Source organism: Pituophis catenifer, unplaced genomic scaffold (genome assembly GCF_029215685.1).
Source record: "Pituophis catenifer annectens isolate HBS135680 unplaced genomic scaffold, rPitCat1.0.hap2 SCAF_15, whole genome shotgun sequence".
NCBI classification, from domain to species: Eukaryota; Metazoa; Chordata; class Lepidosauria; order Squamata; family Colubridae; genus Pituophis; species Pituophis catenifer.
Window position 1 is genome coordinate 5166417 of NW_027256895.1, and position 70269 is coordinate 5236685.

Sequence of the window (70269 nt, forward strand, 5' to 3'; positions counted from 1 at the left end):
TTCATATTATTTATTGATCGCATTTTATTTTTTTTACTTATTTCTTATTTTATTTATTTTTAATTTTTTAAAAAAAAATAATTAAATTTATTGACTGCCCATTTTACCACTGGGTAATTCTGGGCAGTTTACAATCCTGATCTTTTCTGCCACAGTTCTTAAGTGAATCCACCACGGTCATTAATTGAATCACTGGATTGTTACGTGAATCTTAAATGGCTCGTGTGATATGTTGTCGGCGGGGCAGGAGTTTATTTTATTATGTTATTAATTTATTATTGATTCTCTTTATTAGTTTTATTGTTTTTTAATTATTCTTTATATTTAATATATATATATAAATATATATATTTTATATATTCTTGTAAGCCGCCTTGAGTCACCATATGCGAATAGGCGGCAATATAAATTTCCAAATAAATAAATAGTAAATAAATCTGCCTTCCCACATTGTATTTGTCAGAAGCCAGCTGGCAGGGTTGCAAGTGATAATCGTACAACAAATAACATGCTAGTTGCCAAACACTTTTTTTTTTTTTAAAGTTTTGATTACATGACCCTGGGGGTGCTGCAATGGTTGTAAGTCAGTTTCCCCCCCCCCCCCCAACTTTGAACGATCACTAAATGAATGGTGGAAGACTACCAGGGGTGAAATGCTACTGGTTCGGGCCGGTTCGCCCAAACTGGTAGTAAAAAATGTGACTGGTTCGCCAAACCAGTAGATCTGGATCGGGATGCCCTGCGCACAGTCACCCACGCCCTCGTCACTTCCTGGCTGGACTATTGTAATGCTTTCTACATGGGGCTCCCCTTGAGGAGCACCCGGAGGCTCCAGCTGGTCCAGAATGCAGCCGCGCGAGTAATAATGGGGGCGACTCGGCGCTCCCATGTAACATCCATCTTGCGCGAGCTGCACTGGCTCCCGGTGGTCTTCCGGGTGCGCTTCAAGGTGTTGGTTACCACCTTTAAAGCGCTCCATGGCTTAGGACCTGGTTATCTACGGGACCGCATTCTGCCACCGATTGCCTCCCACCGACCGATACGCTCCCACAGAGAGGGCCTCCTCAGGGTGCCGTCAGCCAAACAGTGTATGCTGGCGACCCCCAGGGGGAGAGCCTTCTCTGTGGGGGCCCCGGCCCTATGGAATGAACTGCCCCCGGACATATGAAGGATCCCCGACCTCCGTGCCTTCCGTCGCGCTCTGAAGACCCTATTATTCCAGCAAGCTGGTCTGACAGGATAAAGGTTTTTTAAATTGGGTTTTGATAGGGGTTTTAAAATGATCTTAGTTGGATGTTTTAAACTTGGCCGAATGATTGAATTATTTTAATAAGCTTTTAATTTTTGTTGTACATTGTTTTTACCTTGGCTGTTCACCGCCCTAAGTCCCTCGGGAAAAGGGCGGTAAACAAATATAATAAACTAACTAACTAATTAAACTAACTAAACCGGTAGTAAAAAATGCTACTGGTTCTCCAAACCAGTAGTAAAAAATGCTACTGATTCTCCAAACCAACTGGTAGTAAAAAATGCTATTGGTTCTCCAAACTGGTAGTAAAAAATGCTACTGATTCTCCAAACCGGTAGTAAAAAATGCTACTGGTTCGCTGAACCGGTAGTAAAAAATGCTACTGGTTCGCTGAACCGGTAGTAAAAAATGCTACTGGTTCGCTGAACCGGTAGTAAAAAATGCTACTGGTTCTCCAAACCGGTAGTAAAAATTGCTACTGGTTCTCCAAAACGGTAGTAAAAAATTGCTACTGGTTCTCCAAAACGGTAGTAAAAAATGCTACTGGTTCGCCGAACGGGTAGTAAAAAATGTAAAAAAAAAAAAAACCCAGCTCCGACGATCAGCTGAGCGACGCGCGATCGTTGGAACTTTTTTTTTCTTACTTTTTTAGCATTATTTTACTACCGGTTCAAAAAAAATGCTAAAAAAGTAAGAAAAAAAGTTCCGACAATCGCGCGTCACTCAGCTAATCGCCGGAGCCTTTTTTTTTTTTTTTACATTTTTTACTACCCATTTGGCAAAACAGTAGCGTTTTTTTACTACCGGTTCAGAACGGGTAGTTAAAAAGGCTTTTAAAAGTAAAAAAAAAAGTTCTGACGATCACGGGTCGCTCAGCTGATCGTCGGAGCCTTTTTTTTTTTACTTTTTTAAAGCATTTTTTTACTACCTATTCGCCTGAGCTGGTAGTAAAAAAAATGCTTTTAAAAGGTTAAAAAAAAGGCTCTGACGATCGCGCAGCACAGCTTTGATCATGGGAGCCTTTTTTTTAACCTTTTAAAAGCAATTTTTACTACCTATTCGCCGGAGCTGGTAGTAAAAAATGCTTTTAAAAAGTTTTTTAAAAGGTTACCCACGTGTGCCACATCTTAATACCCCCCCACGCGCTGTTCTACTTACCTTCCCAAGCCTCCTTTTGGTGCGCACTGCATGTGCACAACTTGTGTTTGGTGTGCGTCATGCATGCACGCGCAGTGCGCATTTGGCACATGCGCAGCCAGCAAACTGGTAGTAAACCAGATTTCACCACTGAAGACTACCTGTAGTTAAAAAGATGCAGTAAACCGGCTGGAAGATCTGTTGGTTAGCTGAACCAGGCAGGTTCAAAGTCCGGTTAATAATGGTGAGTGACTGATAATTTCTTTGACTTGTTCCCCCTGCACAGAGGGAGGGGTGAGCATCCCCCATCACTACACCTCCTTCTTGGGTCCCATCTCATCCTCAAAGCTCTACAACGAAGTACGGGCCTGTCGTGAGAAGGATCGCGATCCAGAGGTGAGGTTTCCTGCGTCCTCCTAAAAGTGTTCTTTGCTGAAAAGAAATCAGCAGAGGAAGAAGTTAAAATTTTGCTCTCTTGAAAAAAAGAAAGAAAGAAAGAAAATAAGGCTTTTCCTAACAACAACAACAACAAAAAAAAAAAACAAGTATGCAGTGTACGTCAGGTTTAAATTCCTAAAATTGTTTAATGTCAAAATACTGTGTATGTACACCAAATAATCGAAGTTTTTTGAGTTAAAATAACCTTCGGTTAAAATCTCGTGTTATGTGATTACATACATGTAATCAAATTTACTTAATTGTCATCAAATGTCCTGATTTAGATCTACTCTCTAGATTTACAGAACATCCTGAAAAGTTTTTGAAGTTAATCTTATTAATGATACAAAAAATGAATCACCTGCAGTATACAAAAATCAAACCTATATTCCACTCTCCACGTGGAAGAGAAACGATTGCAAACTTTTAATTTGATTCTCAGAGAAAAAGACATTGGAACCTTCATATATATATATATATATAAAATTGGGAACGGCATCTTCCAGTAGCACTGATGATGTTCCCTAGCTGGGTCGTGAAACGTCTGCAAGAAAACAGCCACACTCAGAGAGCACCAAGGACCCCACGTAGCATTTTTAAATCTGATTCTATTTTATTTCCTTTTTTTTTTCCCTTCCCAGGCTCAATTTGAAATGCCCTATGTTGTTCGCCTTCACAACTTCCACCAGCTAGCACCCCCGAAAGCTTGTTTCTCCTTCAGACACCCCAATCCAGGTAGGAACATTTTGGAGAGCAAAATACCGATTCGAAGTTATGGAAAGGAAGCTAAACTACCGCATTTTTCAGAGTATAAAATGCACCTTAGTTTTGGGGGAGGAAAATAAGAAGAAAAAAAAAATCTGCCTCTGCCTAACCAGCATCCATCGGTATTCATCTGGTTAGCGTCCTGTCAGTGTGTGAGAGAGTTGAGGGCTGTTTGGAAACTGAAACAGTATTTGCTGTGTGTGCAACAAGGAGACAGTTTGGAGCCTGGGCGTGGCTTAGCTTTAGCTCTGAGCCTGTGCTGAGCTCTAAACTAGTCTGCTGCTCAAAACTGAAAGTGAAACTCCTCTCCTCTGCTTGTGTTTTCCTTGTATTTACTACCACGTTGGAAAACCTGCTTTTGGTATTGTATATTTACTTTATGTGTTATATTATATATAAAGAGAAGTTATTGAATCCTGCTGAATCAGTGACTTGTGTGTGCTTTCTGGATGTGATTGCTGCGGCAAACTCTTGACACGTCCTTGCAGCAAATAGCGAACAGCCAGGTCAGCTTCAGCACATTATTGCAGCCTGATTCAGCATGAGCAGCTGATTGGCGGGTGGATCGGCCTCCTGGAATACCCCTCCAGGCTGTAGGGATTGCCACAGACCATAGCCGCTTCCGTGCCTCGCGTTTTTGGTTACATTCAGTGTATAAGATGTACCCAGATATTGTCTTTTCTCTCTCGCAGACCCACTCAAGGACAACAACCGTTACCAAACGCTGGAATTCCAGGTGGACGTGAATACGGTGCTTCACGGTTTCGCTGGATACTTTGAGACCACGCTGTATGGAGACATCACACTCAGTACGTGGACAGGAGCCTCAGATGGGAGAGTTATTTATTAAAATTTAGACGCCGCCCGTCTCGCTATCCAAAGTGACTCTGGGCGGTTTACGATGTACTAAAAGCAGAAACATAAAAAGGATTAAAATTAGAGGGATTAAATACAGACTAATAACCGCGTGGGGCGGTGGCCTAGAGGTGGAGCTCTCGCCTCACAATCAGGAGGCTGTGAGTTCGATCCTAGGTAGAGGCTGATATTTCTCTCTCCGGGCATAATGAGAATATATATCTGCTGAACAAAACTCTGCATTGGCAACAGGAAGGGCATCTGGCCAGTAAAGACTTAGCTCCATTCAGTTGCCCCGATTCAATCCCGCAAGGGATTACGGGGTCATTAAGCGATGAGAAAAAAAATACAGACTAAAAACCACAAGCTCGAGTGGAGTGTGTGTGTGTGTGTGTATGTGTGTATGTGTGTGTGATCGACAAGCTCAGCATCTTATCCACTGAGCCACAGCGCCCCTTATCTTCTTTACTAGACCATTATTGGTGGTATTATATGCCTGATGCATCTCCAATAGGGCCATGCCAATCGGCAAAGCCAGATTTTAAGGCGTATCTGGAAGGCCAGAAACATGGGAGCGGCTGGAAAATATTCCAAAGGGAAAATATCCCAAAGGGGCCGATGGCAGAAAGTTTAGTTTGCCTTGATGCTGCTGAATACAATAATGATAATAATAATTCTCTTTTTTTCCCCCCCTCTCTCCCCATTCCTCTTTATAGGTATTCGGCCTGAGACTCATTCACCTGGCATGTTTTCATGGTTCCCTATTTTTTTCCCCATTAAGGTAAGTCTTTGTTTAAAAACAAAAACTTCCCTGCATGAGAACAAACTACCTGTTGGAAGTACGGTATTTGAGGATTTTTCATCAAGGGAAACTACAACAAAGCAAAATATATACAGGTAGTTCTCGACTTAATGACCATAACAGAGCCCAAAATTGCAAAATATATACAGGTAGTTCTCGACTTAATGACCATAACAGAGCCCAAAATTTATGTGGTTAACTAAGACGTTGGTTAAGTGAGTTTTGCCCCATTTTATGACTTTTCTTGCCACAGTTCTTAAGTGAAGAAGATGCTGGCAGCAATCGGTATCAATCATCAGCACCAGTCAATTATAATTGAGATACATTTTTAAATGTTCAGTTGACTTGAGTTTCATGTTTAATGCAGTGGTGAAATCCACATTTTTTTACTACCGGTTCTGTGGGCATGGCTTGGTAAGCATAGTGTGGCTTGGTGGGCGTGGCAAGGGAAGGATACTGAAAAATCTCCATTCCCACCCCACAGCAGGGGAAGGATACTGCAAAATCCCCATTCCCTCCCCCCTCCCGAGGGAAGGATATTGCAAAATCTCCACCTCGGGCCAGCCAGAACTGGTATTTGCTGGTTCTCCGAACTACTTAAAATTTCTGCTACCGGTTCTCCAGAACCTGTCAGAACCTGCTGGATTTCACTCCTGGTTTAATGAATAAGAGAGAATAATAATAATAATAACAACAACAACAATAATAATAATACCACCAATAATGGTCTAGTAAAGAAGATAAGAACGATAAATAATACTGCGTGGATTAATATACATAGACATTCGACAGCACTGAGAATTAGGTGTTCAGCAGATAATTTTAAAATATCTGAGTTCCTGCAACATCTCTACTCCTGTACAGAAGGAAACATGCTGGCGGGACTGACTGTGGGGTGTTGTGGCCTGTCAGCGGCCTGTGCGGATTGTAGCTGACTCTGACAGCGAGGAGGCTGGTGTGGTGTTGCGCCAGCAGCCTGTGCAGCTGGTACTCGAGTCGGACAATGAGGAGGCTGGAGAAGATGTGGTGCCAGAGGCAGGGATTCAGCCAGGGCCTTCAGAACCTCCAGAAGCTCCTTTAAGTGAAGAGGACGAAGAGGAGGGGCCTCTTCTCAATGCACGGGCGCGCAGAGCGGCCAAAAGGCAGGAGTGGCTCCTCAGGAGGAGGTGTCCTCGAGAGTAAGGCTTGGGGCTAATTGGCCACTCCCTTAGCCTATTTAAGGAGGAACACCAACTGAAGCAAGTTGTAGGGAACAACTTTAGTCCACTCTACTTCGCGTTTGGAGTCTCTGCAAATTGCTTCTGGGCTTTCTGCCAACTTTAGTAAGATTGTGATTACTTTATCTTTGGTTTCTTGTAGGCTGTTAAGAAAGTTTATTAACAGCCTTTGTTTTGATAAAGACGGAGTTATTTTAGTAGATTAAGTTTTGTACAAACTTTGTGTGTGCTGTGTTCTTTGGGGTCCGTAGCTGGGGCAGAACATGGGGTGGTGGTAGTCGTGGTTAATGTTTATTTGGCTCAGAATGATTCTGCTGCTATTAATGGTGTCTTTCCCCATCTCACCCACCTCCAGCAACCCATGAGCGTGCAGGCGGGCGAGAAGATCCGAGTGGCCTTCTGGCGTTGCAGCAACTCTAAGAAAGTGTGGTACGAGTGGGCTGTGGTTTCCCCGATGTGTTCGGTCATCCACAACCCCACGGGACGTTCCTACACCATTGGACTGTGAGCAAGAGTTCCGTCCGTCCCGTCCCGTCGCTCCGGCCCCGAGACGCGAGGAAGTTTCTTCCGTTTTGCACTCGGACAAGAGAGAGACTGATTTTTCTACGCAGAGTCACAAGGTCTTCAACATTTGCTGAGCGCAGGTTGGGGCAAAGTCTTTGGCTTGGCTGTCTTCCACCTGCCTCGATCATGTTTTTCGGTCGGTGAAATTTCAATAAAATTGCTGAAATGTGTCTCGGTCGCTGCTGTTGTGGCCTGCCAGCGGCCAGCAGATTCGGACAGTGAGGAGGTTGGGGAGGAACATGGGCCAGTCCTGGAGTCTGAGGAAGCCTCTGATGAGGGCTCTGCGTTGGAGGCAGAGAGGGGACCAAGGCCGCATAACAGCTATCAGCTGCCTTTGGAGTCAGACATCAGTGAGGCAGACGAACAGCTGGAGCCTGTTCCCACTGTGAATGCGTAGAGTTGCCTAACGAAGGGAACAGCTAAGGAACAAGGGTTGACTTGGGAGTAAGGCCACAGGTGGACGATGAATGGCTCCTTCCATAGGGAATAAAAGGGGAGCGAAAGGGGGAGGGTGTTTGCAGGAGACAATTAGTTCGCTTAATTGGTTTGTGACTCTTCCAAGACTCCTTGTCAAGTTTTGAAGATATCGGCTTGGCAGCTGTCCAAGCCAGATAAGATCTGTGGCTGTAAATTCACCCTTGAAAGACTTTGCTGAATGTGAATGAGAGAAATTCACAGTAACTTCATAAAAAGGGATTTTTGTCGGGATAAGGAGTCTGCTTCGTGGGTCAGCGTTTTCTTTTCAGAGGAAAAAAACGTACAAATTTTCTACAGGATGCTGCATTTCCCAGAAGTTCATTTGGGTGTCTTTATTAAACTCGTCCATATAGGTAACTCCTTAAGACCATGTTTACCAACCTTTCTAAGTTACGATGGTGATGAAAAAAAGGGACGAACGGTCCTTGCACTTAACGACTGTCACTGGGTCCTCATGGTCACAGGATCAATACGGTGATTGCATTACTTAGCAACCTAAGTCCCAGTCCCAACTGTGTGGTTGTAACTCAAGGACTATCCATACAGGATAGGCCTATTCGGTAGAAACCCCCACATTCAGAGAAATACATACAGGTACTCCTCGATTTACAACCAAAATTGATCTCAAAATTTCTGTGATTAAGTTTTGCCCCATTTTATGACTTTTCTTGCCACAGTTCTTAAGTGAATCACTGCAGTTGATAAAAGTTATTAATCTGGTTGTTAAATGAATTATTATTATTATTATTATTATTTATTAAATTTATATACCGCCCTACTCACGAAGGACTCAGGGCGGTGAACAGCCAGAAAATAAAATACATATAATACAAACGTTAAAAACCATTTAAAATACATTTAAAATACATGTAGTAGTAAAGGTAAGTAGAACCCACCCCTGCTTCAACCAATGCACAAGTACAAATTTTATAGAGTTATGATTAAGGAAGTTAACGCCCTAACAATCACATTGTTTCCTTCTAACACGTTTCTTTTGATTGGAGCCTTCTACTTGACTCTCCTTCATACGTCATATGTTTATGCTAAAGATTTATCAAAAGAGGTGCGTCTTTTACTATTATAATAAGCTAAAAGGTAAAGGTTCCCCTTGCACATATGTGCTAGTCGCTCCCGACTCTAAGGGGCAATGCTCATCTCCGTTTCAAAGCCGAAGAGCCAGCGCTGTCCGAAGATGTCTCCGTGGTCATGTGGCCGGCGTGACTAAACGCCAAAGGCGCACAGAACGTTGTTACCTTCCCACCAAAGGTAGTCCCTATTTTTTTCTACTTGGATTTTTTACGTGCTTTCGAACTGCTAGGTTGGCAGAAGCTGGGACAAGGAACGGGAGCTCACCCCGTTACGCGGCACTAGGGATTCGAACCGCTGAACTGCCGACCTTACGATCGACGAGCTCAGTGTCTTAGCCACTGAGTCACCGCGTCCCTCTTATAATAAGCTAGAGGTTATCAAAGTTTATATAGCTATAGCATCCTTCTAGCGTGTCCTTCCGACTTGTCACTTTCCTGTTGCTAGGCAGTCGCGTCTCACCATTTGTCACACTCATCTCAACTGAAACTTTCTGTTGTCAGCAAACTTTCTGAATTCCAACCTAAGTCCTTCATAAATTGAAGTCCTTCATAAGGGATGAAAGACAGAGAAGAGGATTTGGTCGACCTACCAAATTTAAGAACAGAATGGACTAGGACTAGGACTAGGACTAGGACTAGGACTAGGACTAGGACTAAGACTAAGACTAAGACTAAGACTAAGACTAAGACTAAGACTAAGACTAAGACTAAGACTAAGACTAAGACTAGAATTCTTTATTGGCCAACTGATCGGACATGCAAGGAATTTGTCTTTGGTGCATATGCTCTCAGTGTACATAAAAGGGGAAAAATACATTCATCAAGAATAATAAGATACATCACTTAGTGATAGTCATAGGTTACTAATAAGCAATCAAATCAAACCAAACCAGATTTAAAATTATACTTTGATGGCTTTTTGTCTGGTTTGGATGAAGGACTAGATGAACCTTGAAAAATAAAAGGCTATTTTATTTGGAGGGCCATGAATTGATAATATTTTTTTTTGGTATGATCAAGCTGAGGCGAATGCACACACCGAGAATCATTTTTTTGGGGTTAAGCACATCATTGTAAGAGTTTGGACTAAATATAAAAAAGGCACTCTCCCAAGTATTTTTGTCCGTTATCCCAAGATTGCTTTTTTTTTTGAAAAGCAATGACAATCTGGCGAACCTACAGTGAAAGTTTAACAAACTTTCCTAATTCCAATCTTGAGTTCTTTCAGTAAAAGTCTAGAGATTCTCGGTCATCAAGATCATGGTTGTCCAAAAAGTGCTTTTAGGAGGCAATTGGACTTGCTTGTTTCTTTTTCTTTTGAAGATGTTTCGCTTCTCATCCAAGAAGCTTCTTCAGCTCTGACAGGATAGTGGGGAATGGAAGGATTTATATTCCTTGCAGACAGCTGGTTATTTGCAACCCTTTTAGAGAGCCATTGAGGCCACTTGCAGATTTATCTGTATCCTCAGGGTCACCTGAGTGGTACTCCTGGTTCCTGTAGTCTGCAATTTTTTTTTCCTCTGGAAATCCATTCCTATTCCCACCATTCAAAGGCTGTTCATCCCAAATTGTATAGCTAAAAATCTGTAGAGATTCTCAGTCATCCAAGTCATGTGTCAACTTGCAAAGCATCCCTGGCCTGCTGTTGAGTTGCCATAGGCAAGGAGGGTGGGAAACCGACGAAGCAGCACAGCAGCCAAAGATAGAAGCACATTCCAGACATATCTCTCTCAAGGCTGTCTCCCAGGGTTACCCACAGCAGCCAGAGGGAAGTGATCTCTACAACCCACAAAATTGCGCCGCTGGTGAATGTGATTGATGACACACCCTGGGAGGAGGGGGAAAACAGGGTCATGATTGGGGTGTAAATTACGTGGGGTCAGAGTTGGCTTCACTTGGGAACGTGCGGACATAAAGCTCCTAATAAATAACTGGATTTCTTTTGAAGCTTGGCTCGAGGTTCATGATCTAATTAGGGCATCCGTCAGAACCCTGATGGCAAGCCAACTCTGGTCCCAAAGGTGCTTTTTTCTTTGAAGATGTTTCACTTCTCATCCAAGAAGCTGCCTCAGCTCTGACAGGATAGTGGGGAATGGAAGGATTTATCCTCCTTGCAGACAGTTGGTCATTTGCATCCTTTTAGAGGGTCGTTGAAACACTTGGATCTGTGTCCTCAGGGTCACCCGAATGGTGCTCCTGGTTCCTGTAGTCTGCAATTTTTCCTCTGGAAATCCATTCCTGCTCCCATACCATTCAAAAGGGTATTCATCCAAAATTCTATAGCTAAAAGTCTGTAGAGATTCTCAATCATCCAGGTGACGGTTGTCGCAAAGGTGCTTTTTCACTAAGCAACTGGACTTCCTTGCTTTTTTTCCTTTTTAATTTTTAAAAAGTTAAAAAGTTAAAAACATCGGAGATAGATATGACATCACTGGTTCTAAATATCTTCTAACACTTTAAACTAATACAAATTAAAGTTAATGTTATAATTCTTTAACCTTATACGTTATTTATACATAACATCATACTAACAATCTATATTTCTACACAATTATACATACTTGTCTATTAATCTATACCTGTACCTATTTATGCAATTTACATACATATTTATCTGTCATAACGTATATATTTCTCATCCAACACTACACCCTTGTCTCAGCTATCCTCCTTTTGTCTAGCCATTCTTAAAAATGTTTCCAGATTATATAGTACTGTGTTTCACATTTATCCTTGAGCTCCAAGGTATGTCTGTCAATTTCTGCACAGTTAAGAATTGTTAGTAACATTTCCTCAACATTTCCTCTTTTTTTTCTCCCCCTTTTGAAGACGTTTCGCTTCTCCTCCAAGAAGCTTCTTCAGCTCTGACTGGATGGTGGGGAGAGCAGAAGAAGCTTCTTGGAGAAGCGAAACGTCTTCAAAGAAAAAAAAAACCAAGAAAAGTCCAGTTGCCTCCTGGAAAGAAAAAAAAAAAAAAAAGCACCTTTGGGACAACCTGGAACGACTTGAGAATTCTCTATAGCCGTGATGGCGAACCTATGACACACGTGCCACAGGTGGCACGCAGAGCCATATCTGTGGGCACATAGGCGTTGCCCTAGCTCAGCTCCAGTGTGCATGCGAGCGCCAGCCAGCTGATTTTCAGGCCTTCCGGTCCCATCGGAAATTGGGAAACATGTCACGGGGAAAGCTGTTTTCGCCTTCCCCGGGTTCCTAGAAACTTCCTGGAGCCTGGGGAGGGCGAGAAACTTCCCCACCGGAAGTCAGGAAACAAAACGTTTTCGGCCTCTGGAGGACCTCTGGGGTGTGTGGGAAGGCCATTTTTGCCCTCCCCAGGCTCCAAGAGAGCCTCTGGAGCCTGGGGAGGGTGAAAAACGGACCTACCGGGCCCACCGTGCCATTGTGTGCCGAAAGTAGGGGGGAGCAGGGGGGTACTGCGAACATATGTGGGGGCGGGGCTGATTGAATTATGGGTGTGGGCACACGTGTGCATGACCCTCCCCGCACTCCCCCCGATTTTGGCACGTGATGGCAAAAAGGTTAGCAATCACTGCTCTATAGACTTTTAACAAACTTTCCTAATGCCAATCTCGAGTCCTTTCAGTCACTGCCTCAGAGCTTGACTACTACAGTGGGCTGTATGTGGGGCGGGGAGGGGGGGCTTCCCTTGAAGACTATCCAGAAGGTGCAAAATGGAGGCAACCAAGGCTGTTAACCAGTCTGAAATTAAGCAGGCTTGCTTGTCATTGTTGAAAAATGTCCTTGAAATGTATTCTGGGTACAAAGAAAGGGGTGCTTTTACTTTCATCACCCCCTAAAAGCCTGGGCTACGTAAGGGGTCCCGGCTCCCAATTTGAACCAGGATTAGCTGAGGCGGCCCTGTTGGCGGCCCGTCTTTCTTTCGCCAAATAACGGGCTCCCTCAGGAATTGGGTTTAATAAGTCGTAGCCCACGAAAACCCTCCAGTGGCGGGACAAAGGCCGCCTATCTCGACTCTTTGCTGGGAAACTGGGCGAGGCGAGCCACTCGTGAGGCCTCAGCACAGAGACTAGGCCGCTGTTGCCGTGGTAACTGCGCGACTCCACCCCCTTTTTCCTTTGGTTCCAGGAGCCTCGCGGCCTTTGACCTGCCCAGAAAGTGGCTTCCCCTACGGACTCGGCGACTAAAGCACCAATCAGGGCTTTGTTTGTAACGTGAAGGGCTTTATCCAATCAGGGCAAGCTTCGGAGGAGAGGACGCTTTCGCTTCATTTCTCCCCCCCCCCCCACCCCGCTATAGACCAATGATATTTGCTGCACTTTGGCGTTTTATCCGCTCATCCAGCCAATCAGCCGCCCCGACAGTTTATTATTATTTTTTTTCCCCCCAGACGGCTTGCTCAATTGGCTACTAGGAAACCCCGCCCCTGGCTTCACACCCATTGGTTCTCTTGCCGTGCGAGGGAAGGAAAGGGGGAAAAAAAATCGACCTCAATACGCCTTTCTGAGCCCCTTAGCGAATCAGCGGGAACGTCCCCAACAGAAGGCCGCCTCCCCGACGAAGATAAACCAATCGCCGCGCGGCTTTTCCCCCCCCAATCCGGACCCACCCCCTTTTTTTTGACACGCTTCATTTTTCCTCCTCACCCTTTCAGCCAATCCGAGGTGGCCGGCGGTCCTGCGCACGCGTGCTGCGCCCCCCACCCCCCTCCCGCGAGCCGAAGGAGAAGGGAGGGGTACCGTCCTGGAGGGAAGCAGCGTCCGACCGCCATCTTAGAATCGCTGCTGCTCCTGCTCGCTGCGGCCGCGTCTGAGGAAGGAGCCAAGCGCTTTTCGGAGGCCGACCGGACCGGGAAAAAAAAAAAACCGCCGGGGTCTAACGGCCAAAGGGGAGGGGGAGGTGGGTGAGTGACTGAAAGGGCGAAAAACAACCCCAAAACAACCAGGCCTGAGGGGGGTCAAAAGCCTCGGACGGGTAGCGCCGGTGACGTCACCCCGCGGGCGGTGACGTCACACGGGAGGGGGGGCTTAGAATTCCCACGAGGGCTTCGAAAAGGGAGGGGGGGAAGAAAGGCGCAGCGGGCGAAAGGGGCGTGGCTTCGGGGCGAAAGGGGCGTGGCCTGGCCCCTGGGGGTACCTTTTCGGCCTTTTTTTCCCCCGGAAGTGGGTTTTTTTTGGGGGGAGGGAGCGGCCTAGTTGGAGGTGGGGGGGAGGTAGGGGACGAGATATACGGGGGGGGGGGGAACAATGACGCTGAGGGTTCCCTGATCCATGTGGCGCTGCTTTTCTGCCTCCCACAGGTGTGCTTGGTGGTTTCGTTGCCTTTCGTTGGGGCGAGGCAGGCCTCCAAGGGAGAGGAAGCCAGGACATTGCGGGAGTGAGGAAGGCCAGGTAGGTGCCATCCTTGGCGGTGGGGGAGCATCTGAGCCTGACTAGGTGGCTCAAGTGGCTAAGACACTGAGCTTGTCGATCAGAAAGGTTGGCAGTTCGACGGTTCGAATCCCTAGTACAGGCCTCCTGCGTGAGCAGGGGGTTGGACTAGATGACCTCCAAGGTCCCTTCCAACTGTTACTGGCTAAGGCAGCGGTTCTCAAACCTTTGGCCCCTTGAAGACGGGCGGACTTCAACTCCCCCCTCCCCCCGATGTGTAATAGCTGGCTGGGGAATACTGGGAGTTTAGATCTTCCAAGGGGCCAAAGGTTTGCGAAACACTGGGATAAGGAAGAAGCCACAGCCCCTTCGAGGCTGAGGGTTGGAGGGAAATGGGTTTGAAATCCGCTTGAGGGAGAGATGTTAAAAAGGGGAGGAAAATTCAGAATGACTGAACGACAGCGTTGGAAGGGGCCTTGGAGGTCTTCTAGTCCAACCCCCTGCTCAAACAGGAGACCCTAAGCCAGTGTTTCTCAACCTTTGGCATCTTTATGACGGGTGGACTAATATGCTGGAGACATACAGATGTGTGAACTAATATGCTGGATGTGTGTGTGTGTATAATACACACACACATACAGAGAGAGCACTATATATACACACAAATACACCTATACATACCATATTTTTCGAAGTATAAGGTGCACTGGAGTATAAGAAGCATCTTAGTTTTGGGGGAAGAAAATAAGAAAAAAAATGATTGGTGGGTGGATCGGCCTCCCGGAATCAGCAGTTCCCAGAGGTGAATTTTAGCAACAGGTTCCTTGGTTGTGAGCTCTGTGCTTTGTTTTATTTTTGCTTTTTTTTTCTGCCTCTGAAACTTCTGAAATTCTGTTTCAGAAAAAGTCTCTGAAGCTCTGTTTGGGGGCTTCTTTTCTGAAGCTTTGTTTCTGATGCTTTTTTCAGCCTCTGAAACCTCCGTTTGCGAGGCTGGGCGGGGATACATTCGGAGTATAAGACGCATCCAGATTTTCACCCTCTTTTTGGGGGGAAAATGGTGCGTCTTATACTCCAAAAAATACGGTGTGTATATATAGAGAGAGAGAGAGAGAAAGAGAGAGTGCTATGCTGGCTGGGAAATTCTGGGAGTTGAAGTCCACCCATCTTAAAGTCACTGAGATTGAGAAGTACTGCCCAAGACCAGCGGTTCCCAACCTTTTCATCACAGACCCCCTTTAAATACCTTTTGTGGCCGCAGACCCCAAAGACTTAAATCATAACAGTTGTTCAAACTTTAGCACACACCTGCTATGATGACATCATGGTCCCCTAGGGGTCCGCAAACTAACCCTAGACTATTTCAGACAAATGGTGGTTCACCATGGCCTTGCCTTCCTGAAAAGTTGTTCCTTGGCCTGGTCGATGCTTGGGGTCTTCCGTTGCAGGTTTGCTTAAAGTGCGGACGTTTTGCTTAATAGAGCTTCTTTCCAGACAAATTATTTCCTGATAAAGCTTCCTCAATGGGGGAGGGGGGACATTTCTACCTCAAGGGGGAAAAAAAACACCCCATAGTCCAGTTGCCTTTTGAAAAAAAAAGCACCTTTGAGACAACCATGATTTGGGGTGACTGAGAATCTCCATAGACACTTATTTCCAGAGAATTTGAGATCTTAACAAGGGTAAAAAAAATTGCCCTGATTCTGCTGTGCTTATGCCCAAAACAGTGGTCAGCTGTCATCTTTGTAGGGGCTGTGAAGTTGTATTTATGTCATTCTTGTTTTTCAGTTGGATAATGAGTGAAGTGGACTCTTCAGTAATCTTAACGTGGAATAAGTGTCTAAAGCAGGGGTGTCAAACTCGTGGCCCGTGGGCCAGATGCGTCTCGTGCTGGTCCCGCCCCCACCCGGTTTAGCGAAGGGGGGGAGGTAAAGTCTGGCTAGGTCACATGATGATGCCACAAGTTTGACACCCCTGGTCTAAAGGCATGGAAATGGCCTAGGGAGGAAAATAGAATTGGTTTCGACCCTGTTTGCTTGCTTTCAGAAATCTGGAATCCCGTGTCTTGTAAGAAAAGGCTTGTGGTGTGAGATGATCTGGCCTTGAATGCATGTGTGATTTCCTCAAACAAAGCCTAGTAAACAAGAAAGCTGTTTGGATATGCAGTAGTAAAGAAACTTCCATGAACTGAGGGGCAGTAATTTAGATGCTTCAGAATAATAATAATAATAATAATAATAATAATAATAATAATAATAATAATAATAATAATAATAATAATAAACACAGTGAGCTTGGATGAATGTGTTATAATACTGGATTATAAAATCTGTTTTTGTTTTCGGATTTCAAAAAGGATTCTTAACCTAGCCGTTGGAGCAAAAAGATTTTTGGGGTGAGGGTGGGGGAAGGGAGGTAGCAAGATGAAACTTTAATAACGATTGGAGGTTTACGAGTTTCCAGCTTTTTTCCCAGAAGTGTTGGGAATATTTCAGATCTATTGGATATGTGTGTTTTTGGAGCGTACCTGGCTTTTATTATTATTTTGCCAGACCCCTCAAATTTGGCAGTTTTTGGAATTTTGCAAAGTATAGAATAACCATGAGGGTTTGCAGCATGAAAATAGGAAGAGAAGCTTCTTTGCATTTTGGGAGTTTTTAAGTCAATAAATCTAAAGCTCTGATGGATGCTTTCTTGTGTTTATAGGGAGCTGTGTGCAAAGAACTACAGTGGGCTGATTTCAACAATCCGCATCACATTTTTTGTCAGTTTTCCACAATTTACCATGGTTTAAACCAATGGTGAACCTTTGTGTTTATGAGCCTGTAAGATGAAAAACTTTTGCGTTCCCCGTGCCTGCCCACTGGAAAATTTTAAAACCCATCTGTAGTGTTTGCTTTTTCAGTAGAATGTACTGTGTGTACTTTCAGAAGTCTCGTTGTAAAAAAAAGATTAGGGCATTTTGAAGAAAAAATGAGTCTTTTGCTATACTTTCCAATATGTGTTGTCTTTATTGATAGATATTGCAGTTGGTTGGTTTGTTTGTTTTTTGGCTTGATTAAATTGTTAGAAGATGAAAAGGGGTTATTTGATTGAATTTCCCACTTACATTCCAGCAAATGTCCCTTTATTTTGGAATAAGTAGTAACTTGAATCTTTTCGTGGGTAACACAGAGTGGAAAAAAAAACATCAGAGTAAATATACAGTTGCTGATAACCTCTAAGGCAGAGTTCCATGACAGTTATCCTGTTATATTCTTACCTTAGGAAGAAGGATGAGCAGTCTTGAGACTTAGTGGAAGGAAGAATGTAAAGGGTTATGCCCTTGGAAATTCAAATAAGCTTATTAGAAACTCCCACACGCCTGTACAGCAACTTGCAAATGTAACATTTGGGTAGCATTGGCTCTCTTTTGGGAGGCCTTAAGGCGCTGTTTTTCCCAGTGGGAAAGAGAAAAAGTTCAAGGAAAGAAAAGTGGATTGACAGGAGAGAAAACTAGACATGCATTGGCAGCTGAAGATTTTAACGGTTGCACCTGTTGGAAAAGGTTCTGTGAAAGATGCAGAAACGGACAGATTGATTCCTTCTGCTTACAACATTTTGGAGCAGCAGTTCTCAACCTGTGGGCCGCCATGTCGCCGCAGGGGGTCCACGGAGGCTTTTGAAGAAATGTTACGATTTAAATCTTAAATCTTGGGGGGGGTCCGTGGCCCCAAAAGGTATTTAAAGAGGGTCCGTGGTGAAGAAAAGATTGAGAATCACTGTTTTGGGAGATTCCTGGCTTCTCTTGAGCTTGTTTTAGGAAGGTATTTGAAATGCCTTGTTCTGGTTCTTCCAATATCAGCATTAATTAGTGCTCTGATCTGCAGGTAGTTGTCATGGTACAAATTAGATTTCTCTTGTTTATAACCATTTTACTAATTTATAATATAACTCAGATCCCCTTCCGGTCTGTGGCCTATTCACAACCGGATCTCATGAATGGTTGGCTGGTGTGCGCATGTGCGTGCAGACACAGCCCCACTTGCGCATCGTGGAGGCTTGTGGCCCCACACGTGTGAGCGTCACAGGCGCTCGCGACCTCACTCGCGGGAGCAATGGGTGCTCTCGCGCGCATGCGCCTGCCCCTCGCACAAAACCATCCCCTTCTTCCACCCCACTCCGGGGCGTCAACCCGGAAAGATTGGGGAACTCTGATATAACATACCAAAAAAAAAAAATACAGAAGCAAAAAGACGGGAGAAATAGGGAAGGGAAAGCTGTGATAAAGAAGGGGAAACAAGAAAGAAAAGGTACAAATTAGATTTCTCGTGCTGAGCTACTAAAAAAGCTAGCTGCTTCTGAGCTGGTCAGCGAGGGGGCAGAATAAGGTTAGGAAAAGGCCAGAATTGTTGTGAAATCTTCCTGCAAATGAACAGAGGGTAGTTTTGTTCCTGTTTTGAGTTGGTGAAATCAGTGGGTTATTATATCAGTTACGATCCTGCAGGTTAGACATATTTACAGCTAGGATTGGGCCACACCGGAGAACTCTTAGAAATGTTCTTTTTTTTGCCCCCAAGGATGGCAAAGTCCAGAAGGGCAGTGTTACCTTCCTTGTTTTTCTCAATCTTAACAGCTTTTAAGAATAGGTGGATTTCACCTCCCAGAATTGCTAGGATTTAAAGGCTGGGGAATTCTGAGAATTAAAATCCACAAATCCTAAAGTTGGCAAGATTGAGAAAGACTGCATTCCCAAATGATCGAGCTTGGCAATCTCTACCTGGATTCCAAAGTTCTGTGAAAGTAACTGCAGGTTTGAATAAACTTATGAGAGTCTAAAGTGTTATTGCAGGATACTGTTTTTTTTTCCACCCATAAAACAGTCTTTCTTTCTCTCTCTCTCTCTCATTCTCTCTTTTCCTTCCTTCCTTCCTTCCTTCCTTCCTTCCTTCCTTCCTTCCTTCCTTCCTTCCTTCCTTAAAAAAAAAGGAAGATTCCCACTACTTTCATGCAACTTTGGCAGGTAGGAGTTCAACAGGAGTTGTTTCCTTACTCGCATTTATGTGAGGGGGGAAAAAAACAGCCTGGTGGGTGGTACTTTTTGAAGTTCCTTAGACAGACAGGGATTGCCAGATAGGAAAAAATACCTAATCCACTTTAGATGCAGGTAGTCCTCACTTTACAAACAAAATTGAGCCAATTTTTTTTTCCATTGCTAAGCAAGACGCTTGTTCAGTGAATTTTGCCCTATTTTTACAACCTTTCTTGCTGCATTTGTTAAGTGAGTCACTGCAGCTGTTAAATTGGTAGCTCGGTTGTTAAGTGAATCATTGACTTTGCTTTGTTAGAAGGTCGCAAAAGGGGATCAAATGACCCCGGGACAGTGACCATGGGACCAGAACTTTGAATCTGGATCATAAGTAGCTCTGGGCCAGTCTGTCATAACTTTGAACATTCGCTAAGCCACCAGTCATAAGTCGATAACCTGTATTAGCATCTTCTGCATTTAAAAGATGTTATGGACAAGGAACAAATTTTCCCTCCTTCCTATTCCTTTGTTTCTCTTTCTTGTTCTTTTTTTCTTCTCTTTCTCTTTCCCCTCTCTTTTAAGCACGTTTATAAAATGCTTCTTTTTTAAGTAAGCATTTCATACTTAAAACATATATATAAAAAGATTTGATTGTAATATGGCAGCAGACAATGTGAACCAGAATTGCAAAACTCATTTACAAACCAACTTTTAAAAAAGCTACGAAAATGTGATTCATAGGATTCCTTTGATCAATACCACAGGTTTTTTTTTTTCCCCCCTATTCTTCTCCTCACCCTTCCATCCAAAACATTTTCTAGGACTTGCTTTCTTCTCCGGTCTGTTGATTTAAAAAAAAAACAACAACTGGATTTGAATGCCCGTCTGGCCATCTCCTTCAGAAGCAAGTTACACTTGCAAAACACTTCTAAATCGTTGTTCTACCTTAACCCAGCGGAGAAAAAAATGCTCTGTGCACACGCGAGCCCTCGCCTAGCTCTGCTCCACTGTGCGCTTCCCGCCGGCCAGCTGATTTTCGGGTCTGCCCTGCAAGCTGGAGACGCATGCACTTGCGTGGGGAGATCTACCTTTCTCCTCACTTCCTGCCGCCTGTGCCTTCCCAGATCTCCGGAGATTCCCCTCCCAGTGCTGTTTTGGGAGGCGAGGCTTTTTTACCCCCCTCCCAGCCATTTTGGAAGCTTCCCCCCCCCAGCTGTTTTGGGAGGCAAAGGCTCTGCCCCCTCCGGTGCTGTTTTGGGATGTGAGGCCAAAAGGGGGGGTCGCGTGTGCATGCAGGGAGTTGTGCGCATGTGCAGAGGGGCGGGGCATGCGGGAGGGGCATTGTATTATGGGTATGGGCAAATTTTGGCACCCGAGGAAAAAAAGGTAGCCATCACTGAGTTAGGGGTTTTGTTCTTTGCTGGATACACATGCCCTCGTCACCTCGCGCCTGGACTACTGCAACGCTCTCTACATGGGGCTCCCCTTGAGGAGCACCCGGAGGCTCCAACTGGTCCAGAATGCGGCCGCGCGGGTAATCACGAGAGCCGCCTGGCACTCCCACATAACACGGCTCCTGCATGAGCACTGGCTCCCAGTGGTCTTCCGGGTGCGCTTCAAGGTGTTGGTTACCACCTTTAAAGCGCTCCATGGCATAGGACCTAGTTATCTTCGAGACTGCCTGCTGCTACCGATGACCTCCCACCGACCTGTGCGCTCCCACAGAGAGGGCCTCCTCGGGGTGCCATCAGCCAAACAATGTAGGCTGGTGACCCCCAGGGGGAGGGCCTTCTCTGTGGGGGCACCTACCCTCTGGAATCAGCTGCCCCCAGAGATAAGGAGAATCCAAGACCTCGGTGCCTTCCGCCGTGCCCTTAAAACTTTCTTTTTCCAGCAAGCCGGGCTGGCTTAACATATTCTTAATATATTTTTAAATATTTTTAATTGGTTTGTTATCTTAAATTGGGGCCAAATTAATATATATCCTTTTAATTGTTTTTAATGTTTGTATTGTATGTTTTTATCTGGCTGTACACCGCCCTGAGTCCCTCGGGAGAAGGTGGCGGTATATAAATTCGAAATAAAATAAAATAAATTCCAGAGGGTTCCAAGCAGGTGATTTTAGAGCACAATTCCATTCCGGAGTGTAGAACATCTTATCTCCAGGCAACGTATATGGCTCAGCCCCTGTTCCATATTCCACTCCTCAAATCCATTCAGGCCTTTCCTCTCTTCCAGGCTGTGACCAACTCATTTGCCTGCTAGACCGGCTTCTCCACCAGCTGCTCCTGTGCCTCGGGGTGGTGGGGAGCCCACCCATTTGGGCCAGCCATGGATCCGGCGTTCCCCCATCCATCCCGGGATCCTGTGAGTATCCGGCTGCCTTTCCCTTTCAGTTTGGAGAAAAAGACACAGCGGCGTTTCCACCGGGAAGCTCTTTTATCTTTTTTACTCTTTTTTTTTTCTTTCTCTCCTTATTCGTAGACCCAAGAAGATGGCATGGCCTCCGACGACTTTGACATCGTGATAGAAGCTATGCTGGAGGCCCCGTACAAGAAAGAGGAGGTGAGGATATTAAAAAGCAGAAACACATTAAACCTGTGGGGAAAGAATGACTTGTGTTGTATTTTGCCAGGAGTCCAGAGATAACGATAAAAACGGTGTGTCAGCTGCCACCTTAGGCTTGCTATGCAGAGACAGACTGCCATGAACTGTGGGGAGGGGGAATGAAGGAGGGAAGGCTTCGGGGAAGGGGAAAACGAAAGTAAGCGCTGGATCTCCTCGAGATGCTGCCTCAAGGTCACCCAGCTGGAAGAAGGGAAGGGGGCCGCATACCAAACTGCGCTTGTACGGTCCATTATGAAAACATCTTGCCTAACCCTGATTGGGTTACACTGGGGTGGGCAATGAGAGATAGTTAAGGGAGGGTAAAGTAACTTAAGAGATTTTGGCACGTGATTCTCAGTTCTGGCTTTGCAATACTGCAGTATCCTTGACCGCTAATAAACTACTGTATTTTTCGGAGTATAAGACGCACCTACCTTTTTTGGTGAGGAAAACAAGAAAAAGAAATCTGCCTCTGCTTCCCAGCAATTTTGCCTGGTTACAGCAAACAGCCTGCTTTACTTTCATTTTCGTTTTCAGCATAGCTTGATTAGCACAAGGGGAAAAAAAATCTGCTTGCAGCAGAGGCCCTTTGCAGCAAGCAGCAGAGGCCAGCACAAAACAGCTGAGAGCAAAACAGCTGAGAGTCGGGAGGCCGATCCAATCAACTTGTGCTAATTAGACTGTGCTGAAGCTGAAAGGAGCTGTTTTTCTTGCTGCTTGCTGCAAGGAGGTAACTGCTGGGAGGCAGAGGCCAAAGGGTGGGGGCCAGTGGGTGGGCGGGGCTACATTCGGTGTCTAAGACGCACCTAAATTTTCACCCCCTTTTAGGGGGGAAAAGGTGCGTCTTATACTCCGAAAAATACGGTATACTTTTCTCAACAAATGGAGCTAAGGATCGTTTATATAGAGAGGTTTAAGTTATGGCAGGTGTGACACAATGTAATTCAAGAGTCGAGTTTTCAAAATATTGTTCAGTTCCTTGATCCGCATCTGACATCCCCTCAGTTTCTCCTCAAAAGATAAGTTATCTACTTCTTTTAGGAGAAAAAGAAGTGTAGAAATGTATTTCTGTAAACTGTATATAAGATAAAATAAGATGGCTGCTCTTTTTCTGCTGAATTGAGCCTCAAATAGATGTTCGTTAATTAAAAGAAACCCAGCTTGTGCCTCCCAGACACCCCATCTCACCTCCAAGCAGGGCAAAATTTTCTTGGAGGCTGGCAGAGGATGAAGAGGAAGACTATGATGGGTGGGCAGGGGGAACCAACTCCCAGTCTTGCTGGTCTCCGTTTACTTGGAAGTCAGTCCTCAACAGGTAGTCTTCAACTTACGACCACAATTCAGCCCAAAATTTCTGTTGCTAAGCGAGGTAGTTATTAAGGGAGTTTTGCCTCATTTTACGACCTTTCTGGCCACCGTTGTTAATTGAATCCCTGCAGCTATTAAGCGAGTAACACGGTGGTTAAGTGAATCTGGCTTCCCCCATTGACTTGGCTGGTTAGAAGGTCGCAAAAGGAGATCACATGACCTCAGGATACTGCAACCGTCATAAATATGAAACCGTTGCCAAGCATCTGAATTTTGATCACATGACTTAAGGGGATGCTGCAACGATCCTGTGAAAAACAGTCGTAAGTCACTTTTGTAACTTTGAATGGTCCCTAAACAAATGGTTGTAAGTTGAGGACTGCTTGAATTGCAAATACAGGTTTCTCCCTTTCGGTGTTTGCCGCTTGTGCCAACCTCATTCTCTAGTCCCTGTAACCGTACAGTCCCAAGTGTGTGTTGTGCAAAATATTGTGTTTTTAAGAATGGTATTCATTCCCAAGGTCAAAAGACTTTTTAATCTGCATTAATCCAGCTCCAAATTCTTATATATTAATATTTATTGGAAACACAGTCTCTCCTTTGTCCCCGTTATTCTCAGTAACAAAAAAAAAATATGAGAATATGGAGAGATAACGTACCGGGTGTTACATCTTAGCTGGGCCAAAGTTGGTTCGATCCTTTTTTTTTTTTTTTTTTTTTGCTTCTAAAAATGAGGACTGAAATTTCTAAGGAACACACGAAAAATGGAGGACGCCCTTTGGAGGTTGGGAGTTCAGGATTCTGCCCTCCGCATTGCAAGTGACAATTTAAGCTTGCTTGTAGAATTATCTCTTGTGTCACTTTGCACCCACTAGCTAGTAGAATCACGCTGCCAGTTGATTTTGTGTTTAAGTGGAAAAGGGAATTGTGTTTCCGTGCCCGCTTTCTCAGCCTCTTTCCTGCTGAATCCACTCTTATATTTCTTCCAGGCCCAGCCAGGACCCTCAAAGCAGCCAACTGACCCCCCCACAGCCCAGGTATAACATCCAAAAACTGAAGGGAAGGAAATGAGGAGGGAGCTGGAAGACTATAGTCTAACCTCCTTTCTCCCTTTCTTGTTAGCCGTCTCCGGAGGAACAAGGAAAAGAAGCAAAGAAGGACAGCGCCCCCAGCAGCAGCAATGGGGAAACCAGCAGGTGAGCCGCGAGGGCTTTGTGGTTTCTCCCCCACCCCTTTGTTTCTCCCTCCCCTCCATCAACATGGCTCTCATTTCTGGCTTGCTTCCTCCCTCAAAGCAAAAAGAAGAGGAGTCGTAGCAGGAGCCGTGACCACAGACACAGGTAGGGATAGTCCCGAAGAGAGCACAGAAAAAGTGGGCAGGCCCTGGCTGGGGTTGGCATAGAAGCAGAGGGGATCCCCACATAAGGAAGCTAACACCGGACCTTGCTTGTGGACAGTTTGCCGGGAACTCTGGGGAGAGTGGATGGGAAGGGGGAAAGCGAAAGTAACGACTGTATCTCCCCGAGAAGCTGCCTCAAAGTCATCCGACTGGGAGACGAAGGCAGCTACATACCAGCCTACCCTTGAATTGACTTTTCTGAAAACATTTTGCTTGAATGTGATTGGTCATGGGGAGGGGGGTCAGCAATGGGAGGCGGTTAAAGGAAGGAAAAAAGTTGAACTTGGGGATTTGGGCAGGCGATTCTCAGTTCTGGCTATGCATTACAGGGAGCCGTCGACTTAATGACTGCAGTTGAACCCAAAATTTCATGTTGCTAAGAGAGAAATTCGTTCAGTGGGTTTTGCCCCATTGTACGACTTTGCCAACCACAGTTGATCAGTGAATCACTGCACTTGTTGAGTCGGTAACACGGTTGTTAAGTGAATCTGGCTTCCCCGTCGACTTTGCTTGTCAGAAGGTCGCAAAAGGGGGAAATCACGTGAGCTTGGGACACTGCGACCCGTCATAAATATGAACCAGTTGCCGAGCAACTTAAATTTGATCACAGAGGTCGCAACTGTGAAAAAACAGTCATAAGTCCCTTTTTTTCAGTGCTGTTGTAACTTTGAACATTCATTAAATGAACTGTTGTAAGTCGAGAAGGACCTGTAGTGCTATTCCACTTTTAGACAAAATCAAACGACAAACCATTTGCCACCGCTGTCAAAACAATAAAAAGGTCTTAAAATCAGATTTGCTCACATGATTACATTACAACCTTGCCGAGAACTCCCTATATTCAACTTGTTTTTTTTTTAACTATGGTTGCTGTGGCTGTTGGTTTTAAAATTCCTAATAAATTCCATATTTAATAAATGTAAAAATTGCCACGCATCATTCCAGGGTTTGTTGTCGCTCAAAGAATTGTTTTGCTTTCCGAAGTTTCCGATTTGTATTTTTGGGCTAAACTTGATGCTTGGTTCCCTCAATAATCCAGATGCAGGGAAAATGCCAAAAGCAACATTTCACCCACCCACCAACCCACCCCTGATGCAAAATCTGATACGGTTGATATTCCTAGCCGTAGTCGGGACCGAGACCGTCATCGTAGACGCAGCCGGAGCCGGGATCGCCGCAGCCGCCATCGGAGCAGAAGCCGCCATCGGAGCCGCAGTCGGGATCGTAATAGGCGAGCCAGTCGATCTCGGAGCCGAGAGCGCCGGCGGGAGGAAAGAGTCCGTTACCGCAGCCCGCCTCCCCCAGGGTGAGCGGTCCCGCAGCATGGGGGCCGAATTGTAGTACGGTTTTCCTAGATTAGATGGAAACTAATCAAGGAGAGAAGCGACATAGAACTAAGGAGAAATTTTAAGAACAATTAATCACTGGAATAGCTTGCCATCAGAAGTTGTGGTTGCTCCATCACTGGAGTTTTCAAGAAGAGACTGGACAGCTATTTGTCTGAAATGGTATAGGGCTGTGATGGCGAACCTATGGCACGCGTGCCACAGGTGGCACGCAGAGCCATGTTGCCTGGCACGCCATCTCGGCTCCGTCTGCTGATTATCGGTCCTTTTGGGCCCACCAGAAGGGGGCCTGGAGGAGTGGGAAAGGCCTGTTTTTCCTTCTCCCTGGCTCCAGATCCTCTCTATGCATCTGGGGAGGGCGAAAACAGCCTTCCCCACCCCCTCGGAGGCCCAAAATGGCCCGTTACCCACGTTCCTGCCTCCAAGGGGGTGGGGAAGGCTGTTTTTGCCCTCCCCAGATGCATAGAGAGGATCTGGAGCCAGGTGAGAAAGAAAAACGGGCCATCACGTGCCACGAGTGGGGGGGGGGAAGGGGGCTACACTCGCATGTGCATGGTGGGGCACATAAGGTGTGGGCCCACGCATGCGCAAACCTCCCCTGCCTTCCCCCTTCCTGGCACGTGATGGCAAAAAGGTTAGCCGTCACTGGTATAGGGTCTCCTGCTTCAACTGGGGATTGGACTAGAACGGGTCTGCAACCTTAAACACTCAAAAGAGCCATTTGGGCCCGTTTCCCACAGAAAAGAAAACACCGGGAGCCACAAAACCTGGGTGGGCGTGGCTAAGTCGACGTCACTCACTTCTACCAGTCACATGACACCCCCCCCTTTTAGCCCCGACTACCCAGCCAGTCATTAGGGCAGAGAACCAGTTGTTAAAAAACACCAGGAACTACGAAAACCTTTTGACATCTCTCTCCCCCTCCCTCCCTCTCTCTCTTTCCCCCTCTCTCTGTATCTCTCTGCCCTGGCCACTTCTCCATCCCCCGCCGTCCATCCTTACCTTAGCCCAGGCGAGGAGTGACTGGGAGGGGAGGACGAGGAGTGGAGCCACCCAGTGGTGGGATTACCTGACAGGGAGCCACAGCAGAGGGCCCAAAGAGCCGCATGCGGCTCCGGAGCCGCAGATTGCTGACACCCGGACTAGAACATGGGTGTCAAACTCAAGGCTCGCGGCCCTATTCCAGCCCACAGGTTGCTTACATCCGGCCTGCATTTGCATTTGCATTTGAGCATGCAAGAAGGGACAGGAAAGAGGAAAGACAAAGATAGGAAGAGAGCAAGGAAGGAAAGAGGGGAAGAACGGAGAATGACGAGGGAAGGAAAAATGAATGAAAAACTGCTGGTGACCTTCTACCGCTGCACCATAGAGAGTATTTTAACTTACTGCACCTGTGTACGGTTTGCCAATTGCACAGTGGCAAATAGGACAGCGATCCTGAGGGTCAAAAGTCATTGCCCAGAGGATCATGGGTTGCCCTCTCCCCTCTTTGGAAGAGCTTTATAGCTCCCGCTGCCTTAAGAAAGCTCAAAACATTCTTCAAAAATCCATCTCATCCTGGGCACCCCCCCTTTTTTTTTTGAACTATTACCATCTGGCAGACGGTACAGGATAATAAAAACAAGGACAAATAGGCTGGAAAAACAGCTTCTATCCCAGGGCAGTAACTCTATTGAATATTAATGCAATTATCAGGAGTTTTTTCAATTCAATTGTATAGAATGCGAAGGATGGGTGTTTGTGTTTTTATTTTTAGAGTTATAATGTCCACTGAAGATGGCATTTAATTTCATTGTACGAGGTGCAATGACAATAAAGTAAACTTAAAAGAGGAGGGAAGGGAAGGGCGGAAGGAAGGAGGGAAGGAAGGAAAGGAAGGGGATTATAATGAGAGTGAGGGAGGGTCTGAGGGAAGTCCTGGCTTAGCACTTGGCCACCACATGTGCCCCCGACATGAATGGCATCGAGCTGGCCAGCCCCCTCCCCTCCCAGGTCAAACACAACCGTGATGCGGCCGTCAATGAAATCAAGTTTGACAACCCTGGACTAGAAGATCTCTAAGGTCCTTTCAAAATTATTATTCTACGTTATTTATTTTTATTATTTTATTATTCATATTTCTATGCCGCCCACTCTCCGAGGACTCTGGGCGGCTTACACCAAAGACAGTATACTAAATAGCATATTGCCCCCAACAATCTGGGTCCTCATTTTACCCACCTCGGAAGGATGGAAGGCTGAGTCAACCTTGAGCCGGTGAGATTTGATCTGCTGAACTAGCAGTCAGCTGAAGTAGCTGCAGTACAGCACTCTAACCACTGCGCCACCTCGGCTCTACGTTCTACGAATGGCGATCTGAAACCACAACCCAGGAAAGGGAATTGAAGGGGGGGCGCTTCCGTGAGTTTTCTCGTTCTGCATTTCCTACCCTCCCAACTTGGAAAAACGTTTTTGCAATGTGAATGGATGAAACCTCCTCGTTCACTTAAGGAGCGTTTGCGGAATCCCCGGATACTCGGGTTTCTTCTCGGATCCGTGCCATTACGGGCGCGGTTGGGAAGTTTCCCACAGGAAATGGTCAAAACCGATGTAGCTCGAGACAGGAGTGGTGCGGTCGCCCCGTTTCACGACCTTCCCTGCCACCGTGGTTCAGCGAATCGCTGCGGTTGTTCAATCAGGAACAACGGTTGTTAAGTGAATTTGTGGAGTTTGCTGGTCAGAAGGTCGTAAAAGGGGGGGGGATCATGTGAGCCCTGGGACACTGCAACCGTCATAAATACGAGTCAGTTGCCAGGCATTTCGATCATGTGATCAAGAGTCGTGTGAGAGTGGTGCGGTGGCCTAGAAGTGGAGTGCTCGCCTCACAATCAGGAGCCTGTGAGTTCGATCCTAGGTAGAGGCAGATATTTCTCTCTCTGGGCACAATGAGAATATATCTGCTGAACAAAACTCCAGCTTGGCAACAAGAAGGGCATCCGGCCAGTAAACACTCTGCTAGCTCCATTCAGTTGCCCAGACTCTACCCCATAAGGGCTTATGGGGTCGTTAAATGATGATGATGATGATGATGATTATGTAACTCGAGACACTTCAGGAAAGAGGCCTGTTGGTTTTATCCGAAATTCCATTTTTGGATAAAGCTGCTTCCAAGTTCAAAAGATTTACTATGGGAAACAGGCAGAATTATCCTCGGACAAGGTTGGACTGTTAATGGGATGGAAAGAGTGCTCCAGTTTCTAAAAGCCGTACAGGTAGTCCTTAACTTAGAACCAACCCCTCCAAAAAAGGGAACTTACGACCCGAATTAAAAGTTCTCGATGGACGGGAACCTCTGCGGTCATGTGACCTCACTTGGGTAAACATGGCCACATTTCCAATCATTCCCAGCAATCTCTGGTCAGGTTAACCGTGTTTTACAATGGTTTGTCCGAAAACTGGCACTTCCGCAGGTTTTTTTGGCAAAACCTCATCCATAGCAAAGCGTTGATTTCCTTAACGACCGCTGCAAAAAAAAACCTCATAAAATGTCAGTCATTTAACCGGCCTGTATTAACCAACCATTATGCCATATGACCATAATGGACAGGGTCAGTTACGGTGATACGGTCGAGGGCTATACCTGCAGTGATAACCTGATTATGCAATGATAGCAAGCAAGGCCAGTCGTTCGGTGTAAGTAACCCTTGCGATTGTCTCACCACTGCTGAAATTGCGATCTGGGTTTCTGTTTTGTTTCCCCGCAGACGACGGTTTGGACACAGCAAGAGCCCCCTGTTCAGAGAGAAGAGCCCCCTCCGGTGAGTATTGCAACATAAAATAAGAATAAAGAATAGCATAGCATAGCATTCAATTCTTTATTCGCCAAGCGTGATTGGACACACAAGGAATTTGTCTTTGGTGCAGATGCTCTCAATTACATAAAAAGAAAAGATACATCCGTCAAGAATCATAAGGTACAACGCTTAATGATAGTCATAGGGTACAAATAAGCAATCAAATCATACTAGGAGATAATCAATATAAATTGTAAGGATACAGCAACAAGTTACAGTCATACAGTCATAAGTGGGAGGAGATGGGTGATAGGAACGATGAGAAGATTAATAGCAGAGGTGAAATGCTCCCGGTTCGGACCGGATCACCTGATCCGGTAGCAATGGCGGGTGGTTCGGAGAACCGGTAGCAAAAATCCCTACATCCCCCCTCCATGCCCAGCTGAGCCGCGCGATCATCAGAGGCTGGTTTTTTTACTTTTAAAAGCATTTCTTCTACAACCTCTTCGGCCTAAAAAATGCTTTTAAAAGTAAAAAAAAAAAAAAGCCTCTGATGATCTCGCGGCTCAGCTGGAATCGTCAGAGGCTTTTAAAAGCATTTTTTTTCTGCAACCTCTTAAGGTTGTAGAAAAAATGCTTTTAAAGGGGGGAAAAAAAGTTGGCCACGCCCACCCAGTCACATTACACCCCCCCCCACCAAGATACGCCCACAGAACCGGTACTAACAAATTTTACATTTCACCCGATTAATAGTAATAGTAATGCAGGCTTAGTAAATAGTTTGACAGTGTTGAGGGAATTATTTGTTCAGCAGAGTGATGGCGTTTGGGAAAAAACTGTCCTTATGTCTAGTTGTTCTGGCGTGCAGTGCTCTATAGCGTCGGTTTGAGGGTAGGAGTTGAAACAATTTATGTCCAGGATGCGAGGGGTCTGTAGATATTTTCACAGCCCTCTTTTTGACTCGTACAGTATACAGGTCCTCAATGGAAGGCAGGTTGGTAGCCATTGTTTTTTCTTCAGTTCTAATGATCCTCTGAAATCTGTGTCTGTCTTGTTGGGTTGCAGAACGAAACCAGACAGTTATGGAGGTGCAGATGACAGACTCAATAATTCCTCTGTAGAACTGGATCAGCAGCTCCTTGGGCAGTTTGAGCTTCCTGAGTTGGCGCAGAAAGAACATTCTTTGTTGTGCTTTTTTGATGACGTTTTTGATGTTAGCTGTCCATTTTAGATCTTGCGATATGGTAGAACCTAGGAATTTGAAGGTCTCTACTGTTGATACTGTGTTGTCTAGTATTGTAAGAGGTGGTGGTGAGGGTGGTGGATCAGGGTGACGATGAAGATGATGGCTGAGGGGACTCTCAACGTGCCTCGTCTCTTCTGTCCAGCATCCAATTCTGTGTCTAAATCACTCCGCTTGTCTCCCAACACAGGGAGCCTCTGGGCAGCTTGAGCCCCGAAGAACGTGACGCCCGCACCGTCTTCTGCATGCAACTAGCTGCCCGTATCCGCCCTCGAGACCTTGAGGATTTCTTCTCGGCTGTTGGCAAGGTCATATTCCCTTCCTTTCTCTCTGGCTTTGGCAAATTCTTAACTTTGCCTCAAACAAGGGTGACCGGCTTCTGATTTTTGGCTCATTCTGGTGCTTGGTTCCCACCAACCTAGCTAGCACAGTCCGTGATTGCAGTTAACTGGAGTAGTGGGTTTCTCAGTCTGGTTTTATCCTTAGTTTGGCCTAGTGGTTAGGGCGCTGGCTTAGAGACCTGGAGACCATGAGTTCAACTTTCATCTTAGACACAAAAGCTGTTTGGCCAAATCACCAGGAGACTGGGAGTTCTAGTCCCACCTTAGGCACGAAAACCAGCTGGGTGACTTTGGACTAATCACCAGGAGACTGGGATATCTAGTGCCATCTTAGGCACGAAAGTCAACTTGGTGACTTTGGGCCAAACACCAGGAGACTGGAAGTTCTAGCCCTACCTTAGGCATGAAAGCCGGCTAGGTGACTTTGGACTAATCACCAGAAGACTGGGATTTCTAGTGCCACCTTAGGCATGAAAGCGAACTGGGTGACTTTGAACCAAACACCAGGAGACTGGGAGATCTAGTCCTACCTTAGGCATGAAAGTCGGCTAGGTGACTTTGGACTAATCAGCAGGAGATTGGAAATTCTAGTGCCACCGTAGGCATGAAAGCCAACTGGGTGACTTTGAGCCAAACACCAGGAAATTGTGAGTTCTAGTCCCACCTTAGACACAAAAGCCAGCTGGGGTGACTGGGCCAATCACACTCGCCCAGTCCAGCGGGTTGTTGTTATGGGGCACGTAGGAGGAATCCATATTGTCTACATTCACCCCCCTTTACTTTATAAAAATAATAAAGCTGAAATGAAAAAAAAATCTAAGAAATAAAAAAATAAAGAAACCCAGGCACGAAACATTCGACACCTCGCTACTCTTCCACTAACGGTTTCCTCAAATTGTCCCAACTTTCGCCAGGTGCGTGACGTACGGATCATCTCCGACCGAAATTCCCGGCGCTCGAAGGGCATCGCTTACGTCGAGTTTTGTGAGATACAGTCAGTGCCGCTAGCTATCGGGCTGACGGGGCAACGCCTCCTGGGCGTGCCGATTATCGTTCAGGCTTCCCAGGTTTGGAAACTTTTTTTTTAATTTCAAAAACCAATCCTAAAATCTACGTCGAGGGCTACCTGCGCTCCTTTTAAATTATTAATTTTACAACAACAACACAACACAACATACAAAACACAAACACACAATATGTGTTTCTTTTTATGTATCAGTTTCGTTACTCTTACTTTCTATTTTCTACATTTCCCATTTTTCTCATCCTTTATTATCTTTATCATCCCTTTGTTTCCAGTTTTATTCCTTTACAGTATTTTACACATTTGTCCCATCATTTATTCACTTTTACTTTCCCTAATCTCGAGCCAATCGTACCACTTAGTCCATACTTGATAATATTCTGTGTCTTCCTTTTCTTTCTTTCGTCAATTTATCCATCTCTGCACAGTCCAGGATTTTCTTAATTGTTTCTTCCTCTGTTGGTACCTTTTCGTTTTTCCAGGACTGTGCGTAGACTATCCTTTGCCGCTGTAATTATATGCAAAATGAAATATCTAATTTCTTTACCGTAGGTTCTGTTCAATATCCCCAGTAAAAACGTCTCTGGTTTCAAGTCCACATTGTAACCAATTATCTCTTCTATCCAACTTCTAATTTTAGCCCAATATTTTTTCGCCTTAGGACATGTCCACCAGAGATGGTAATATGTTCCGGGGACTTTTTTACATTTCCAACAATTTGGAGAGTTGTTAGGAGACATTTTAGCAAGCTGTACTGGTGTGAAATGCCATCTGTAGAACATTTTTAACTGGTTTTCCTTGAATGCTGTTGATAGAGTCAATTTAATGTTTATTTCCCATAATTTTTCCCATTTCTCCAATTCTATACTGTAGTCAAAATTTTTCGCCCATCTAATCCCGGTATTCTTAACTACCGTATTTTTCAGAGCATAAGACGCACCGGAGTATAAGACGCACCTACCTTTTTTAGTGAGGAAAAGAAGAAAAAGAAATCTCCCTCTGCCTCTGAGCAATTTTGCCTCCTTGCTGCAAACAGCCTGCTTTACTTTCATTTTCGTTTTCAGCATAGCTTGATTAGCACAAGGAAAAAAAAAAATCTGCTCCAGCAATTTACTTCCTTGCAGCAAGCAGCAGAACCCTGCTGAGAGCAAATCAGCTGAGAGTCGGGAGGCTGATCCAATCAACTTGTGCTAATTAGGCTGTGCTGAAGCTGAAAGGAGCTGTTTTTTAGTGCTGTTTGCTTGGAGGCAGAGGCCAAAGGGTAGGGGCCAGTGGGCGGGCGGAGTTACATTCGATGTATAAGACGCACCTAAATTTTCACCCCCTTTTAGGGGGGAAAAGGTACGTCTTATAGTCCGAAAAATACGGTACCTCTTCTTCCAATTTATACCTCAGTAGATATTTGTATATATTACTAATTAATTTTATTTCTGTTCCATGAATAATTTTGTCCCAATTCTTGCGGTTCCTTTCGTATCTCATACATCTTTTTATCTCTTAGAAATTTAGATTGAACTGGTGCGAATGTCCCCCAATCCATCACCCTACCAATATCTTGTTCCAGCTCCTGCTTTTGTTTTCAAATCTCCCTGATCGTTTACCAATTCCTTATATCTAATTATCTTATTTTTCTCCAGTAAATTTGGGTATATCAATGCTTCTGTTGGTGATAACCGCATTGGAATTCTAGTGTCGTGTTTCGGTTTTGCTCTTTTCCAAATCTGTAGCAATGCAATGTATTAAACATTTAAACATTGTAAAGCTCTCCATTTTCTTCTCAGTATTTTCTAGTGCAGGGGTGTCGGCAAATGTGTCCCTTTTACAACCTGTGGACTTCAACTCCCAGAATTCCTGAGACAGCCAATCTGACAGACAGATTGGCTGTCTCAGGAATTCTGGGAGTTGAAGTCCACAGGTTGTAAAAGGGACACATTTGCCCACCCCTGTTCTAGTGATAATACCATCTTAACATTAAACAATCTTATTCTCATCGTACATATACGAACAATTTTCATCTTATTTACATCTCTATTTTTAATACATTTTCTACTTATTCTTTAGCCTTCTTCATTTCCAAACTCCTTTTTTATTTGCCAGCCATTGCTAAAATACTTCCCATATCATATAAGGTTAACATTAGCAATTAAGGAGAAAAGAGCAAACTGAATATTTCTGGCTGTTTTTTGACGCCTCACCCCTCCCTTCCCCAATCTGTGGCCTTAGGCGGAGAAGAATCGGCTGGCTGCCATGGCCAACAACCTTCAGAAAGGCAGCGGGGGCCCAATGAGGCTCTACGTCGGTTCCCTTCACTGCAACATCACCAAAGAAATGCTGCGCGGGATCTTTGAGCCGTTTGGCAAGGTAAAGGGGGGAGGGGGATAGAGAAGGGGGGGCAGTGGATCCCCAGAAGGGGGGATGTTCTTTGCTTTCTAACAGGGTGTGTGTATCCACTTTCTCTCCTCCATAGATTGACAGCATCGTCCTCATGCGGGACCAGGATACCGGACAGTCCAAAGGCTACGGCTTCATCACCGTAAGTTGGGTGGATTTTCTCCCTGGTGAGGCAGAGTGTAGACTGCAGTGGTGGGTTCCTCCCAGTTCAGCCCGGTTCGGCCGAGCCGGTAGCGGTGACGATATGACGTCACCGAACCGGTTCTCTTTGTTCGGGAGCTGGGCCCTCCTGCCCCCCCCGTTATTCTTACTTTTTATTTGGCCCCGCCCCCAATCTATTCACTGCCTCCCGAGTCCCAGCTGATCAGTTAGAAGGAAAAAAACTGTTTAAACTCTTGCTGCGGGGCTTCAAAGGGCCACCCTACAGTTGATCAGTGTTAAAAGGCAGTGTGGTGGTAGACCAGGGCGCTCAAAAAACAAATGGGTAGACCGGTGCCTCCCAAAACAAATGGATAGACCGGTGCCTCCAAAAACAAATGAGTAGACCAGTGCCTCCGAAAACAAATGGGTAGACCGGTGCCTCCAAAAACAAATGAGTAGACCAGTGCCTCCAAAAACAAATGGGTAGACCGGTGCCTCCAAAAACAAATGAGTAGACCAGTGCCTCCGAAAACAAATGGGTAGACCGGTGCCTCCAAAAACAAATGAGTAGACCAGTGCCTCCGAAAACAAATGGGTAGACCGGTGCCTCCAAAAACAAATGAGTAGACCGATGCCTCAAAAACAAATGAGTAGACCGGTGCCTCCGAAAACAAATGAGTAGACCAGTGCCTCCAAAAACAAATGAGTAGACCAGTGCCTCCGAAAACAAATGAGTAGACCGGTGCCTCCAAAAACAAATGGGTAGACCGGTGCCTCCAAAACCAAATGAGTAGACCAATGCCTCCGAAAACAAATGAGTAGACCGGTGCCTCCAAAAATAAGTGGGTAGACCGGTGCCTCCGAAAACAAATGAGTAGACCGATGCCTCCGAAAACAAATGAGTAGACCGATGCCTCCGAAAACAAATGAGTAGACCGATGCCTCCGAAAACAAATGAGTAGACCAGTGCCTCCAAAAATAAGTGGGTAGACAGGTGCCTCCGAAAACAAATGAGTAGACCAGTGCCTCCGAAAACAAATGAGTAGACCGATGCCTCCAAAAACAAATGAGTAGACTGGTGCCTCCAAAAACAAATGAGTAGACTGGTGCCTCCAAAAACAAATGAGTAGACCAATGCCTCCGAAAACAAATGAGTAGACCAGTGCCTCCAAAAATAAGTGGGTAGACAGGTGCCTCCGAAAACAAATGAGTAGACCAGTGCCTCCGAAAACAAATGAGTAGACCGATGCCTCCAAAAACAAATGAGTAGACTGGTGCCTCCAAAAACAAATGAGTAGACCGGTGCCTCCAAAAATAAATGAGTAGACCAGTGCTTCCGAAAACAAATGAATAAACCAGTGCCTCCAAAAACCAATGGGTAGACAGGTACAGCTCTGCAAGCAGTTTAAAGCCTGGTATACCAATATCTCTGCTAAATCCTAAAGAATTGTCACATGACCATCAAGCCACGCCCACACAATAAGCCACGCCCACAGAACCGGTAGTTAAAAATTTTAGAACCTCCCCCTGATAGACTGCTAGCCTTATTTATTTAGTATTATTTACTTATTTTTAAAATTTATCAGCCACCCATCTTGCCATAGGATAACTCTGGGCGGCTTACTTTGTTGTTGTTGTTAGTCGTGAAGTCGTGTCCGATCCATGGACAACATTCCTCCAGGCCTTCCTGTCCTCTTATCATCATCTGGAGTTCATTTAAGCTCACGCCAACTGCTTCGGTGACTCCATCCAGCCACCTCGTTCTCTGTCGTCCCCTTCTTCTTTTGCCCTCAATCCTTCCCAGCATTAGGCTCTTCTCCAGTGAGTCCTTCCTTCTCATTAGGTGGCCAAAGCATTTTGAGTTTCATCTTCAGGATCTGGCCTTCTAAAGAGCGAGTCAGGGTTGATCTCCTCTAGGACCAACCGGTTGGATCGCCTTGCAGCCCCAAGGGACACGCAGGAGCCTTCTCCAGCACCAGAGTTCAAAGGCCTCCATTCTTTGGCATTCAGCCTTTCTTATTGGGGGGGCTTACATATGCGGTTAAAAACATCAAAAGGTAAAATCAAACATTCACACCTAAGGGCCGCATGGGGAGAGGGAAGGCGGAGTGGTGGTGGGGAGGTGGGATCTCTTATTACTCCATCAATCACCTCCATTGCGCCTCCACTGGTGCCCCAAAAGTGTTCTGTCCCCGTCCCACACATGCAAACCCACAGACGGCCCGGAGTTAATAAGCCACACGACAAAATCTTTGAAGATAAAGCTGGCAGCAACCCAGTGGCTAGCTGGCAATTCAGACTTTACTCACACAAAACAAAGATTAGACTGCAAGCATTCCGATAAAGCAGGCAAAGTTTCCATAATACAAGGATTAGTCCAAATGCAGTCCGACAAGGCAGGCAGAAGTCCAGTAATGCAGAGATCATGGATTATTTGTAGTTTTTGCTCGTCACAAACTGAACCGGCCACCACACCCACATTTATACCCTGTGGGGTGTGGTCCAGTGACTCAGCTAATCTCTGGCACGCCTTCCCCTCTGCTGTGCACGCTTCTCCCTGCGCCTCTGCCGAGGGTCCAGCCAGCACTTATCTCCTTCGTCGCTGTCCACCTGTGGCTGCGGGGACGTGCTTGGCTCTGGGCCTATCTTTTGGCCTTCGGTGTCCTCCGGAGGCATTGCCAGAGAGGAGGGTCCTGGAGAGGGAGGCCTTGCCAGCTCCTCTCCCTCCCTCTCAGAGTCTGCATCTGTCGATAGCCCAGGCTCAGGCAACGGAGCCACAACAAAAGGTCTGTAAAGGTAAAGGTTCCCCTCGCACATATGTGCTAGTCGTTCCGGACTCTAGGGGGCGGCGCTCATCTCTGTTTCAAAACCGAAAAGCCAGCGCTGTCTGAAGACGTCTCCGTGGTCATGTGGCCAGCATGACTAAATGCCGAAGGCGCATGGAACACTGTTACCTTCCCACCAAAGGTGGTCCCTATGCTTAAATCCCAGTGCTTTCGAACTGCCAGGTTGGCAGAAGCTGGGACAAGTCACGGGAGCTGATTCCACGGATTAATTGTTCTAATTGTCAGGAAATTTCTCCTTTATTCTAAATTGCTTCTCTCCTTGATTAGTTTCCCATCCGTTGCTTCTCGTCCTGCCTTCACGGGCTTTGGGAAATAGATTGACTCCTTCCACTCTGTGGCATCCCCTCAAATATTGGAATCCTGCTATCATGTCCCCCCCTGGTCCTTCTCTTCACTAGACTAGCCATGGTCAGTTCCTGTATTCTTGGAAAAGAGTAACAGAATGACAGATTTGGAAGGGACTTGGGGGGTCTTCTAGTCCATGGGTCAGCAACCTGCGGCTCTGGAGCCGCATGTGGCTCTTTCACCCCTCTGCTGCGGCTCCCTGTCACTCAAAATATGCATCACAACCGCCAATGTGTGACACCCGCTGGCACACGATTTATTCTTTTCTTTCTTTTCTTTTATTAGATTTGTATACCGCCCTACTCCCGAAGGACTCAGGGCGGTGAACAGGCACAAAATAAAATACATAGATACAAAAGTTAAAAGATATAATTAAAACCCGATTACATAATTTAGCCCGAGACAATTAAAAAATCCCAATAATTTCAAACAAATTAAAATTTTGATTTAAAAGATTTTTAAAACGGGGGAGAAAATTAGGCCAGGCCGGCTTGCTGGAATAGAAGAATCTTAAGAGCACGGCGGAAAGTGCGTAGATCCGGGATCCTCCGTATCTCGGGGGAGCTCGTTCCAGATAGTGGGTGCCCCCACAGAGAAGGCTCTCCCCCTGGGGGCCGCCAGTCGACATTAGTTTAGCTGACGGCACCCGAAGGAGCCCCTCTCTATGAGAGCGTACCGGCCGGTGGGAGGCTGCTTGTAGTAGGCGGTCCCGTAAATAACCAGGTCCTAAGCCATGGAGCGCTCTAAAGGTGGTAACCAAAACCTTGAAGCGCACCCGGAAGACCACCAGGAGCCCAGTGCAGCTCGCGCAGGAGAGGTGTCACACGGGAGCGCCATGTTATTGGGCTTTTCAACCCCCGGTAGGCCAACCATGGATAAATCCAAGAAAAGAAAAGTTTCAGAAGAAAACAGAGCATTTAATTCGACGACATATGCTAGTTTTGTGGCCGCTCAAGAAATAGTCAGGGACGGGAAGGGTTTTGTGGCTCCCGGTATTTTCTTTTCTGTGGGAAACGGGTCCAAATGGCTCTTGGAGTGTTTAAGGTTGCAGACCCCTGTTCTAGTCCAACCTGCTACTGAAGGAGGAGACCCCAGACCAGGGGGATCAAACACAACGCCCGCGAGCTGAATCCAGCCTGCGATGTGGTCGGATCTGGCCCGCAGTGCCGTCCTGGAAAATGTAAGGGGCTGGCCCGCGTCGCCTCAGCCCAGTCTACCGATTGCGAAGAGGAAACACGCCAGCAGTTTGGAGGGGTCGTGTCAAGCTAGCCATGCCCGTCCAGTTTACCCCCACCCCCACCCCCGAGGTCACCCAAAGCCCTGATGCGGCCCTCAATGAAATTGAGTTTGACACCTCTGCCCTCGACCATTTCAGACAAGTGACTATCCAATCCTCTTCTTAAAAACCTCCAGTGACGGAGCACTTACAACTTCTGGTGGCAGGTCGTTCCACTGGTTAATTGGACTCAATCCTTCCAAGACCGAGCTTCGACTCAACCCTTCCCAGACCGAGTGGCTGTGGCTTCCGGCGTCCCGATATAGCCAGCTGGTGCCATCGCTGGCTATTGGGGGCGGGTTATTGGCCCCCACGGACAGGGCTCGCAACTTGGGCGTCCTCCTGGATGCACGGCTGTCTTTAGAAGAGCATATGATGGCCGTGGCCAGGGGGGCTTTTTATCAGGTCCGCCTGATTCGCCAGTTGCGTCCCTTTCTGGATCGGGACTCCTTACGCACAGTCACTCAGGCGCTCGTCACTTCCCACCTGGACTACTGCAATGCTCCCTACATGGGGCTCCCCTTGAGGAGCACCTGGAGGCTCCAACTGGTGCAGAATGCGGCCGCGTGGGGGATTATGGGAGTGATGGGGCACTCCCATGTGACACCTCTCCTGCGTGAGCTGCATTGGCTTCCAGTGGTCTTCTGGGTGCGCTTCAAGGTGTTGGTCACCACCTTTAAAGCACTCCATGGCATAGGACTTGGGTATTTGCGGGACCGCCTTCTGCCGCCGATAGCCTCCCACCAACCAGTACGCACCCACAGAGAGGGACTCCTCAGGGTGCCGTCAGCCAGGCAATGTCGGCTGGCGACCCCCAGGGGGAGGGCCTTCTCTGTGGCAGCTCCTGCCCTCTGGAACGATTTGCCCTCGGAGATACGAAGGATATCGAATCTCCGGGTCTTTTGCCATGCCCTGAAAACTTTTCTTTTCCATCAAGCAGGGCTGGCGTGAAACCCCCCCTTTTTTTTTTCTTTTTTTTAGTTTTTTAGCTTTTAAATTGTCAATGGGTTTTAATTCGAATTGTTTTAAATTTGGGCCAAAGTTATGTAATTCTTTTAATAATTTTAAATTTTGTATTGGTATGTGTTTTAGTTCTGGCTGTGCACCGCCCTGAGTCCACTAGGAGAAGGGCGGTATGCAAATTGAATGAATGAATGAATGAATGAATGAATGAATGAATGAATGAATAAATAAAAAATAAATAAATAAATAAATAAATAAATAAATAGTAAGTAAGTAAGTAAATAAGTAAATAAGTAAATAGTTCTCACCGTTAGGAAATTTCTCTCCTTAGCAATAGCACTTAGACTTATATACCGCTTTACAGTGCTTCACAGTCCTCTAAAGCGGTTTACAGAGCCAGCCTATTGCCCTCCCCCCCCCCGACAATCAGGGTCCTCATTTTACCCACCTCGGAAGGATGGAAGGCTGAGTCAACCTTGAGCCTGCTGAGATTCGATCTGCCAAACTGCTGGCAGTACTGCACTCTAACCACTGCGCCACCACAGCTCTTGGTTGTAGGTTTGCTCCTTAGTTCTAGGTTTGCATCTCTCCTTGGTCAGTTTCCATCCGTTGCTTCTCATCCTGCCTCTTCCTCCTCCCCCCACCCCCTTTCTTTGTGGCCTTGGTGGCGCAGCAGACTAAAGTGCTGTTGAGTAGCACTAGCTGCCTGCAATTACTGCAAGTTCAAATCTCACCAGGTAGGTAAAATGAGGAGCCGGATTGTCGGGGCAATAAACTGACTTTGTATAAAAAAGAACACCGCTTAGGGGGGCCGAAAGCCCTACTAAGCAGGTATATACAAAAGTATGAAGGCTATCGCTTAAAAGCATTGTAAGCCGCCCTGAGTCTCCGGAGAAGGGCGGCATATAAATCGAACCAATAAATAAATCTCAAATATTTGGAACCCTGCTCTCACGCCCTTTTCTCCAGTTCGCAGAAGCAGAATGTGCCCGCCGTGCCCTGGAACAGCTGAACGGTTTTGAGCTGGCCGGCCGGCCCATGCGGGTGGGACAGGTCACCGAACGGCTGGATGGCACCACCGACATCACTTTTCCCGACGGGGCTGATGAACCCGACAGATCAGCTCTGAGCTTGGGGACCACCGGCTCCCAGCTGCAGCTGATGGCGAAGCTGGCCGAAGGTAAGGCTCCCTGGTAGAAATTTGGAAACGGGGAAATGGATTCTGGTATATTACGTTTGGAAAGGCCCGGTAGCAAGGGAATAATTCCTTTTGGGATCACAAGAGTCCTCGACTTACAAAGAGTTTGTTTGGTGACCGTTCAAAGTTTTTTTTTCCCCCCAAATTATATTTTCATCTGATGGGGTGTTCTCATTTTTCCAATATTGTGCAAATACAATTCTCGCTGCTATCAGTACATGTAGCATTATAGTTATAATTTAGTTAGTTATAGTTTATTATATTTATATACCGCCCCTCTCCCGAGGGACTCGGGGCGGTGAACAGCCAGCAAATAAAATACACAGATACAAAATTTAAAACAGTATTAAAATCCAATTAAATCAATTTGGCCCATAGTTAAAAACCCTATATTAAAACCCTTAATTTTTTTAAAACAATTCTTTTTAAAAAGAGTAGGTCAGGCCAGCCCGGCTTGATGAAACAAAAACGTCTTTAGGGCAGTTCGGAAAGCGCGAAGGTCGGGGATCCACCGTATCTCTGGGGGCAACTCGTTCTAGAGGGTAGGTACCCCCACAGAGAATGCTCTCCCCCTGGGGCCGCCAGCCAGCATTGTCTGGCCGACGGCACCCTGAAAAGGCCCTCTCTGTGGGAGCATACTGGTCGGGGGGAGGCTACCGGTGGCAGAAGACGGTCTTGTAAGTACCCGGGTCCTAAGCCATGGAGCACTCTAAAGGTGGTAACCAGTACCTTGAAGCGCACCCGGAAGACCACCGGGAACCAGTGCAGCTCGCGTAGGAGAGGTGTTACATGGGAGCACCGAGTCGCCCCCATAGCCACCCGCGTGGCCGCATTCTGGACCAGTTGGAGCCTCCGGGTGCTCCTCAAGGGGAGCCCCATGTAGAGAACATTACGGCATTATATATATTAAGTATATAAGTCCCTTTGTCATAGCTTCCTGGTATTATACCTAACAAAAATATTTCTGCCTTTAAATCTACTGTGCTTCCCCGAAAATAAGACCCTGTCTTATATTTTTTTTGAACCCAGAAATAAGCGCTTGGCTTTATCGCCACGGACTCAAAAGCCTGATTGGTCTTATTATCAGGGGATGTCTTATTTTGGGGGAAACAGGGTACATGCTGCTTTAGAATAGAATAGAATAGGAATAGGAAAGAATAGAAATTGGAATGGAATGGAATGGAATGGAATGGAATGGAATGGAATGGAATGGAATGGAATAGAATAGAATAGAATAGAATAGAATAGAATAGAATAGAATAGAATAGAATAGAATAGAATAGAATAGAATAGAATAGAATAGAATTCTTTACTGGCCAAGTGTGATTGGACACACAAGGAATTTGTCTTCGGTGTATATCCTCTCAGTGTACATAAGGAGAATTAGGGTTAAGGTTAAATCATCTTTTCCAACCATGGATGTATTTTCGTCCAATATTTTTCTTGCTTTCATACATGTCCACCACATATGATAATAAGTACCTGGAGTCTGATCGCATTTCCAACATTTGGCGGACATGTTGTAAACATTTTTGCTAATCTTGCCGGTGGCACCTGTAAAACATTTTATAAAGATTTTCCTTATATGCAGCAGCCATGGTCCGTTTATAATTTCTATCCCCAAGTTTTTGCCATTTATCTAATTCTTTAGTATAGCCAAGGTTTTTTTGCCCATACCATCATGGCTTCTTTTACTTGTTCATCTTCCATTTTAAAACTTAATACCCTGTTTCCCCCCCAAAATAAGACACCCCCTGATAAGAAGCCCAATCGGGCTTTTGAGCTCAGGGCAATACGGCCAAGCGCTTATTTCAGGGTTCAAAAAAATATAAGACGGGGTCTTATTTTGGGGGAAACACGGTAGGCAATTGTATATTTTTTTTATCAGTTCTTCATCTATCCCTAATAGCATCTTATCGAGTGTTGTTGGTTCTTTATAGAAACCCCATGTTTTCGCATCTTTCTTGTATCTCGATTGTATTTGCAAGTGTGGCCCCCAAGCTAAATCTGTCTCTTGGTTTTGTAGTTCCTGTCTGCTTTTAAGTTCCCCTTTCTCATTTAAAATGTCTTTATAGGCTACCATTTTTTCCAAGTTAACAACATTTGGATGTATCAATGCTTCCATTGTAAAAAGCCAGACCGTTCAAAGCACTGAACAAAGAGACTTATGACCGATTTTCACTCTTACGACCGTTGCTGCCTCCCCACAGTCACATGATTTACATTCGGATGCTCGACAACTGATTCATATGTATGACTGCCACAGGGTCCCGTGTGTGTGTGTGTGTGTGTGTGTGTGTGTGTGTGTGTGTGTGTGTCATGTGACCGCGGGGAAAGCCAGTTTCGCTTAACAACCGGGTTATTGACTTAACTGCGGTGATTCGCTTAGCAAATGTGGCCAGAGAGGTTGTAAAATGGGGCAAAACTCACTTAACGGCTAGCAGCAGAAATTGGGCTCAATTGTGGTCGTAGGTTGAAGACTACCTGGGTACATTAAGATACAAGTATATAGATTTTAATTGTTTTTAATATTTGTATTTCATGTTTTTAATTCTGGCTGTGCATCGCCCTGAGTCCTCAGGGAGAAGGGCGGTATATAAATTGAAAATAAATAAATAAATAAATAAAAATTAGTTACATAAATTTAGAGCTGGCTAGCTTTGATTTTTCTCTTGGCCTTTTCCCATGTGCCTTTGTCCACTTCCTCTCTTAACCCAAGCCCAATGTTCTTCTGTCTTAAGAAAGATTGATTTTTAAAGATTGAGCGATCCTAGAAGGTGAGCGATCCTAGAAGGTTGGCAAGATGGGAGGAAAAGAAAATCTGGTGCAGAGCTGGCACCAGATTCGGACAGTGAGGAGGTTGGGGAGGAACATGGGTCAGTCCTGGAGTCTGGGGAAGGCTCTGATGAGGGCTCTGCGTCGGAGGCAGAGAGCGGGCCAAGGCCATCTGGTAGTTCTTTGCTGCCTCCGGAGTCTCTGGAGTCTGACATCAGCGAGGCAGAAGAACAGTGTGAGCCTATTCCAAGTGTGCACATGCGCAGAGCTGCCAGAAGGCAAGAACAATTATGAAAAAAATGGGCGACTCAGGAGTAAGGCTTGGAGATGATTGTCACTGCGTTTTTTTATTTACCAGCTGAGCTCTCATTTCTGGACTATCAGACTTTCCGTAGCTTGCCAAGAATTCTTATCAGTAAGCTAAACTGCGCATGTCCTCCACCCACATTCCTTCTCACACATTTTTTTTCCTACTTCAAGTCTCCTTTGTTCTCCTGCCAAGAGGTCCGGCTGGTCCGGCAGGAACGTTATAAAAATGTAACTATTAGATTAGTGAGATGTTTTATTTTTCTTTATAACAAATAAATGAGTTTTCTTAGAAGATATACCTTCCGGTTTGTTTTCTTAAAGTATGCTGGCAAGGAAAGGTCTTGATCCGCCCCTCTTAATCAAGGTGCGATTATCCCAAAAGCAGAATGGGATTAATCAGCGCTTTGACAATGATTGGCCCCTCCCATAAGACATAAAAGAGGAGCAAATGGACATGAGCCTTTGCAGGAAGCAATTAGTTCAAGCTCTGAGAAGTCCATTTGACTCTGTGCTCTGTTTGGCCTTGCAAAACTAATTGACAATTAGGTCTCTGGCAGCTTTTCAAGGGAGATAAAGGTGGGTGCTTATCAACATTACCCTGAAAGACTGTGTCAACTTGAGTAGACATCTGTCCGAATCTTCACAGACTGTTTGTGAACCATTACGGGCTGTGAATGACCGTAATTCACAGCCGTCTCAATAAAAGAGGTCTTTTTGGGACGAAGATTGTGATTAATGTTTTCTCAGGAAGCCTAGGTCAGAACAATTGGTGGGAAATGCTAAAAAGGTTTCCTCGGCCTAACCTTGCTTGGTTAGGTTCTGTAGGAGTTTGATTTTTTGAATCGGATGAATCCCATATATTGCTTTCTCGATGAATAATATTGCACTGGCTCCAGGGAAATTGTCCGACTGTCACGATTCCTGCTCGGTTTTGCAGAGAAGACAAATGTGTGTTACCTAGAAACAAAAAGAAAGAAAGAAAGAAAAAAGAGTTTAGTTAGTTATCTATAGGTAGTCCTTGATTTACAACCTCAGTTCACTCTGGCACTTTCATTGCTAAGCAACGCAATTAAGAGAGTTGTCTCATGACTGTGCCTGATTTTATAACCTCTTTTGTCGCGGTCATTAAAGGAATCCAGCTTTGCCCATTGCTTGTCCGAAACCAGCGGGGAAGGTCGCAAATGGCGATCATGTGACCCCGGGACACTGCAGCCGTTGCAATACATGCTGGTCGCCAAGCTGTGGGGGCTTGTCGGCCGCCGTTCCCTCCGGCAGCCATATCAGATGAGGAAGGCAGAGTGGGAGTCGGGGCCGGCATCAAGGCAACCGGAGAGCTCCGAGGGGGAAGAGGGAATGGAGCGATCGGAGATAGAGACGGAGGCGGAGCCTGGGCCGTCCGTCAGCCCCCAGATGGAGAGTCAACAGCCCCCAGGTCTGGAGGTGGCTGATGAGGAAGAGGAGGAAGAGCTGGGTCCTGTACCTGACGTGCAGATGCACAGAAGGCAGAGGAGAGGAGAGGAGAGCAGCAGGACTCTTACGGGCTGGTCCTCGGGACAGAAAAGCCACTACAAGTGTGGAGAGAGGGATAGAGAGACTCCTGGTGTGTTGGAGCCATTTCAGGGGGAAAGGGAGGGAGTTTTGCTTTCCACAGGCTGCTCTGTGTGTGTGTGTGTGTGTGTGTGTGTGTGTGTGTGTGTGAGAGAGAGAGAGAGAGAGAGAGAGAGAGAGAGAGAGAGAGGATTGACATGACGGGGCCTTGGTGCTCTCTGAGCATGCTTGTTTTCTTGCAGACGTTTCATTACCCAAGTAGGTAACAACATCAGTGCTAGAAGGGAGCGAGGTATGTGAAGCGGAGGACGACTGTGGGGTCCTTGCAGTGGTGGGTTGCTCCCGGTTCGGCCGAGCCGGTAGCGGTGACACTATTATGTCACCGAACTGGTTCTCTTTCTTCGGGAGCTGGGCCCTCCCGCCCACCCGCCCCCGCGTTATTCCGACCTTACATTTCTTCTTTTTTTTCGCCCAGCTGAGAGGTGCGGCAGAGCGGATTGCCGCACCTCAGCTGGGCAGATTCGCAAAGCGCAAATTTGGCGCGCATGCGAGCGAAGCGAGTTGCAAGTGCGAAGACAGGTCACAAACCACTGTAATTCCAGCACCGTCGCGACTTCGAACAGTTGCCAAACAATTGGTCGTAAGTCGAGGCCCAGCTACGTTTCATCTTTTGAGGAGTATTTCATCTATTTCTTTTATTTCTGGAGACGGGAGAGTGACAGTCACGAATGAACAACTTCAATTAAAGGTCTTCAAATGGAACCCAACATAAGGGCTTGTTAATTGGCAATATCATGTGTGGGGGGGACACCGATGCCCATAAGTCACAGCTGGATTACTCTCGCCTCTAGAGCCTCGATTGCAGCATCCTTGTTCTTCCATCCCCAAATACCTTCTCTTGTGTTTTTGCCCCACGCAGCAGGCTCTGGGATCCCACTGTCCACCACAGCAGCGGCCCAGGCTGCTCTGCAACTTAACGGAGCGATACCTCTGGGAGCACTGAATCCAGCTGCCCTGACAGGTAAGGGCAGGGGTGGGGGGGGATCCGGGTTGGACCGAAAGGAGCAATTGGGAGTGGTCCTGAGGACGGGGGAGTGCATCCTAACAACCCTGGCTCAACATTTTTCAACCTTGGCAACTTTTAAGATGGGTGGACTTCAACTCCCAGAATTCCCCAGCCAGCAAATCCAATCTCCGCAACTTTTAAGATGGGTGGACTTCAACTCCCAGAATTCCCCAGCCAGCCTTGCTAGCTGAGGAATTCTGGGAGTTGAAGCCCACCCATCTTAAAATTGGCAAAATTGGTGGCTGGAGAATTCTGGGTGTTGAAGTCCATCCATCTTAAAGTTGGCAATATGCTGGCTGAGGAATTCTGGGAGTTGAAGTCCACATAAAGTTGGCAATTTGCTGGCTGGGGAATTCTGGGAGTTAAAGTCCACATAAAGTTGGCAATTTGCTGGCTGGGGAATTCTGGGAGTTGAAGTCCACATAAAGTTGGCAAATTGCTGGCTGGGGAATTCTGGGAGTTGAAGTCCATATAAAGTTGGCAATTTGCTGGCTGGGGAATTCTGGGAGTTGAAGTCCACATAAAGTTGGCAAATTGCTGGCTGGGGAATTCTGGGAGTTGAAGTCCACCCATCTTAAAATTGGCAATTTGCTGGCTGGGGAATTCTGGGAGTTGAAGTCCATATAAAGTTGGCAATTTGCTGGCTGGGGAATTCTGGGAGTTGAAGTCCACATAAAGTTGGCAATTTGCTGGCTAGGGAATTCTGGGTGTTGAAGTCCATCCATCTTAAAGTTGGCAATATGCTGGCTGAGGAATTCTGGGAGTTGAAGTCCACATAAAGTTGACAAATTGCTGGCTGAGGGATTCTGGGAGTTGAAGTCCACATAAAGTTGACAAATTACTGGCTGGGGAATTCTGGGAGTTGAAGTCCACATAAAGTTGACAAATTGCTGGCTGAGGGATTCTGGGAGTTGAAGTCCACATAAAGTTGACAAATTGCTGGCTGAGGGATTCTGGGAGTTGAAGTCCACATAAAGTTGGCAATTTGCTGGCTGAGGAATTCTGGGAGTTGAAGTCCACATAAAGTTGGCAATTTGCTGGCTGAGGAATTCTGGGAGTTGAAGTCCACATAAAAGTTGGCAATTTGCTGGCTGGGGAATTCTGGGAGTTGAAGTCCACCCATCTTAAAGTTGACAAATTGCTGGCTGGGGAATATTTACACCAAAGATCCCCCCAATTTAGCATCTTTTTTTCCCCATGGGAAATTATTCCCGGGTTCCTAACACTTCTTTTTTTTCTTTCTCTCATCCCTGTAGCTCTTAGCCCAGCATTGAATCTGGCTTCACAGACACTGGCCTCCCAGTGCTTCCAGCTTTCAGGCCTCTTCAGTCCCCAAACAATGTAAGTCACTAAACAGGAAAGTCGGGAATCGGGGGTTGGCAGGAAAGGAGCTTTTTCATCTTTATTATGCTCCAGATTTGATTTCCAGATCTTTTACAACCTAACTAAGATCTATAAATTGACCCACAGTAGATTATTACCAAATAGATAACGTAAAAACTCAGGTCTTCTCCTCCTAGTCCTCCCCAAAATCTCAGCCTGACGATCCATGGGCCCCAAAGTTGCCCACATTCCTTAGATTTTCACAGACAATATGGACTTGCTTGTGAAATCCTTGGTGCTCTCTTGAGCTTGGTGGTTTTCTTGCAGACGTTTTGTGACCCAACTAGGTAATATCATCAGTGCCAGAAGGGTGGGTGGGGAGGGTTGCAGAATGAAGGACGAGGAAGGATGAGTAGGATGACTCGGGGGTCCCTGGTGCTCCCTGATCTTTGCTGTAGACGTTGCGTGACCCAACTAGCTGACAACCTCAGTTGGTGGTAGGGAGTGGGGTTTGCAAAGAGGAGGAGCAGGAGGAGGAGAATTTGGTGGCGATGGTCTATTCACGCGCTGGCCATGCCCACGCCCAGTTTAGCGAAGGGGGGGGAAAGTCCCAATACGTCACGCGACGCTTCTGCGACGATGCGAGTTTGACACCCCTGATCTATGGGGTCCTTGGTGCTTCTGAACTTGGTTGCTTCCTTGCAGATGTTTCATGACCCAACTAGGTTACACCATCAGTCTAGAAAGGAGTTGGGTTTATGGAGTGGAGATAGAAGAGGAGGAGGAGGGATAGGACTGTGAGGTCCTTGGGGCTCTCTAAGCTTGGTTGCTTTCTTGCAGACATTTCATGACCCAACTAGATACCATTATCAGCGGTAGCAGGAAGGAAGGAGATAGGATTCGGGTGGTAGCCTTGTGGGGTCCTTTGCTGCGCTCTGAGCTTGTAGCCCTTTCATGACCCAACTAGATAACATGATCAGTCTAGAAGGGAGTGAGCTTTACTCTCATTTTATATCCCAGTGAGTTGCCTCGTCAGTGTTGGCGGGAGTGGTCTTAGCGAGTTGGCCTTGCAGATTCTCTGGCGCCCAGATTCGTTCCTCAACCCCTTAACTCCCCCATAACTTTACTCACCCTTTCATCATCGTTTTCCTTTTGTTTTCTACCCTCTGCCCTATTTCCAGGGGTGGGCTTCAGATCCTTTAGCAATGGGTTCGCTGTCCTGTTGCTCGGTGGGCATGGCCATGGTGGGTGTACCCTAGTCGGCCGCCTGTACCACGGGGGGCTGGCATTTTTCGCCCTGCCCAGGCTTTGGAGGCTTTTGTCGAGCCTCCGGGAGGGGAAAAACTGCTTCCCTCCGGGGTCCGGAGGCCATCCGGAGGCCAGAAACAGGCCCGTTTCCGGACTTTCGGAACTTCCGGGAGGCCCATTTTTTTGCCCTCCCCAGGCTCCAGAGGCTTTTCTCAAGTCTCCGGGAGGATGAAAACTGCTACCTCTGGAGTTTGGAGGCCAGAAACAGGCCCGTTTCTGCACTTAACAGAACGTCCAGTAGCAGTGGTGGGTTTCAAAATTTTTTACTACCGGTTCTGTGGGTGTGGCTTGATGGGCGTGGTGTGGCTTGGTGGACATGGCTTGGTGGGCATGGCAGGGGAAGGTTACTGCAAAATCCCCATTTCCTCCCGATCAGCTGGAACTCGGGAAGCAGAGAATAAATGGGGGCGGGGGCCAGTCAGAATTTTTACTACCGGTTCTCCGAACTACTCAAAATTCTCCGCTATCGGTTCTCCAGAACTGGTCAGAACCTGCTGAAACCCACCTCTGTCCGGTAGGCCCGTTTTTTGCCCTCCGCGCGGCCCCTGCGCTTACCTGGAAATGATGAACGGGCTGCATGGAGACTCCTGGGAGGGGTGGGAGGAGAAGGACGGGGTGGGCGTGGCCAGCCAGGGGCGTGGCATTTGGCCCTGGCGATCCTTGGCTAGAGGATCGCCTGAATCCTGCCGAACTCCCAGGAACCCACCCTTGCCTATTTCCTTGTGAAATTGTGAGTGGCGAGACCGAGGCATAGAGGAGGAGGAGATGGCGAAGGACCTTGGGGAGGGAAGGAAGGAAGGTAGAGTGGAGAGGACGGTTGCTAACCTCTTTTTTTGTTTGTTCGTTTCTTTTCTTTGTTTTCCAGGTAAGGCCACCCAGTTCTCCCACCCTTCCCGCCCTCCCTCTCCCACGGAGCTCAGAGGGGGAATGATCATCTCCACCACCATTACCGCCTCATCTGACACCCCCTCTCCTCCCCCCCCCCAATTGGATCCAAGCCTGGGGGGGCGGAAATGAACTTTGAAGGAACGCTCCCTCTTTGGGGACAAGGCGGGGTGGGATGGGGGAAACCCTTCTTAACATGAACTCTGATTTTATTCCGAATTTCCCTTCCCTGGGGAAGGGGGAAAGAGCTTGTATTTTGACCCACCCTCCCCTCTCCTCTTTTCTCCCCCCTCCTCAAATCACAATTGGAGGAGAGATGCGTTATCCCCACCCCCGGGGGAGGGGGAGCTTCGCAAAGACCGGAGGGACCTCCTCCTCCCTTTCTTTCTCCCTCCCCCCAAAAAAGAGGTGGAATTGCAGCATCTTTTCTTTTCGGTGGGTTTCGGGGGGGGCAGGAAGACCCTTGGCCCCTTCCTCTCTCTCTCTTTCTCTCTCTCTCTCTCTTCCACCCCTCTGCGATCGGGCGGTCCTCGCGGCGGCCACGACGGGGATCTGCGGGCGCGTTGTACAAAAAAAATCGGGAGAGGCACAGACCGGCGGGCGGGTGGGTGGGAGGCCCACGTTGTGTATATCTCTTCTCTCTCTCCCCCCCTCCCCAATTTGTAAAGAGGCTGCGTAACCAGTTGGGGATGTTGGGTGTTTTCCCCTCCCCCTCCTTCATTTTTCTCGACTCTTTGTCTCCCGTTCTTGGTGTCCCCGTTTTTTCTGGCTGCACCCGTTCCTCGGAGTCCTTCGGAGACCCTTTCCCCTCCCTCCCTCCCTCTCCTTTCTCCCCCCCCTCCCCGTTCCAGATTTTCAAAGGTGTATTTTGGTTTTTCTTTTTATCTCTTTCGATTTCCCTTTTTTTTTTTTTCTTTTGCTTATAAATGAATAATTAAAAAAAAGTCACCAAATGGAACCATGCGTACGGCTGCTCTTTTTTTTTTTTCAGGGAGGGAAAGGGGAAAACTAATTTAATTTAATTTAATTTATTTATTTAATTTATCGCATTTCTATGCCGCCCAACTCCCAAGGGATTCTGGGCGGCTTACAGCAAAAATAATGCGAACAACGAACATAGAAAAATTATTTCAAAACATTATCAAAACATTTTAAAAACATTAAACATAAAACGTTAAAAAACCTTTAGGGTGAGGCTAAAATATTTGGGAAGGGAGAGATTTTTTTGTCAACATCGAGAGTTCAAGCAAGAAAGGAAAGGAATCTGTAGTTTTTTATTTGGATCAGTATTTTCAAAATTTGTCTGAACTATCTGTCTATCTCTCATTATCATCTATGTCTTTGTCTTTATATCGATATCTATCTATCCATCTGTCTTTATCATCTATATATCTGTCTATATCAGTCTATGTCGATATATCATCTATGTTTTTATCTGTCTCTGTCATTATATCATCTGTATCTTATCTAGATCTATGTGTATCTATCATTTATCTTTGTCTTTATCTCATGTCTTTATATCGATATCTATCCATCGATCATCTATCTATCTGTCTTTACCATCCATATCTATATGGATGGTATCATCTATTATCTCTGTCTTTATCTGTCTTTGTCTTTATCTCTATGTCTATGTCTGTTTATATGTCTCTGTCTCTATCATCTCTATTGAGGCTACTACTCTTGAAATAGAGTCCTCAAACTTACGACCGCACTTGAGACCACCGAAAGCCTCCATAGACCATTGGGAATTCCTTTCACTAAGCAAGTCCATTGTTAACGATGAGCCGTGGCTGATTTTATCACCATTTATTGCCACGGTTGCTAAGCAAATTATTGCCGTTGCTAAGTGAGTCGCATGGACGTTAAACAAATCCTCCCATCCCCCACCCCTCTGCTGACTTTGCTTTTGGAAATCGGCTGGGTAGGTCGCAAACGGCAGTCACGTGACCCCCAAGATGCCGCCACTGTCATAAATAAAGCAAATCCTCGCCGTACAACAGTCCGTTTAGTGACCGTTTTCAAAGTTGTAACATAGAATAGAATAGAATAGAATTTTTTTATTGGACAAGTGTGATTGGACACACAGGGAATTTGTCTTGGTGCAAATGCTCCCAGTGTACCTAAAAGAAAAGATAATGTTCAAGAATCGTAAGGTACAACACTTAATGATAGTCAAAGGTTACAACATCACTGGAACAAGCGACTTACAACCGTTTTTCACACTTACCGACTGTTGCGACATTCTCCCATAGTCACATCAAAATTTGGATGCTTGGCAACTGATTCATACTTGCGATGGTTGCAGTATCCCGGCGTCAGGCGATCCTCTTTTGCAACCTTACAAGCAAAGTCCACAGGGAAGCCAGATTCACTTAACTGACGTGTCACTAACTGAACTATTGCGGTGATTCACTTACCAACTGTGGCACAAAAGGTCATAAAATAAGGCAAAATTCACTTAAGGAACGTTTAACTTGCTACCTAACCAAAAATTTGGGCTGAACAGTGATCGTACGTCAAGGGCTTTCTCTACATGCCAAGTGCCCAAATTTTGATCACAACCACGAGGGCACAACGGTCTTAAGTGTGAGAACCGGCCGTAAGTCACGGTTCAGCGCTGTTACAACTGAACAGCCGTGAAACGAATAGGTTGTAAGTCGAGGACAACCTGTTGATGTTCTTTCTGATCTCATCACCCTGGAGGTGGCCAAGTTTCTTGATTCCACAGTTGGTGTGATAGAGCCCACAAAGTCGCACTGAGATACACAAAAAATAAGTGGATTTTATGACACACAGAATAACAACAGATTTGAAAGGGACCTTGAAGGTCTTGTAGTCCAACCCCCTGCTTTGAGTAGGACACCCTAGACCATTTCAGACAAACGGTTGTCCAATCTCTCTCTGCTTTCAGAAGGATTGAGTTTTGGGGGATTGCGTGTCCTTGTTACACATCTCGGTCTTCCTTGGTGTTGCCTGTTCCTGTGTGTGTGTGTGTTATCTATGACAACATGGCCAATTCAACACAGCCAACTCGCCAAGGCCAACTCAACATGGCCAACTCGCCACAGTCAACTTGCCATGGCCAACTCGCCAATGGCCAACCCACCAAGGCCAACTCAACATGGCCAACTTGCCACGGCCAACTCAACAAGGCCAACCCGCCAAGGCCAATGAACATGGCCAACTCACCACTGCCAACTCACCACGGCCAACTCACCACGGCCAACTTGCCACAGCCAACTCAACACTGCCAACTCAACAAGGCCAACCCGCCAAGGCCAACTAACATGGCCAACTCAACATGGCCAACTCGCCACAGCCAACGGCCAACTCGCCAAGGCCAACTCAACATGGCCAGCTCAACATGGCCAACTCACCAACGGCTAACTCGCCCCAGCCAACTCAACATGGCCAACCTGCCACACGATAAGCTGCCATGGCCAACTCACCGCGGGACAAGAGTTGCACTAATACCAGAGAAATGGTCGAACTGAAGAATAAAAAAAAAAAGGATGCGAAAGGAAGGACAGGAGGAAATGTGAACAACAACAATTAAAATCGGGTTTTTATTTTATTTTACAAGAATGGCATTGTTCCATTGCCCTGCGGCAGATGGCTCTGGATGCAGGCCGGTGAACAATTCATTTCCTCCAGGGAGCTGCCTCACTTTGCCAAATCTTGGGGGGGGCCTCCCCCGTCCCCATCTGGGGGAGACCAGAAACCGAGTTTCCGCCTTACCTCAAGCGCCCCATTTATTCCCCACCCTGCATGCCCCTTAACTCCCTCCTTCGTCTTGGATCCTTGATCCCCACGGCTGGATGTCGGGCACGAATTGCTTGGCTGGTGCCGAGAAGCAGAACTTGGGTTGCCGTAGCGACGGGATAACATCCTGTCTCCGTGGCAACACTCCCCAACCGGGGGGGGGGAACCACAAGGACGTTTCCATGGCAAAGTGATGGGTATCTCATGCTTTTTTCACCCCCCCTTCCCCTCCTTGCCAAGCTCAGTTCGATTTCGGGAGTCGTGAGCCCTGGAAAGATTGATGGAGGAGGAGGTTGGGGGGGGGCGGGTAGGCGGCGGCGGGAGGGGGGCGCAGGAAGGGGGGAAGTTTGACTTCGGGGAGCATGAAGGAACTGGCAGCTCTGCAGCAGGGCCGGCTGCGTTGCCCTGTCAATCAAACGGAGCATCCTTCTCTCTCAATCTCATCCCCACCCCCCCACCCCACCCCATTTGTTCAAATGACTTCCATCGGGATAACTTGGAAAAAAGGATCACAGAGTTGGAAGGGACCTTGGAGGTCTTCTAGTCCAACCCCTTGCTCAGGCAGCAGGCCGTATACCAGGGATGGCTAACCTTTTTGCCATCGCGTGCCAGGAGTGGGTGGGACCAGAAGTTGGCAAACGGGCCGTTTTCGGTCTCTGGAGGGCATCCGGGAGGGTGGGGAAGGCCGTTTTCACCCTCCCCAGGCTCCTAGAAAGGCTTTGGAGCCTGGGGAGAGCAAAAAACGGGCCTTCCGGTCCCACCGGAAGTTGGCAAATGGTTTGTTTCCGGCCTCCGGGAAGGCCTCTGGAGGGGGAGGCTGTTTTCACCCTTCCCAGACTCCTAGAAAGGCTCTGGAACCTGGGGAGAGCAAAAAACGGGCCTTCCGGTCCCACCGGAAGTTGGCAAATGGTTTGTTTCCGGCCTCCGGGAAGGCCTCTGGAGGGGGAGGCTGTTTTCACCCTCCCCAGACTCCTAGAAAGGCTCTGGAACCTGGGGAGAGCAACGGGCCTTCCGGTCCCACCGGAAGTTGGCAAATGGTTTGTTTCCGGCCTCCGGGAAGGCCTCCAGAGGGGGAGGCTGTTTTCGCCCTCCCCAGACTCCTAGAAAGGCTCTGGAACCTGGGGAGAGCAAAAAACGGGCCTTCCGGTCCCACCGGAAGTTGGCAAACGGTCTGTTCCCGGCCTCTGGGAAGGCCTCCGGGAGGGAGGGGGAGGCTGTTTTCGCCCTCCCCAGACTCCTAGAAAGGCTCTGGAACCTGGGGAGAGCAAAAAACGGGCCTTCCGGTCCCACCGGAAGTTGGCAAATGGTCTGTTCCCGGCCTCTGGGAAGACCTCCGGAGGGGGAGGCTGTTTTCGCCCTCCCCAGACTCCTAGAAAGGCTCTGGAGCCTGGGGAGAGAGAAAAACAGGCCTCCCCTCCCCACAAGGCCCTCCGGAGGCAGGAAACAGCCTGTTTCCGTACTTCCGGTGGGCCCAGAAGGCCCAAAAACCAGCGCGCGCGCCAGAGCTGAGCTCACGTGCCCACCGATATGGCTACGTGTGCCACCTGTGGAGCAACCACCACTTCCGGTGGCAAGTTGTTCCACTGATTAATGGTTGTAATTGTCAGGAAATTTCTCCTTCGTTCCAAGTTGCTTCTCTCCTTGATTAGTTTCCATCCGTTGCTTCTTGTCCTGCCTTCAGGGGCTTTGGAGAATAGGTGGACCCCCTCTTCTTTGGGGCAGCCCCTCAAAATTGGATCACAGTTATCATGTCACCCGTAGTCCTTTTTTTTTCATTAAAGTAAGGCAAAGGTTCCCCTTGCAGATACGTGCTAGTCGTTCCCGACTCTAGGGGGCGGTGCTCATCTCCGTTTCAAAGCCGAAGAGCCAGTGCTGTCCGAAGACGTCTCCGTGGTCATGTGGCCAGCATGCCTAAATGCCAAAGGGGCATAGAGCGCTGTTATCTTCCCACCAAGGTGGTCCCTCTTTTTCTACTTGCATTTTTACATGCTTTCGAACTGCTAGGTTGGCAGAAGCTGAGACAAGTAACGGGAGCTCACCCCATCACGCGGCACTACGGATTCGAACCGCTGAACTGCCGACCTTTCTGATCGACAAGCTCAGCGTCTTAGCCCCTGAGCCACTGTGTCCCCTATTAAAGTAAAAATTAAAGTCATTAAAGTAGACATACCCAATTCTAGCTAATCATACTAATTCTGAACGGACTCCTGACTTGGCCAGGGGGTTCGGCTAGATGACCTCAAAGGTATATGCTTCCAGCATATTATATTCCAGCAATATTATATTCCAGGTATATTCCAGCTATATGCTTTGATGATTTGGGGGAAGGGATTCATCTTCGGGATCGGAGCCAGACCGGTTGATCAGTGAAAAGCCTCAGAAATCCCCTCCCTTGAAACCAGGAATGTGTGAGTTCTCTAGTCCTGCCTGAGTTGACCTTGGGCCAGCCACTTTTTCTCAGCCCTAAAAAGGAGGCAATGGCAAATCACTTCTGGGGGGAAAGAAAAAAAAAACTTGGCAAGAAAATTTGCAGGGATTTATCTGGGGAGTCTTTAAGAATTGGACAGCATTGAATGAAGGGGAGAAAAAAAAAATATCTTCAGGCTGCAAATATCAAGTGGTCTTGAGTTCGAGGTTCCTGCATCTGGAGGCAGAAAACTTAGAATAGACTGGGAACCTAACCATTTTCCCGAGCGAGTCTTGTTGATTTGATCGATCTTTCCCTTGCCTTTCTGTCTTGGTGAGACACACTAAATTTAGAGAGAAACAGAAAGACAGCTGATTGTTATGACTTAGGTTTACTGAGTCATTACAAGACACAATTAGTCCCAAACAAACCTATTTTATTGTAACTGCTGAGAATCATTCCCAGCTGAGCCCCAATTAGTTGCAAAACAAGTCCTTTGGAAGAAATCACCAACCTTTTATCTTCTTTGACACCCTGCCAAAGGCCTTACTTGGCAAAGCCCCACAAAGTTCAAAAACAAACAAGAGATGCCGACTGGAAACAGAGTTAGCAATGTTGCTTTCCTGCAAAAAAGGCCCAAGTGCCTTTGTTTCTCTTTTAAGCCTTATGGGAGGGGCCAATCATCTCCTGGCCTTACTCCCAAGTCGTCCTTTTTGCTTTAGCTGCTCTTGCCTTCTGGCAGCTCTGCGCATGCGTGCACTAGGAACAGGCTCCTCCTGTTCCTCTGCCTCTCTGCTGTCCGACTCTGGGGGCTCCGGAGTCCGTGCATCACTCCCAGATGGCCCTGGGCCCCATCTCTGCCTCTGATGCAGAGCCCTCGTCTGGGCCTTCCCCAGACTCCAGGACTGGCTCATGTTCCTCCCCAGCCTCCTCACTGTCCGACTCCGCTGCCAGCTCTGCAGGCTGCTGGCGGACCACTGACATCTCTTCAAAGCCATCTTGGATGCATTCATCCTAACGATTGGTAGGAATTTGGGAGCATCTTTGCCAGCTAAGAAATGCTATTAAAAAGGAGCACTCCGACGAGCTGCAGTCCAATATATTTGAGGAAGACTGTGTTATGAATACTCATTATAATCTGCTGCCACTAGAAGTCTTTTCCTATACCCATGATGATGAACCTATGACACGCGTATTTTTCGAACTATAAGACACACTTTTCCCCCCTCTCCCCAAAAAAGTGGGTGGAAATGTCTGTGCGTCTTATAGAGTGAATGTTGATGAAGCCCCGCCCACCCGCCGGCCCCCACCCTTCGGCCTCTGCCTCCCAGCAATTTGCCTCCTTGCAGCAAACAGCCTGGTCAGCCTCAGCACAGCCTGATTTAGCACAAGCACCTGAATGACGGTTGGATCGGCCTCCCGGAATAGCGATCAGCTCTTCCAGACTGCTGGGATCGCTGCTGCCCATCGACGCTGTCGCCGCCCACTGGCACTGCCACCTATCGCCGCCTCCGCACGTCTCGTTTTTGGCCTCTGTGTGTCCTGTTTTTGGCCCGTTCCAGGCAGCGGCCATAGGTGGCAGCGGCGATCTCCAGCGCCTGGAATGAGCCAAAAACAGGATGCGTGGATGCTGAAAATGGGGCGCGCGGAGGCCAAATATGGGATACGCAGAGTAGGGGTGGGTTCTACTTACCATTATTACCAGTTCGCAATGGGAGTGCTTGTTTCGCTCGCATGCGCGTGCTTCTGTGCATGCACAGATCATCCATTATGACGTCCAGGTGGGTGGGCGGAGCCTACGGCCGCTATTAATACCGGTTCGTAAGAACCAAACAGAACCGGGAGCAACCCACCACTGGCGCAGAGGCAGCGATAAGTGACAGCGCCGATGGGCGGCAGCGATCCCCGCAGTCTGGAACAGCTGATCAGTGGTATTCTGGGAGGCCGATCCAACCGCCAGTCAGCTGCTCGTGCTAAATCAGGCTGTTTGCTGCAAGGAGGCAAATTGCTGGGAGGCAGAGGCAGATTTTTTTTTTCTTGTTTTCCTCCCCAAAAGCTAGGTGCGTTTTATAGTCCGGAACATTTTATAATCCGAAAAATACGGTAACTATGCACCCATGCGGTGCCGATTGTCAAAGAGAATATGGCTCGGGCTTCTATTAATAACAGAATGTCGGTGTTGGAAGGGATACAGAAGGGATGTTAAAATCATGGATATTCGTCTTTAATCCCTTCTTTTCTAATAGCTAATCCTAACACTGTATCTGGTTTTAATGTCTGCGACCGTGGCTTGCTTTTTTTCCCCCTCTGCCCTCCTCATCACATTATCTTTTAATGTCTTGCCAGTTTATCCTTGCTAATCTTAACCTTTGTAAGTGGCTTCGCAGCAGTCTTGTCAGCTGGAAGATGGGGATGGGAATGCTTTAAATAAACTTCTACAGGCTCGTGAGATAAAAGAGAAGAGAAGAGAAAGAACAGGACAGAGTCTACTGCTCTGCTGAAGGAGGAAGGGTGGGAGGAAACTAAAATAGAATTCAAGTAGTCCTCGGCTTACAGGAGTTCATTTAGCAATCGCACAAAGTTACAATGGCACTTGAAATAAGTGACATTAGGACTCTCTTTCACACTTATAACCAGGGATGGGCTTCAAAAATTTTAGTAAAGGGTTCTCTGCCTGATTGCTGGGTGGGCATGGCCATGGTGGCGTGGCCTAGTTGGCCTCCTGCACCTTTTTGCCCTCCGTGGGCTCCGGAGGCTTTCCTTGAGCCTCCGGGAGGGCGAAAATGGCCTCCCCAGGCTCCAGAGGCCCTCTGGAGGCTGGAAACACGTCCGTTTCCAGGCTTCCCAAACTTCCGGTAGGCCCGTTTTTCACCCTCCCCGAGTTTCCGTGCGCGCCCTGCACTTACCTGCATTCAAAATGGGCCGCATGGGGACTCCTGGGAGGGGTGGGGTGGGGTGGGCGGGGCCACCCAGGAGTGGGATTTGGGGGTTCTCCAAACTGCACAGAATCTTAGCTAGAGATTCTCCCGAACCCTTGCGAGCCCCCAGCAGCGCACCCCTGCTTATGACCCCTGAAGCATCCCCATGGTCACGTGATCAAAATTAGGATGCTTGGCTTGGCTCATGCTTATGACGGGTGCGGTGTCCCGGGGGGGGCAGTCCCGTGATCCCCTTTTGCGACCTTCTGACAAAGTCATGGGGCCAGCCTGATTCATTTAATCACCGTGCAGCTAACTGAAGCGCTGCCGGGATTCTCTTAACAAGTCGTAAAAACGGGCCGAAATTCAGCGGAAAGTCTCACCGAACGACAGAAATGTTGGGCTTGATCATGGTCGTACAGAGAGATCTACCCGTTATAAGAATCATGTGGGTGAGATCTAGGGTCCTGCCATTTGGCGAACACCGGTGGGGGGCGCATTCTCTGTCCGAGTATCGTGGTAGTAGACGAACGGCAGAGGAGCTGAGAAGTGGTAAGGCAGGGGTGACAAACTCGGTTTCATTGCGGGACACATCAGGATTGTGTTTGACCTCAGGGGGGCCGGGGGGGCATGTCCAGGTGGGCGTGTCCAGCCAACATCACTTGTGTTTGGGGCGCCTGTGGTGGCCCATGAGGGGCTGCGGGGGGATCCACTTTTGCTAGTAGTTCGTTTGGCCAGCACCCAGCCAACAAAAACGGAGCTGGGGGGGCCCCACGCACCACCCCCAGCTCCATTTTTGGCTGTATTGGCCTCCTGCAACCCTCCAGCAGCAAAAAGGGCCACCGCGCGAGCTCCGTTCTTGTTGGCAGAGGCACCGCGGGCTGGTCCTTCGCTGTTTCCAGGGCGGCTCCATGGGCCAGATCTAAGTACCCCGGAGGCCACATCCAGTCCACGGGCTGCATTCAACCTGTGGGCCTTGACTTTAACATCCCTGTGATAAGGGAAGGAAAACACCGCGGGGAGGTAAGAAGCAGCGAAGCTTGAAGGGTTAGAAGTGTGGGAAGGAATTGATGTTTTTTGTTGCAGGTGCTGCTCGCCAGGAACGGGCGTGGGAGAACGATGACAGCTTCACCCATCATCCCATCTCCGCTACTGATCTGGGGAGACACGGCTTGCATCTTAAAAAGGTTGCTTCTTGACTGCCTGGGTCGTCACCTTCTCATCTCTCTCGAGTCCCCTTCCCCCGCAACCTCTTGGGCACCAGGGACCGATTTTGTGGAGAGAGATTTTTCCCCGGACTTGAGGGGGTGACGTGATTTCATGTACTGCCTGAATCCCCAGGATGCAGGTTCGCTTGTTTGCACGGCCCAGTTTTTCGCATGTCATAGCCCGGTTGCCAATCCAGCGGCCGGGGTTTTGAGGACCCCCTGATGTAGATCTTGAGGGCTGCAGACATCTTGATGACTAGTAGATGGTGGGCGAGATCTTCTGTGGCTCTTGGTGGCTTTCCAAGCATCATTTACATCACGGGTGTAAAACTCAAGGCTCCGTGGGCCAGATTCGGCCTGCAGGTTGCTTAGAACTGACCCACGGGGCCACGCTGAAAACAGTGAAGGCCTGGCCCGCAGTGCCTATGCCAGTGAAAATGGAGCTCGGGAGGTTGTGCAGCCCTCCCGGGTTCCGTTTTCACTGACGGGATTGCAGGAGTCCGTTCAGAGGTGGTATTCAGCCGGTTCGGACTGGTTCGGGTGAACTGGTAGCGGCGACTGCAGGAGGGCCCGACCACCCACCATGTAATGCCATCCTATTTAGCCACGTTTTGGAGGCCGGCCACACATGCGGAAGGCACATACGTGAGCAAAGCTCATGCATGGAAGGCCGGGCACATGCACAGAAGGCGCGCGGCAAACTGGTGGTAATTTGCTGTGCGCGGAATATGTGGTAATATGTGAAACACACCGCTGAGTCTGTTGCAGTTGGAAATGGAGCTTGGGAGCCCATATTTGCTGGCAGAGCGCTCGGGCCACCACATGCGCCCCTGACATGAGTGACGTTGAGCTGGCCACACACACCCTGGCCACGCCCCCAATCGAAGTCAAACACAACCCTGATGCGGCCGTCAATTAAATCGAGTTTGATACCCCTGTCAAAGGGTGTTGTTTTTAGGTTCTATCCAATGGTGGTATTCAGCCGGTTCGGACTGGTTCGGTAGTAGCGATCGCGGGTAGGCCCGCCCACCCTCCCTGGTGCTATGCTGTTCTATTTAGCCATGTTTTCGAGGCCAGGTGCATACGTGGAATCCGTGCGTGCGAGCAAAGCACATGTATGGAAGGCCAGACACATGCGCACAAGGTAGGCGTGCAGGGCGAACCGGTGGTAAAAATATGTGAAACCCACCTCTGGTTCTATCACCTCCAAACATCTTTCTGCCTTAAATTCGGTTCTCGGAAGAGGATTCGAATTACAAAAGGGTTAAAGGAGGGGAGATAGAGAATGTGCAGAGGGCTTCCCTGGAGTTCTCTGGAGAAAGAGAATCTCTTCCTCCTTATCTCCAGATATTCCTCAAAGGGCACCTAAACAGGAGGCCATCCCTGTTCCTTCTTCTTGAGTCTGTTTTGGGGAAAAAAATGAAATACAGAGAGTTCTCAACTTATAACTGTTCACTTAGCAATCATTTAAAGTTACAACCGCTTTGAAACAAGTGACTTACAACTGGTCCTCGTACTCACAACCATCGTCTCATTCCCCATGGTCATGGGATCACCATTTGCAACCTTCCCAACTGGCTTCCCACAAGCTGGGGGACCTGGATTCACTTAATGACTGTGCATTCCCTTAACGACGGCAGTTGTTCGCTTTTCAACCGTGACAGAAAAGGTCATAAAATCAGGCACGACTCAGTTAAACACTGCCTTAGAATTCTCGTTTCAATGATGGTCGTAAGTCTTCCTAGTTAGGACAGACATGTGACTTCCCTCTTAGGTTAATAGAGGTAGTTCTTGACTTACAGCCATTCGTTTAGTGACCGAAGTTACAACAGCACTGAAAAAAGTGACTTATGACCGTTTTTCACACTTACACCCATTGCAGTATCCCCAGCAAAATTTAGATGTTTGGCAACCGGTTCGTATTTATGACGGTTACAGAGTCCCAGGGTTACGTGTTCACCGTTTCTGATCTTTTACTGAGCATAGTTAAGGTGGAAGCGAGATTGACTTAACAACCATATTCCTAACTTCGCAACTGCAGTGTGACAACGATGACAAGAAAGGTCATTAAACAGGGTGCAACTCGCTTCGCCAGTGTCTCGCTTAGCAGCATAAATTTTGGGCTCAATTGTGCTTGTTACTATATTTTTTGGATTATACGATGCACTTTTTTGTCTCCCAAAAGGGGGTGAAAATGTCTGTTCATCTTATAGACCGAATATTGCTGAAGCCCCGCCCATCCGCCAGCCGTTTTTTGCCTCCACACGGCCCATTTTCGGCCTTTTTCAGGCTCATTTTCGGGGCTTTTTTCCGCCCGTTTTTGAGGCCTTTTTTGGCCCATTTTCAAGGCTTTTTTTTTTGGCCATTTTTTTCAGAAAAAAACAGCCTGAAAAACGCCTCAAAAATGGGCTGAAAAAAGCCTCAAAAATGGGCTGGAAAAAGCCTCAAAAACGGGCAGAAAAAAAGCCTTGAAAATGGGCCAAGAAAAGGCTGGGAAAGGCCCGAAAATGGGGCATGAGGAGGCCAAAAACTTTTTTTTGTTCATTTCCTCTTCTAAATTTTGGTGCGTCTTATAGTCAGGTGTGTCTTATAGTCCGAAAAATACACTAAGTCGAGGACTCCCTGTAATTCTTACTCTCATTTATTACCTCAGCCTTTCCACTTACTCTCCCCCTTCGTGTAAAAACAAGCCATGCCTGGCACTTCAATAAGGCCAAAGAATCTGGCCTGGTCACCACAAAAAAGATGTTGAGATTTTGGAAAAAGTTCAGAGAAGAGCAACTAAGATGATCAAAGGCCTGGAGATTAAAACGTATGAAGATCGGCTGCAGGTTTTGTGTCTGGCTAGTCTGAAGAAGTAGGGATGCAGTGGCCCAGTGGCTAAGACACTGAGCTTGTCGATCGAAAGGTTGACAGTTCAGCAGTTCGAATCCCTAGTTCCGCATAACGGGGTGAGCTCCCGTTACTTGTCCCAGCTTCTGCCAACCTAGCAGTTTGAAATCATGTAAAAAATGCAAGTAAAAAAATAGGGACCACCTTTGGTGGGAAGGAAACAATATTCCGTGCGCCTTTGGCGTTGAGTCATGCCGGCCACATGACCACGGAGACGTGTTTGGACAGCGCTGGCTCTTCGGCTTTGAAATGGAGATGAGCACCGCCCCCTAGAGTTGGGAACGACTAGCACATATGTGCGAGGGGACTTTTACCTTAGTCTGAAGAAAAGAAGAATTAGGGGTGACATGATAGCAGTCTTCCAGTATTTGGGGGGCTGCCACAAAGAAAATGGGGTCAACTTATTCTCCAAAGCACCTGAAGGCAGGACAAGAAACAACGGTTGGAAACTAATCGAAGAGAGAGGCAACCTGGAATTAAGGAAAAACTACCTAACAGTGAGGACAATTAACCAGTGGAACAGCTTGCCACTAGAAATTGTGGGTGCTCCATCACTGGATGTTTTTAAGAAGAGTCTAGACCAGGGGTGTCAAACTCGATTTCATTGAGGGCCACATCAGGGCTGTGGTTGATCTTGGGGAGATGTGGGCGTGGCCAACTGGGTGGGTGTGGCCAACTGTGTAGGTGTGGCCAGCTTGACGCCACTCACTGGGCGCGGCTGACTGTGTGGGCATGGCCAGCTTGACACCACTACCCAAACTGCTGGCATGTTTCCTCTTTCCATTGGGTAGACTGGGCCGAAGCCATGCAGGCCGGCCCCTTACATTTTCTAGGACAGCACCGTGGGCTGGATCCGACGCCCGCAGGCCTTATGTTTGACACCCCTGCTCTTATCTGCAATGTTCTGCTTGAGCAGGGAGCTGGACTAGAAGACCTCCAAAGTCCCTTCCAACTCATTCATTCTATTTTACTCAAGAATGGCACGATGTCGTAGAAAATGGCTTTAATTGAAAATAAGGGCACACAATCAGCTGTAGTCAGACATTCTCTCTCCATTTTCTTTTTCTGGACCTATTCGGGATCTGTCCTTAACATCTTGATCTTTTCAGAATTGGGAAACAACGTTCTCTACAGGTTCAAAAGTTCTCTTTAAGAATTGCTCCCATATCCGGTTCTTTTGACATGTCTGGCATTATCAAATTAAAACATGACCTTTATCATCGTCATCAAAATCATCCGAGGACATGAATTAAAGCAAAACCTCTCTCTGCGTTCTGCGCAACCGTCTGAAAGGAGAAATCTAGAATACACAGCTGGATTTATAAACTGGTGGGTTTTTTTGCCATTCAACATAATGATCCGAACGAGAAGGACGGAAATGATTTCTGAGGTTCTTTAAAACGATGAGCTGCGTAAAGCCCCGTTACTGCAAACAGCCAAGCCTAGAAAACGATAACTTTGGTCGGCCGAAGTCGTTATAGAAAACCGTCGCTTAAATGAAAACGAAAAGCAGCAAACTTCGAGGAAAGAGGTGTCGCCGAAGTAGCGATGATCTACTCAAACCCTGGCTCACGGATGTTGTCTGTCAAAAGCTCTCAAGCAACGTGAAATTCAGAGCTGAAAATTCAGAGCTGATTTTTCTCTATTCGGAAAGCAGCTGAGGGTGAAACCGTTCTCGGCCCGATAAAGGAAGGCTGACAAGTTTATGCCGTTGACATGGGCCATTTGAAGGGGATGGACCTGAAGGGTTCCAGTCCATGGCTTTGAGCAAGGCCTCGTCGAAGTGAGGTTGGCGATGGTGTGAAACCCGGAATTTTGCGCGGCTGTGAAGAGGCACCACAAAACAGCTCTCTGAACCCCGTGATGGGACAAAGAGCTGAAACGGAAATTATTCCGCACATGTCGTGTTTGTTTGTGTGCACAGACGGTGGGCAGTGGTGGGGTTTCCCCCCCCCCCCCAGCTGGAGCCTTGAGAATTTTTTTTACAAAATCCTTTAAAAGGAAGGCAGGTTTCCGAATGACGACGGAGGAGAAGGAAGGCAGATCAAGAAAAAATCCTGAGTCTCTAAAAGCAAGCGATTTAGCCCCGCACGGCACCTTTACAACAGATTGAAAAGCCAAAAGTTGAACATTATGGGAGGTTCTGCCTTTGTCACCCTTCCGCCCCCACTAAGAATCCTCTCATAGAATCATAGGGCTGGAAGGGACCATGGAGGTCTTCTAGTCCAACCTCAAAGCAGAAGACCTTATATCATCACAAGGGTGCAATGATTTTTTTTCTGACGTGAGGAGGGAGATTTACAGTTGCGAGCAATTTCTTTCATCCCGGCTCAATTTCAAATCCTCTGGCAGAATCTTAAACTTTCTTCTTCAGTGGATCTTCCCACTGCCCACCCAAAAAGTCCTCCTCAAAATTCCTCAAAAAGCCCTCCACAAAATTCCTCAAAATGTCCTCCTCAAAATTCCTCAAAAAACCCTCAAAATTTCTCAAAATGTCGTCCTCAAAATTCCTCAAAAAGCCCTCCTCAAAATTCCTCAAAACGTCTCCCTCAAAATTCCTCAAAATGTCCTCCTCAAAATTCAGTGCTGTGCAGAAAAGTAAAGCTTGATAAGTTAGGCATCAAAGCAGATTGGAGAGGTTGAGCCTCCATGGAGTATCCTGCCCCACGCTTGACGACGGACATGTCCGGCAAGGTGGTGGATGCTGCCCCGGGGATGCGCGAAGCAAAGGTGCATTTGTGTCTTTCCTCGGAGAAATAAGATGGATGGCTCATAGCACTGAAAGGTCATTGCAGGATTTGGACCTCTGCTTGAAGAAGCGTCCGTTGCGAGGCACCAAGCTCGAGAGGAACCGCTTGGCTTTTTTGGTGAGGCTTTCACGACGGCCGATGGTGCCTTCTTTCCTCAAGGAATCGCCCTCCCGTCGACAGCGGCGGAGGCGTATCTGGCGCACAACGCCTTCGAAGAGCTCCTCGGTGTTGTGGTGCAAGGCCGCCGAGGTCTCGATGTGTTTGCAGTTCATCATCACCGCCAGGCTGCGGCCTTCTGGGGTGAAGAGACAAGAAGGAAGGAGAGCAGTTAAGCCATCTGGGATGGTGTTGGATTTTTTTTTAACCCATCCCGCCCTCAAGATCGTGAAGCCAAGATTCTGCCCATGGTTTCTAAAAACAACCAACAATCCGGTTTAAATAGTTGTCAGATTTATGTCCATCAGCCATCTCACAACCACTCTTGGAGGTGTGTAAGATGGGCTACAAAAAAGAGGCACGACAAGGTTACAAAAATGAAATGATGACAAACACAGGACATAGGTATAGGTATAGGTATATAGGTACTCCTCAAGTTTTTATTTTATTTTATTTTATTTTATTTTAATTTAATTTGATTTATATGCCGTCCTTCTCCGGAGACTCAGGGCGGCTTACAATGCGCTAAGCAATAGCCTTCATCCTTTTGTATATTTATACAAAGTCAGCTTATTGTCCCCACAACTGGGTCCTCAATTTACCTACCTTAGAAAGGATGGAAGGCTGAGTCAACCTTGAGCCTGGCGAGATTCGAACCTGCAGTAATTGCAGGCAGCTGGTCTTAATAACAGGGTGCTTTAGACCACTGTACTACCAAGGCTCTGTAATGGAGCCTTCCCATTACATTTGTAACCCGAGGATTCGTGGGAGTGAATCTCGTACTTTGAACACAATCACTCCCTCCTTTTGCTCACGGATTCGCTAATCGAATGCGCGGTTTGTTAAATGCACATGAAGTATTTCGGAGTGGGGAAGGCCGGGGGGGGACCTAGTGATGGAACAGGCCACCGGCTTAAGATCCCCCAAGGCCTCCCCAACCCACTGAAATACCTCATTCTCCTCACAATTGCTTCCCCCCCCCACCTTTACTATCTGAAGATCTAGCAAGCTGTCTTCTCTCCAGTCTCTCAGATGCGCACACCCTTCTGCAGCTTTGTTTTGGTGTGTGCAGGCCTCGTCCAGAACTTTACAGCCCTGAAACGGAGCTCCGGAGGGAAGGCCTGATCCGGCACTCTGCAGCGGCCAAGAACGTTTCAGGACTTGTTCATCAACTCTAGGGCCGTGATGGCGAACCTATGGGATGCGTGCCAGAGGTGGCACGTAGAGCCCTCTCTGTGGGCACGCCCGCCGTCGCCAGCTGCTGTTCTAGTTTCTGGCACATATGTGGTTCTTCTGGTTTCTGCCACACTGGACAGCTGATCTTTGTGGGCGCAGGAGCACCGGAAAATGGCCTGAAAACGGCCTGGGAATCTGTCTGAAAATGGCCCCCAAAATGGCCAAAAAACAGGCATGTGCGTGCCGGCCAGCTGGTGTTTGGGTTTCCGGTGCTCCAGCACCTGCACATGCTTGTGCATGTAGGCATGTCCCTGTTTGGGCACTCGGTCCTGAAAAGGTTCACCATCACTGCACTAGGTGACGCTTATCTCGTAACTTCGAACATTCGCTAAGGGAACGCTCGTAACCCGGGGATTACCTGTACAGAGAGCCCTCGATTTACGACCACAATTGAGCCCAAAATTTCTGCTGCTAAGTGAGACTTTTGTTCACTGAGTTTGGCCCCATGTAAAGACCTTCCTTGCAAAGGTTCTTAAGTGAATTGCTGGAGTTAAATGAATTGCTGGTGCCTGGAGGCCGTACGGATCTGGATGGGGAGAAACAGGCTCAGGCTCAACCCATCCAAGACCGAGTGGCTGTGGTTTCCGATGTCCCGATATAGTCAGCTGGTGCCATTGCTGACTATTGGGGGCGAATCATTGGCCCCCACGGAAAGGGTTCGCAACTTGGGTGTCCTCCTGGATTCACGGCTGTCTTTAGAAGAGCACCTGATGGCCGTCACCGGGAGGATTTTTCATCAGGTTCGCCTGATCCGCCAGTTGCGTCCCTTTCTAGATCGGGACTCCTTACACACGGTCACTCATGCCCTCGTCACCTCCCGTCTGGACTACTGTAACGCTCTCTACATGGGGCTCCCCTTGAGGAGCACTCGGAGGCTCCAACTGGTGCAGAGTGCAGCCGCGCGGGTGGTGATGGGAGCGACGTGGCGCTCCCATGTAACGCCTCTCCTGCGCGAGTTGCACTGGCTTCCGGTGGTCTTCCGAGTGCACTTCAAGGTTTTGGTTATCACCTTTAGAGCGCTCCATGGCTTAGGACCTGGTTATTTACGGGACTGCCTGCTACCACCAATAGCCTCCCACTGACCGGTACACTCCCATAGAGAGGGGCTCCTCCGGGTGCTGTTGGCCAAACAATGTCGACTGACGGCCCCCAGGGGGAGAGCCTTCTCTGTGGGGGCACCTACTATCTGGAACGAGCTCCCCCCGGAGATACGGAGGATCCCGGATCTGCATACCTTCCGTCGCGCGCTCAAGATGTTCTTATTTCATCAAGCTGGCCTGACCTAAATTTTTCCCCTTTTTAAATGGAAATTTTAAATTTGGTTTTAAATTATTGGGGTTTTAAATTTGTTCAGCCAAATGATTTAATTTGTTTTATTCTATTTCAAATTTTGTATTCATATGTTTTATCCTATGGCTGTTCACCGCCCTGAGTCCTTTGGGAGTAGGGCGGTATACAAATTCAATAAAATGAAAATGAAAAATGAAATGAGTTGTTAAGTGAGTGACACGCTTGTTAAGTGAATCTGGCTTCCCCATTGACTTTGCTCGTCGGAAGGTCGCAAAAGGGGATTACGTGACACTGCAACGGTCATAAATATACAGTTCCTGCATATCTCCATCAAGACAAACTTTCTCTACAATTGCAAACTGACAAGGGACGATGCTCCAAGTCTCAAGGCCACCACATGCTCCCGCCTTCATCCTCAAACATTGGGTAACTCACCTTCTCGAGAGACCTCCCGGGAACGGGCCAGGTCACTCTTGTTCCCCACCAGGATAATGGGGGGATCGGTCCGAGGACTCCCGGCCCGCAGGCGCAAGAGAGTTGGGGGCACCCTGGTGAAGCTGCGCCGATCGGTCACCGAGAAGACCACCAAGAAGGCATCTCCTGTCTGGAGACAGGATTCCTGCATCCAACCTCCGGAATCTCCCTGCCAAGGAAAGGTTGGTGAAGAAAGAAAATATCAAAGGTACAGAAGCTGTGGATTACAAGTAGTCCTCGATTTACTACAGTCTGTTTAGTGACGTTTCAAAGTGACGACGGCACTGAAAAAAAGGTCTGTTTTTCACACGACCGTTCCAGCATCCCACGGGGCCACGTGGTCAAAATTCAGATCCTTGGCAACTGGTTCATATGTATGACCGTTGCAAAGTCCTGGGGTCATGTGTTCCTCTTTTGTGACTTGGAAAAGGGTTAGGTTTTCTTTTCATTATCATTATCCATCTAGGTAAGTGATGGAAGGAAGTGGCATTTGCAGAGTGGTCGTGGAGAAGGAGGAGGAGGAGAAAAATAAGAAAGAGAGGGGCAGAGGGAGGAGGAGGAGGAAGAACAAGGGGGAAGGGGAAGGGGAAGGGAAAAGGAAAAGGAAAGCAGGTGGAGAGGAAGTGAAAGGAGAAGGGGAGGAGGAAGAGGAAGAGGAGAAAGAAGAGGGAGAAGAAAAAGGAAGGGGAAGAAAGGGGAAGGGGAGGAGGAGAAGGGGAAGGAGAAGGAGGAGGAAGAGGAGAAAGAAGAGGAGGAGGAATAATAATAGGAGGAGGAGGAAGAGGAGGAAGAAGGAAGGGGAAGTGAAAGGAG

The 70269-nt window shown here is 47.3% G+C and overlaps 3 protein-coding genes across 7 annotated transcripts in view; 2 read left to right on the forward strand and 1 right to left on the reverse strand.

Moving 5' to 3' along the window:
• PRMT5 (protein arginine methyltransferase 5) overlaps nt 1–7191 on the forward strand; it is a 50356-nt gene extending 43165 nt beyond the window's left edge. Inside the window, exons 13-17 of one of the 2 annotated variants that reach the window (XM_070954782.1) lie at nt 2673–2782; nt 3466–3559; nt 4282–4398; nt 5161–5225; nt 6819–7191. In XM_070954782.1, the coding sequence (XP_070810883.1) occupies nt 2673–2782; nt 3466–3559; nt 4282–4398; nt 5161–5225; nt 6819–6971 (539 nt within the window). In that variant the 3' untranslated portion in view covers nt 6972–7191. Of the gene's footprint in view, nt 1–2672; nt 2783–3465; nt 3560–4281; nt 4399–5160; nt 5226–6110; nt 6394–6818 lie in introns of those variants that run through there. The other variant, XM_070954783.1, reaches the window with a different exon arrangement.
• A 13998-nt stretch (nt 7192–21189) lies between these two features.
• Nucleotides 21190–51318, forward strand: RBM23 (RNA binding motif protein 23). Of its 4 annotated transcripts, none has more exons than XM_070954535.1 (15): nt 21190–21312; nt 21430–21510; nt 23850–23897; nt 23983–24056; nt 24156–24200; nt 25299–25565; nt 29349–29402; nt 30812–30929; nt 31877–32029; nt 34210–34347; nt 34454–34519; nt 40918–41128; nt 46698–46799; nt 48101–48185; nt 50341–51318. In XM_070954535.1, exons 1-15 carry the CDS (start codon nt 21277–21279, stop codon nt 50342–50344), a joined length of 1482 nt encoding a protein of 493 aa, XP_070810636.1. In that variant the 5' UTR covers nt 21190–21276; the 3' UTR covers nt 50345–51318. The 4 variants fall into 4 exon arrangements, with proteins under 4 accessions (XP_070810636.1, XP_070810638.1, XP_070810637.1 ...); XM_070954537.1 differs by having other exon boundaries at nt 25383–25565; XM_070954536.1 differs by lacking the exon at nt 50341–51318 and having other exon boundaries at nt 48101–48189.
• Nucleotides 51319–66320: 15002 nt separating this feature from the next.
• REM2 (RRAD and GEM like GTPase 2) overlaps nt 66321–70269 on the reverse strand; it is a 16013-nt gene continuing 12064 nt past the window's right edge. Inside the window, exons 3-4 of the mRNA XM_070954414.1 lie at nt 69418–69625; nt 66321–66595 (exon numbers count right to left, since the gene is read on the reverse strand). Coding sequence (XP_070810515.1) covers nt 66321–66595; nt 69418–69625 — 483 coding nt within the window. The remainder of the gene's footprint in view (nt 66596–69417; nt 69626–70269) is intronic.

Excerpts from the sequence above, each read along its gene's own strand:
- RBM23 (XM_070954535.1), top strand. The coding sequence starts at position 21,277 with ATGGATCCGGCGTTCCCCCATCCATCCCGGGATCCT. Across the intron at positions 41,129-46,697 it reads GATGGCGAAGCTGGCCGAAG|CAGGCTCTGGGATCCCACTG; the intron begins GTAAGGCTCCCT and ends TGCCCCACGCAG. Across the intron at positions 46,800-48,100 it reads GAATCCAGCTGCCCTGACAG|CTCTTAGCCCAGCATTGAAT; the intron begins GTAAGGGCAGGG and ends TCATCCCTGTAG.